The 72089-nt window shown below is 39.4% G+C and overlaps 1 protein-coding gene across 1 annotated transcript; it reads right to left on the bottom strand.

Annotated features, from left to right (window-relative positions):
- Window positions 1–27737: 27737 nt before the first annotated feature.
- ZNF277 (zinc finger protein 277) lies at window positions 27738–58434 on the bottom strand (the record flags this gene model as incomplete). The annotated part of the gene is made up of 11 exons (XM_027906923.1): window positions 27738–28078; window positions 28879–29053; window positions 31158–31200; window positions 31717–31813; window positions 32998–33065; window positions 39703–39835; window positions 41721–41831; window positions 43739–43830; window positions 52673–52755; window positions 54986–55074; window positions 58236–58434. Coding segments are annotated over 11 exons (1283 nt in total), but the record flags the coding sequence as incomplete, so codon positions are not given.
- Window positions 58435–72089: the final 13655 nt, after the last annotated feature.

Genomic DNA, 72089 nt, shown 5'->3' with positions numbered 1-72089 from the left:
TGTATCTTTCAGTGTCTACAGCTGTGAAGACTGCTTATCTTGGATTTTCAAAGCAATTTTTATGTGTTGATTGATATCATATAACTGATCATCACTCAGCGTGAAAGATCATTTATGAATGGAGGGCACAAAGTGGTTTCCACTGCCGCCATCTCCTGGCACAGTAAATGAACTCCACAGGGCAATAACAAAGGCACATTAACATGGAAGAGAAATTAAACAAACTAAAATAGCATATAAATTTTCCTGAAGGCAGCTGGTAGATGCCAGGAAAGCATCTTAAAAGATAATACACACCAGAAGGACCATTGCCAGCTGAAAATTTCAGTGCTCTCTGGAACTGCCTTACTCATTGTTGTAGTACTGATGTAATGCCCATGATGATATTAGAAAACATAAGGAAAAAAAATATATTTCTCCACGTTTTGGAGAGCATTTGATAAAGTGGCTCTGCAGTCAGTTTTATGGCTTTGCTAAATTCATCTTCCTGCTGTTTGAATTGCTCTTTCAGAGTGTGAAAATATAGAACATTTTGGCTCTTAAGCAGGTAAATGTGAAACAATGGAAATTTTACCCATGAAAGTTCAAGGAGAGGTGCAAGGTTGGAAATGAATTAAAATTTTTGTAACTGATCATTTGACAATGTCCTATAGTTACTGATGTTTAGTAACTGTGGTAAATGAAAGAAAAAGTAATAGATATCCTAGAGTTCAATAAAGGCAAAACAAGACATACATGCCAGTGACCTGAGAAATAAATAAATAAATATCTTTAGGTGCTATTTTTGCTGCACATCACAACACATTTCAGAGCAAAAAATACGCTTTGCTTTGCTGTGCTCTGCACAGAGAGCAACTTTGTAAGGGGCACAGCTGAATCCAGTGGGAATCCATCACACCAATACAAAATATATTGAATTTCTGCCCTCATTTTGTGAACAAAAGCACAGTATTCTGTCCGTATTCCATTAATTCATGATGAATTTCAGATCCTTTAGGATTTTGTCATTGTGTTGGCTTGGTTATGAGCTCAAATTAATATTTAATGATTCAAGAATCAAAAAAAATGCTCAATATTTCCTGAAATCACATCTGTATACTTGAACTGCAAGCTTCACTAACGCTCAGAAATTCATATAGTTGCCATTGTGGGGGATGATGGAGCACTTGATAGCTTTTTGATCTCTTCCACAATTGTTACTCCATTCATCAGCCAGCCAGCTGGCTGCATCAGCTCCCTTTGGAATCCCTTTCCCTGACTAAGCAGTGCTGCCATAAAACTGCATTGTATCCCCGCGCTCTGCCCTTCCTCCACAGATGTTACTGTTTCAATGGGCATACACAGTCCCTCAGCAAAGCTGAAATACTGCTCTGCCAAGTTCCTCTTGGCCAAGATACTTCCTGATGCTGATTTCTTTTTTTTTTTTTTTTTTTCTCAGAGCTTGTGTGAACAGTGTACCTTTCCCACCCCAAGGACAGAATCTCTTTGGTTTACCCTGGCTGGCAGCCTGCCCATATGGCATCCAGGTTTCTGGAGTTCAGCATGGTTTCCATATGATCAGATTAAATTACTTTGGGATAATAAATGATTTGGCAGTGCACAGTACTCTCTGGAGCATAATCATTTATTCTCAACAAATATTTTGTATACATAAATGAACGTAAACCACAGAAATGTAAAACCTAACTTTAACAAAGCTGTTTCCTTTGCATTGTAGAGTAAAGTAATAGTCTTCAATCAAATGCTCTGTAGGAACATCTACCCCCCACAATGAACTAATTTTTACCGGCCAATCTCTATGTTTTTAATCCCACTATCAATTGCTGTATTATCATGGAACAACTATCATGGAAAGGCTCAAGAATAACCATGATTAGAATTTGGACTTTGTATATGATATCACTGCTATTCAAAATAAGCTAACCAAAGATGCACTTCTCTTTGCTCTTCTTATGGCTTTCCTAGTTCATGTGTCATGTTAAGATGGTGTGTACAAGAAAAAGAATTAGCACTGATTAGAGACAACTGTGACCTAGTGAGGAATTCAGTGGCAAGATGAACAGGGACTGCTCATGTCATGGTGACAGTCGCAGTGGGGGCAGGTATCTGGTGTGATTCAAGGCTACTCACAGCAATAAACATTAGACTTATTGCTTTCTCAAAGAATGGATGAGGATGAAGGTGCACTGAGAATATAAAATATTTATGGTTTATTTGTCGTTTCATAACCGCTGTATATAGCAGATGTACCTGTGGGAAAGCTCCCCTTGTCTTTGGCAGAGGCAGATGCCCTGAAGCATTTGCAGGCAGATCACAGCCCGAATGAAGCATTTCAGGGAGTTGTGTGTGTGTACGTGGAGCAGGAGGAATGCTGGAAGCACACATATTTGTGTGTAGTGGCTCTGCAAGTGAAGCTCAGATCACTTCGCAAAATTTTTCTGCTGCTTTTTACACTGATCAGCAGTTGTAGCATTGACTCCAAGAGGGAAATGGGAGATAGGCTTGGTAAATGACAGGCTTACCTTGCCTTGAAGGTATTTCTTACTAATGAGGCAGATGCTGATTTGCTGTTGATTCTGTTATGCCTCTCCTCTACTTAAATAAGGGACCAGGGTTGCCATGTTGTCCAGACCATCAGTTTTTCCAGGTGTGCACCTACATTACACACACAAGAGTTAATTCCAAGTGGTTATTCTGTGGACAAAGTCCAGTTCCTTACAGATAATTTCAAATGTCCCTGCACATCCTTCCTCTAACGATCATCCTGGTCACCTCCTCACCATCTCAGCACCTGCTGTCATGTAACACTGGTCAGATTTCTGCTGTCTCCCTTACTCTTTCCCTTATTTCTGTACATTGTGTTTTCACTAATTCCTCACTGCAGTGCTTCATCTTCCTCTCATGCCTCTATATTTTTGGCAACTCAAGAGGCAACATATGCTCTGTCGAGTTCAGAGCTACGTATGTGCTGCCTGGCTTACCAGTGTGCACATGCTGTTAAAGCAGTGGAGTGATGCCTCCTGCAGTGGAGGAGAGCTGAGCTACCCTTTCCTCTCCTCCTTTGGGACATTCTCTTGGCCCTCTCTAATCAACCAGTCACCTGCATTTTGTGATCTTTGTAGGAGTTAAATATCTTTGAGACTTCTACTTCTTTGGTAGATTTGGTAAAAATAGCCTGACAGCTTCAGGAGACTTTGTGGGGTGGGGAGGCAGACAGGAGGACAGGCACTTACTTGAATTACACAACTCCAATTCCTTATAACATGGAGATAAAAATTAATTACATTGGAAAATGGATCCTAAGGAACTGGACTCAGACTCCTTTTGTCTGTCTACCAGGCTTCATCTTGTCTCTCACTCTGAATTTATATCGCAAGGTCCATGAGGTAAGAAATGTATTTTTGCTTTCTGTTTTCTCCATTAGAGTAAAAAAAAAAAAGTAACAGATAGAAATACAAATATTTTGACCAATTTCCTTCTCCATGGCAATTGCTTCTCACAAAAGTGTTTTAAAAGCCCCAGCACGTAGAGCCAATGAACCCGAGCTGCAATATGATTGAAAGTGCTGCAATATGCCCCTTGATCTCTTCCCCAGCTGCTCTTTTTCCTCCCCCAGTACAATTTTTTTTTTTGCTGCTGTGACCTTCTGGCACTCAGCATGCCAGGTCTCCATCCCAAATCTGTTGTCATGGAGATTTGGACCAGCACTCCTGGGGGGTGGTGTGCTTCTCTCAGCCATCCCACTGACAAGTCCTGACCAAACCTGGAGCATGGTCCCCAGCAAGGTCTGCCTGCCACACAAAGCCTGCTGTCAACACTAGGGCAGCACCTGGAGAATGAAATGCAAGAAAACAAACTCTGAATTCTTAAAAACGCCAGGGTTTGTTCAGATTTCCCTGCAAATCTGCAAGATAATCACAGGAGGTCACCTGTTGTCTGGCTGCACTGCTAACAGCATTAAGAGTTATAGCAAAATAATAAAGCAAGAAAGGCTGTATTCATAAAAATAACATCTCTGGGGGGGTCTGAAGAAGATAAAGTAGTTGAAACTTTGCCTTGATATTTGATCTTGAGGGTGCAGGGGTAAAGGACATCATAAAATAATGAGTCAGCATAACAGAGTTAAATTTTCAGCTGGAACAGTAGGATAAATGATTGATATTCATACATGTTACCAGGAGGCCAGAAAGATGGAGATTAGCTCACACAGGAAGAAAAGGCAAAATTAAATATCTGACCAAGATGAATAAATGGAAAACACTGAAAACGAATAGGAATAAGCCTGTTCTCAGTGGTTTGAAATGTGGCAATATTTATGACTATTATCTTGCAGGACATACATCAAATTTGCCTGTCTCAGGTAGCTTGTCAAACAAAAATTAAAAATTTCTCTTTTTCAAAAGTAGTAGGCAAGAGCTGTGATGCTGGATCACCATTTCCAGTCTTCTATCCCTGTGCTGAAGGTCTTGCCTGCTCCTTGCATGTTAAAACCACTCTTCAAATCCACTGAGCTCATTATGCTCTGACTGTAATCCAGCCCCCAGGCAACAGAAAATATTGCTGAAGTTCTGCACCTGCTAAAGCAGAAGTGAACTGGAGCTGGGGAGTTTCCCAGAAGCTTTGTTTCTGGTTTTATGTACTTTGGATACCTGCTGTTACCCTTAGTTTGAACCCCATAAATGTGATGTTTGGTGAGAGGACAGAAACAGATATCACACAAGAAAGGGGCCAAGGGCTCAGTCATCTAACTGCATGGTATTAGCTGGTGTTGGGCCTTGTAAAGTCATCTGTCAAGACACTTTGAATACCAAAGCTGCCCCAAGGGTAGCTTGAAGCCCCTGAGCAAAGTCTCATCTCCTACATGTGAGCCCAGCAGGGTGGCAATGCTCTGCCTCAAGCTAGCTCCTGGTGTGGGAAGATGTAAAGTTGTGTCTGGCTGTTAATTACAAGGGGTGGGGGGAGCTGACGTGCTCTTTGTTCAGTGCAGATCTTGTCCTTGTCAAGGGACTTTCCAGTTGTGCTTAACTTTCACGGCTGAGGCTGCAGGCAGAGTGTCCCTGCAGTGCCCCGGTGGGCAGCAAAGGGCTGTGAAGGCACAGCAGAACACACATGAGAATCGTGCTGGGCTGGGCCTGGCAGCGATGGTTGCTTTTGCTTTCTCCACCCAGCTGCGAGGCCAGCTGGTGCCTGCTGGATACAGGCAGAAGGAGAAGGTTCCTGCCGTGGCCCTTGGGGTATTGCCTGGGAGGAAGACTCTGTTTCTGTCACTTTGAGAGTCTGGTGATCCAAGGAACCATTCCCCTGGGGAAATGGAGAAGTGTAGGTTTGTATCAGGCTGGTGTGGGTGCTCAGAAGCCCCCAGGGCTCCCCAGAGGTCCTGGTGTGGTGTGGCGACCCAGCTGCCCACTCTCCTACTATGCCAGTCTGTGTGTTAGTCCCCAGTTCAGCACATGGTCAGCCCTGCAGTATCCAGTGGCTTTAAGCCAGTGGTGTTTGGACAGGTGGGTCGTTGAGAGGCTTTATTTCTGGGACTGCAGCCTGATCTGTGCCTTCCTGCTTCCATCTGTTGGTGCAGTGCACAAATGAACCTCACCATGAGTTGCTGCTCCTCACACTGATTTTGCCTTCTCCTCTGCAGATCAAGGTGGGTTGATCCTGAAAGCCACTCTGACATCTGTGGCCTTATTGCAACTCTGGCTTTCTTTGTGTACTGTTAGCAATGTTCCCAAGTGAGTTGCTATCTGTGAAGCCAGGACTGGTGTGGGTGTTTGGCTCTCACCTCTTTGCCTCGTCTAGGGTGGTGGCAGCTCTCTTTCACTGTGTGACAAATGGCTGCTGGGATAAAGCTGTCTCCTGCTGGGGGCTACATGAAAGCTCCAGAGAAAATGAGAGCAAGAAAATGCTGAGGTTTCTCATAGAAATTAGTAATTAAACATGCAGCCTTTGAGGCATGGCTCCTCCCCATATGCATGTGTTGAGCTCTGTTGGCTTTTGGAGAATGGCAGATCACAGCAGCTGACACAAGTACTTTCCTGGCTGGTTTAAACTCTGGAAAGCTTCTCACTCCGAGGGCTGCTTTGCATTCAAAGGTGGGGAGAGAAGCAGCTGAGTTGTACCAGTAGGAACCCTACCTGAAATGGAACAGCCAAGGAAAATCTGAACTCCAGCAAAGGTGCCTGGGCACCAGTGACAGATGCAGCCACAAAAGTGTGGAGGCAGGCAGGCAGGCAGGCAGGCAGGCAGGCAGGAAGGAAAGGACAGTGTTATAAATTCAGAAACCAAAAGGTGCTCCTGACTCCATCAATTAACAACCTCCATGACCCCCCAAATGTGTAACCTAAATGATTTACAGTGTTAATTGTGGGAAAAGCTGCCATATGATACCTGAAAACCCTGCTTGGGCATCAATGACAATGAGTTTTGAGTGGTGGATATGCCCTTATACTATCCTACCTCACCCTATCCCATCCCATCCCATCCCATCCCATCCCATCCCATCACATCACATCCCATCACATCCCATCCCTCCTTTTCTATGTAGCAGTTCATCTTTGATTTAATCTCATGCATTAATTAACTCACAGCAGGTGCTCGCAAATCACATACTTAAGTGGGAAGCAGGTACTTGGATGGTCAGGCATGTACAGCTTGTCCTGCACCCCAGTTTAAATTCCAAGGAAGTAATGAGACAGAGTCACTGAAACTTGTATCTTAGGGATAAAAAAAGCCAAATAAGCCTGTCTTCAGATCATTTTTATATTGTTGCAATGCAGCAGATTTAAAATAGTCAACAACTATTAAAAGACTGTGGTTTCCCCAAATGAACATCCTAAACTCCATTCTCTTAAGGTGCTGGTTCAGGAGCAACTGTAACCAGTGGCTTATCTTTGGCCCTTATTTCTACTCTAGCCTCTGGGTAAGTCATTCAGGCCAAGACTGATTGAAGAAAAGACCAGGAGCTCTCTGTAGGTGGGAGGGTGGGCAGTAGCATGGGAGCAAGCAAGGATGTAACAACCATTGTCTAATTTCTATAATGACTGTTAAATCCCCACCAAGCAGGCAGTGGCACATCACAGATAACCAGTAGGACTGGATTGGGAAAGAGCTGTTAAGACCAATGACATGCATGAAGTTACAATCTTATGTGAACACTGAATAAGTGGCTCAACAGGATGAGTTACTTTGCAAACTGCTTCAGCAAAGACTGCCCAATGAGTACACACTGTTTCCTGACTCAGCTATGAAACAGTGCAAATGGCATAGGAGCATATGACCAAATGATCAGAATCACAGAATATACCAAATTGGAAGGGGCCCACAAGGATCATTGAGCCCAACTCCTGGCCCTACACAGGACCATTCCCAAGAGTCACACCATGTGCTTGAGAATGTTGTCCAAATGCTTCTTGAACACAGGCTTGGTTCTGTGACCACTTCCCTGGGTAGCTTGTTCCAGTACCCAACCACCCCCTGGGTGAAGAACCTCTTTTTATTATCCAACCTAAACCCCCCCGACACAGCTTCAGGCCATTCCCGCAGGTCCTGTCACTGGTCACCAAAGAGGAGAGATCAGTGTCTGCCCTTCTTCTTCCCCTCATGAGGAAGCTCTACATTGCAATGAGGTCTCCCTTCCAGGATGAAGAGACCAAGTGACCTCAGCCATTGCTCATACAGCTTGTCCTCAAGGCCCTTCACCATCTTCATTGCCCTCATTTTTGCTATCCAATAGCTTAATATCTTTCTTATATTGCAGTGCCCAAAATTTCACACAGTATTCAAAGTGAGGCCGCACCAGTGCAGAGCAGGTCTCTCTGTTGAGGTCCCTCTGCAGGGCCTTCCTGCCTTTGTGAGAGTTTTGTGACATCTGCAGATTTGCTTAGTATCCCTTCTAGTCCTGTGTCCAAGTCATTTATGAAGATGTTGAAGAGCACAGGGCCCAAGATGGAACCCCACTAGCGTCAGGTCACCAGTCTGATGTTACCCCATTCACTATTACCCTCTGTGCTCCACCTGTGAGCCAATTGCTCACCCACCACATAATGTGTTTATCCAGTTGTGTGCATAAGGATCCTGCGAGAGACAGTATCAAAAGCTGTGCAGAAATCCAAAAAGATTACATCAACTAGATTCCCTTGGTCAGCTAGGTAGGTTACCTTGTCATAAAAGGAAATCATGTTTGATAAGCAGGGTACATGGGCAAGACTTCTCTGCAGGAAGTCTGAGGATCAGCCTCTGAACCTCCCTGCCTGGCTACTTTTGTAAGATATGATGCCCCTAATTCTTCTGTCTACTTCATGGTGGCACTCTAACCCTGTATAGACGTTGCCTCCTACAGCCTGCCAGTCCCTTGACGCTGGTGTCCTTTGCCTTGGCCCCATCCAGGATGCCTGCTCTTTCCCTGTTGCTGGTCGGGCACTTTGATGTCTTTCTGAGTTGAAACAGTTCAGTAGCCACGTACTCAGGAAATAAGACTGAATCAGGCACATTCTTCACCTTTACTGGAATTTGAGTTTTGGCACCAGGTTCCCAAAATGTTATTAAGGTTATCCTGAACTCGCTCCTATGTAGACATCCGAATCATGTGAGTCAGTCTTTTGAGTCACTCTTTTCTAATGATTTAAAATATTCTTCTTGCTTCCATATAAGTAGCATGAAAACCTGCTTCCGTTTTCCTTGCTTGCTCATTATTTTTATGTTACTTCCACCCACTGACTAGTGAGAGAGAACAATTGCAGCTGCTTTTCTAACACAACTTTTTCTTCTCACTTTTGTAGGTAACAAGGGTATATCTTTCGTTCTCTTTCTTTCCCACCTGTCTCCACATTGCATTTGGAACCAGCTCGGCTGAAATAAAGGTTTAATATAAAGGAAAGTGCCTCACGTTGTACGGAGAATGCAACTGGATTTTCATAACACTGCAGACCAACAGGGTGCAGTACCACACTGCTCCTTGCGGACACAGCACACACATATGCTCGATATATGGGCAAAAAAATAATTTTCCAGTTACAAAACATGAAATTCGTTTGGTTTTCCACAGCTTAACACCTATTTTTCAAGCACATGCTAGCGTTCTTAGCTAAATGAATTCGAGTTGAGCATAAATAAGAGAGGGCAGATGCAAAAATGGCTTTTTTTGTAAAGCCACTTAAACACTTTTTACCTGTTCAGTTGAAAATCTCTCAGCAATTATGCACAGTGTGTTCCCTGGTTTTGTAGCCTCAGCAAATAGGTGAAAACCTTCAGATGAGATGTACACATGCTGACTGCAAAGGGGATTTAAAGTGATCTCTTATAAATACTTAATATAGTGTAAATGGAGTATAAAGAAAAAGAACTGCTAAGCAGGAGAAAGAGAACAGCGTCTTACTTATGCATGGCTCTAAAGTCAGCCTGAATGCTTTTTCTCTAACACAGTACACTAATTCACTCACAGCTTGAGATTTCAACCTTCCAGCTCAGCTAATATGGCTGCCTGAAAATTAGGGAAGCTGCAAGTCCATTTCTGTCATTCGCGTCACAAGGTGCTTGGGAGCAGGGACTTTGGCAGCTGTGAAATGGCATGGATCCACTGAACAGCAAAGAAAACCTGTTCTGTAAAGTAAGGTGCTGCTCTCTGCTTATAGTCACGCTATAACCTGCTTGGATGTCTGGATTCTTCAGTTTTCAATCTGAAGGTATTTGTTTCCCGTGACAATGAGAGCAAACAGCCCAAAGAGCCTCTGTGGGAGCTACTAGAATCTAATTCACACGATTTTTTTCCCCTTTTTTTTTGTCTTCCAAACTCCAGGATTTTGGAGGTTAAATTTTTAAGAGGAACACTTATTATTTCTGGGGCAAGCAGAGTGCCCCTGCAGCAGTGAGGGCAGCAAGGCTGGCACACATTGCCTGCTGCCTCTCAGAGCAGAACCCCTGGCTGCAGAACTGGTATGGAGGACATCTTCCTCCACTGTTTTTTCAGCAGCTGGTGCATTTGGGTTTTGTACAGATGCTGAAGTTCAGCCTTCACCTTGCACAACCCACTTCTGTCCCTGCTCACACATTCAGAGAGGCTTGGCTAGCCAGCAGCGGGATGCAGACATGCAGCACCATAGTCAAAGCAAGCTGCAGGAAACCGAGTCCTGAGCAAAATGTCCTAAGTCTGTGGCTTTAGGCCTGGTTTCGACAGAGCCTGAAATGCACCTCTTTTGTGTATAGTCAGTCCTAGTTAAATGACTGCTCTAAGATGAGTATCTGTTGCTACTTTTAAACAACCCCAAGAACCCAACTTTCCTCAAATATTTCCTTCATTTTTAGGTTATGCTAAGGAGATACTGTTGAAAACCTTTGAACAAAGAAGGAAAATGGTGATTGCTACTAGCATTCTCAGATATTTGCAAATAACATTATCTCCCTAAAATTGTTTTGCTCTGCTTCCTTCCTGGCTTCTGTGTGTCAGCATTGGTAACAAGCAGAAGACAAAGGACAAGGAAGTGAGAGTTCAGTTCTTTAGATATGAGATCATCCCGAAGGAGAAATGGTCTTTATTTTTTTAATCTGGCTTCCTTTTCTCCTCTAACTTTTATCTTCATCTGCCCATTTGCCCAGTCACTGTGTGCTGCCTGAAGCAGAAAGAAGTCTTATAGAAGAGTTAGTGTTGCCTCCTCCCATATCTCCTGGAGTCCCTGACCTTTCCTACTATTTTTTGCTCTACTGTTAACATAGACTTCAGTCAGCAAAACTTGATGTGGGACCAAAAGGGGAAACAAAAGCATTTTGGAAAAAAAATCTGTTAGAGACTTCTGTGTTGGCAGTGTTTGGAAGGTTTTTTATCAAATTCGTTGTGGATAGTGCAGTGCAGGTAGCAGTGAACATTGGCCAGACAGATACCAAAAGGAAGAAGGAGTGGGGAGGTCAAAATCTACAGGAAAAATTTACATGTGGGGAGTTCTGATGACTGAAAAAGCTATAAGCCTGTTGCTCATACTTCTCTCCCCTGCTGAGCAAATCCATGGGATTTGGCAGAGAAATCTGCCTAAGATATGGGCAAGACTGTGGTGGTTCTGGGAAGAAGTGCCACAGAATGCTGCTAAAAGCATCAATGACATCTTTGAGGCTGAGGAAGTATTTAATTGAAGAAGATTGTCAGAACACAAAAGTAGGATTAAAAGGCTTTAAAGACCTTCTGAAAGCCTTTGTGCTGTTTCTAAAAAGTGTTGTGCCTTTTATCTTCTGTCAAACCAACCCTTCAAAAGATGTAGTCATGGAGTAGAAATGGATTAAAATGCTACTTTAAATCCATTCTGTTTTTTGTTAATTTGTGTCTCATTTCTGTCTTATTTAGGGTCATCCATGTTAGTGTTTCTTGCTTTTGCTCCCCTGAGCAAAACATTGAGTGTTAAGTTACCCTTGCGAAAAAAAGAAGACTGGTTTGGGCTTTTTTTATTGCAAAAAGCTGTAACATTCAGAAATTAGTGGAATATTATGAAACTTATATTAAAGCCATGGAAGTTCATGTTGCCTTGTCCTTTACCATAATGCATTTGTGCCTACACTGGTGTCAGCTCCCTTTTTGCCAGTGATGGGAGGGAGGGCTGGCAGAGCAGGGAGCTGGCACTAAGGATGCTGTACCCATGTGAGCAAGCACTTCCCCTTCTCCCTTGGCTTTTAACCCAGACCACAGAACTGTACTCCCCAGAAAGACTATGCCTTGCAGCTTACTCATTTCTCCCTAATAGTGCACTGAATTTCAAGGTGAGACAGATGCTGGCAAATGTCAGTTTTAAAATGCAGTTACATTTTCTTCATTACTTGTGTTGCTTTTCATGCCTTGCAACCAGACAGTGGCTTTTTTTAAGTAGGAGACAGCCCTGACAGTGCTGTACTTCCAGGAAGCCCTGGCAGGTGTTTCCTGCCACTGTGGGATGCCCTGCAAGCCACTCTGGTCTCCCTCTTTTTTTTCAGGATTCTGCTCAAAACTATAAAAATATGAACAGGATTTCAGGCCGTTAACAGCAGAGAGTGACTGCAGGAGCAATACAAATGATTAGGGAAGGCAGGCAAAAAAACACTGAGGTACTAAGTTGAAATATGCTACCTCTTTTTTTTTTTAAATATATTTTTCTTTGTGGTTACTTGTAAGAAATTCATCCTTTTGAATTGCTTAACCTTTGCCTCCAGCCCAGTAGTTCTTCAGGGAGATGCTTCCTTGATGTAAACTTTACTCGTGTACAAACAGTGTCTACAGCACTGAATTCTCCAGCCTGAAAGTTTGTAATGCAGGAACCTCTAATTCATGAGACACTGTGCTGTATTCATTAATTCTTGCCTGTGTCAAGGTATGTTACTCACGCTACATACTGAGTAACCTGGATAAAACATGGAAGCACTGTCTTGTCTTGAAAGCTATTTGCACTGGAAATAAAATACCTGAAACTAACATGAGCTTGTCACAGCACAGGGATGAATTCTACAGTATTCTGAATTTCCTTCGATTAATTTTGGGTGTCTGTGTGTTTCCCTTTTGATGATGACTTGGCAGAGCAGAAGGAATGAGTTGCACAAATTTAAAACTGCTTTGAATTTTGCTCTGGATTTTCATCAGCGTCACAGTTTGTGCATGGTCGTTATTCAACTGACAGTGATTTACATGAAGTATTAGATTTTTTCTTTGATCTTCAGCTTTCTCAAATGGCCTGTCCAGCATAAGGTAATATTCGTGTCAGGAGTGAAATGGAGAGATTATGGTCTCTCGGTTTATTCTAATTGTAATTCTGTGGTAAGTGCATGATGCTGCACACATGGAAACTATGTTCTGTTGTCTGTGTGACGCTGTCTATGACCACAGTTAAAATATCTAATTTTACAAAGAAACTGGGCCACCCGGAAGGGCAGAACAGGCAGGAAGGAACCAGATTGTTAAAGATACTATAGGAGATTATTAGATCCATCTTGTAATTGTTCACCCAAAGGAAAAATAATTTGGAACCACCCTTGCAGACATACAGCCATGTTTTAAACCAGCTAGCACTGTCCTGAAGTTTGTACCAAGGAGCAGAAATGAGATTGGCCTCTCTCTTGCTGCAGCCTGAGCAGATTGTTTATTTAATACACCTCAAGCAGAGCTACTGTCTCTGAGTCTCTGTAGTTATGATGTGTTTATTTTGTTTGATTGTCTATGTATTTTTTCTGCCAGATTTCCAAAGCGATCTTTGTTGTACAGGGAAGTTCTCGGCAGCCTCAGTCATGCCACCTTGGGCAGGTTGCCTTGTGCACTGCCTTATGTGTGCAACCTTCCATCCCAAGATTCGTCTCTGAACTGATGATGCTGCTGGGTCAGTGGTCTCTGCTTGATAAAAAGAGCATGTTCTCCTCCTCATCTTCACAAAGCTCTTCCCTAGACATGAGATCCTGTGGTTGCTGCCTCTTGGGACCTTGGTTTTGCACTCACCACCGCTCATGGCAGTTGTAGCATCTTCCACTTTCCATGCAGTTTTCAACTTCTGCAAATGCGCTACAAAATATACTAATTCCAAAGAAGTACACTTCTTGGGGTGTAAAGTATACTAAAGGTGTATAGTCTTATTTTAACATTAGATATCTGAAAACACAAGCAACTTAGCACACAGCCATGGCTCCAGACAACCAGATTCAGATGATGTATCTTCCACTGTGCTATCTGGGAAGTGTCAGACGCCACTTCTCCTGGAGAAAACAAAGGAAAACTCAAAGCTAGGCTTGGCTTTGGGACAGCCCTGGGCAAGGCTTTTTGTACTCTGCATAGAAAAGCCCCTGACAGGAATTGGGATGGTGCCCAGCCTTTGGTGCTGCAAGGAGGATGACCTGGCTCAGGAAGCTGCTGGTGGCAGGTGTCAGCATCAGGCAGATCTGTCTGGGCTAGCCAGCAGCATGGTGTGGTAGTATCCAGAAGGGGATTTGGCTAAGGGAAGGTTTTGATTCCCTTTTCTTTTCCTGGTGTGGATGTGTAGCCTGAGATATGACTTAGCCCTCCAAATGGACCATGTGGGTTGCAGGACAAAGATTAATTATAATTACATTCAAGAAAAAAAACACCATGCCTTCTTCTAACACTAATGCAGGCACTTGACTGCTCTGAGCTGTTACCTGAAGCATGCATGGGCGAGGTTAGACTGTGTAACACCGCTATACATTACCATGTTTTTCCAGCAGCTCACCTGATCAATATTCCAGATTCAAGTTTCTGTAACTGCCTGTAGAGAATCTAATTTAGGCTTATCTACTTCAACGAGCTCAGCAAGTGTTTCAGAGGTTTCTCAGGCATTATCAACCTGAGATCCTATTTTTTTAAGAAAAAAATAAAAAAAATCTCTCCATCATTTTAAGGAAATTAGGTCCCAATTGTTACATAGGTTTCCAAGTAATTTCCTTCTCTTCCAGAAGTAGATGATGCCCTAATAATACCTCTTACACTCAAAGAAACTGGGAACTGGCAAACCCACTTCTGACACCAGGGACTAGGGGTGTGGGGCATTTGAATGTGTGAGGAGTCTGAAACAAATGAAGCAAGAGGCTAGAACTCTGGATGCTGGAGCTACAAAGATTTTTTTTTTTTTTTTTTTGCTGCTGCTCCCATGGCTCTGCTCCCCTGCGAAGGAAGAACACAATGTTTAAAGAAAAAAAAAAATCTTCAGAAGTGGCAGAAGTAGACAGCGGACCCAAACCTGAAAGGAAAACATCTTGGAAAAGTAAAAGCTGGCATGGAGACTGTTTCCAACAGAAGGGTTTCACAAGCAGTCATCCAGGCTGCCCCTCTTGTTTCCTGACTTGCTTCTAGCTTTCTAGAGCCTGATTTGTAAAACAGCAGTCTGCAAAAGGCTGTGTAGAGCCCCTAACTTGCATGTCTGATAGCTGGAAATGCCAGATTTTCAGGGTATTCACAGTCACTGAGGATTTAACTGAACCCTGCTGCTGTACATGAACTTTTAAGTGCAGCTCTGGGCAGATGTCAGGGCTTTTTCTTATGTCTGTGGATTATTTTGTATCTCCAACCATAGCAGGCTGCTCAATGGGATTAATATATGAATAATTCTTTTAAAGGACTTGACGAGTTAAGGTTTAACCTCTGCCACCTTGTCGGTGGGCAGGGATCTGAGGTGGTATTTTTGGACTGGGCCTAGCACACCCTCTTACTGTGAAGGAAGATCTAAAGCAAGGATGCTTAGTTGGCACAAATTTATAGCAGACCTTACCTTATCCTCTCTCTAACATAGAAATCTTTTCAATGGACAACTCAGTTTTAACAATCTTTGTAATATGCAGGCGCCATGGAAAAATTGGCACAGTGTGAGGAGTATCTGCAAGACAATAGTATACCCCATAGCTCTAATGTGGAGGTGACTTAGTGTTTCTTTACAGAATTGCCTCATGCCAGAAATGTGTACCCTCATGAGTTTTGAGTTGGAAAGGTGTCCAAATTAAACTCAAAGATGACCTAGGTCAAGTCAGAAAAAATGGTAGTCTAAAGAGCCCAAAAATACAGCCATGGTTTCACAGCTCTCCTAGAAGAATAGCACAATTATGGGAAAGTAGCAAAGATTTTCCCTGCACAGATAATAGAAGCTTCATATAACACCCCATGCATTTCAGTGAAATAGAAATTCTGGAAAGAAGATAAGAAATAATTCCTCACTCCCACTGGGTAACCATGGGTTTGCATTCAGATTCCTTTGCTCCTATTGAGAATACCTCTATTTGGAAAAGGAAGAGGCTATTCAGCATCCAGTTAGTAATAATGGCAGAGCATTGTCCCATCTGAATGCAAATGACTGTGTATTGGAAATAGAAACTGGTTTTCAGTATAATATCCTACAAACAATCACTGAAAGCAGACACATATTGAGCAAAAATGGCATGCAGGTGCTGCCTGATCCTGAAGGTCCACCTGGGATTCTCGTAATTCTCTTTGTCTAAAGCTGATTACCCTATACCTATGGTATATATTGCTTTGGTGGCACTATATTTGAGTATTTTAGCATATTTAATTCAAAGATCTCAAAAACTGCAGTGTAATAACTAGAAATGCCTTTCATCCTCTCAACTAGCACAGCTGTCTCACCATTCAGGTTCACTCAAGCATGAGTGCTGGAACCTGTGAGGAGAAAAGTGCTTGCCTCCCGCTTTGATTAACAGGCCTAATGACAAGTGTCTTAATGACTTCCAGGTAATTCCTTACACGGGCATAGGTCTGTGTTTGACTTCAGCATTCATGTTACAGTTACACTATCCTTCAAGTCCCTGCTCTAGGCAAATCCAACAACTGTAAACATGAGAGTGTAGAATTGGGCTATCCTAGGAAACATGATGGGTTTCAGCATTTATGAAGTACTTCAGGGAGGGAAGGATTTGGTTTCTGAGAGTATCAAGAAAGTATCATTTATATGCTAGCTGGAAAACTGTATAGAATCCTACAGTGAAGTAGCTGAGCCTAATTATAAATTGATGATAACAGCCCATGGAAGATGAGAGAACACACCTACCCAATGCTCAAAAGGAAGAGCTGGGAGCTAATATTATCACATATTTTTTATATTGCACCAGACTTAAGTCAAAGGAGAAAGGGTATTTCTGATATTTTGGCACTCTGCAAATGCATGTATTCCTGATGCTCAGAGCCCAGGACCTATATGGGATTAAAATGCAACAGAAAAGAAGGAGAACGAAGCAGCAGCAAAAATGTAGTAATGTTGTTTATATTGGTTAATGGAACATCAAGATTTCCAAATATTTTGTAATGAGAGCCTAATAAATAATTAAAACAGTCACCCCATCTAGTCCAAGTCTGGACAATCACAGCTCGTACACTCAGGGCAGTTTTGGGCTATGGTCTCCAGAGATCCTGTCTTTTCTTTAAGGATGTGACACTGATGACAGAGCTCTTCAGCGTATAGGGGCGCTTATGAGTGTGGGATGAAGAACATTGACATGAAGTCACAAGACATCCACAAAAAAAAAAAAAATCGTGAAGTTAATATGCAGAAACAAATAGAAAAAAAATCCTTTTTTTCCCTTTAGTGTAGTATTTTCCCCAATACTTGTTTCTTCATAAACAAATAGTCCTATAAATAAATTCATCTTTTTCACCTTCAAGTGTAGAAAAAAAGGCTATCATTAATCTTCTTTTCCAACACTTGAAATACAATCAGTGAGCTCTCTAGAGAAGAGAACTTATTATTTGTTCTTTATGTTTGTTGGCTAATTTGTCCTTTAATATAAAATACTAGCAAAGCTGTACATATCTAAAACCTGATGAAGACAGGATAAGCTTCTTTGTATTAAAAGAGACAGATGAACACCATTTATACAAAAAGGCTCTTTTTGTAAGATGTCACTAGATAGACTGATGAGAAGATTTTGTACTTATGAAACTCTCAAAATCTGCTATGCAAGAAAATTTGCTTGGCAAATTGTTGCAATGTATGAAGAACAGTCATATTGATACACGCAGACACTAAGTTGGACCAGGTACTTAATTTCAGCATTTTCCTGTAAACTGGCCAGCAAAGACAAGTGTTAATCTATAACATTGTGTCAGGCTGCTTTTGCCCTTCATTTTGCAGTTTTGTCTAATGCAACTGTTTCTGTCTTCCTTTCCCCCCCACCCCCCAAGTCCTTTCACTACAAAATCCCATATGCTGACACAGAAGTTGTGGGTGGCAAGTTTCTGAGGCTGGAATAGACTGCCTTTCTAATGCAAAGGCACAAATATCATCAGAAATTGTCAATTCCCTTCAATTTCCCAGAACAGCAAATGCAGCTGCTCAGCCTTGTATGCTCTTCTTAGATTGCCTGACCTGGGTTAAATTTCATCATGCTCAAGCAAGTTGGAGAGAGACTGTCTGATGTGCATCCTCACAAAAATGAATGGTCCATGAGGCTGTTGAAAGAAAAAGAACTACCAGCTGATAAGGTGCTTGATTTACTAGTCAGAGTAAAAACACAAATACTCGATGAAAGCACTCTTAAACCCTCGAATCAACTGACTGCTTTTAAGAAAGCATTTTGGATAGAGTCAGAGAGACTATAATTTATTCTAAGGAAATTAAATACAAAACATAGAAGTGCTTGATACTAAAAGGAGCTTGGCTGATGGCACAAGCTCCAAACACGTCCCCTGGTAAACCTACACTTGTGGTGAACCCCTACATGCTCTCTCTGCACTCATTGCCTTCAGAAACCATCAGAGTAGGGGGCAGTTCAGATTCCAGTCTTACCTTTAGGATATTGGCAGTTCATTGAAAACCATTGAATGTGCACAGTGATTAAGGTTCTGAAATCAGTCTCCTGGAAGCCAGGACATGCCTCCAGACCAATTGTCAGATGTTATAAACTTTTAGCTCCTGAATGCAGTTGAACTCCCTTCGAGAAAATGAGCAAAAGATACAATCAATAATGCACAGAAAATTATACAGAAAAGATCATCAGATGTACTGGTGATTCAAAAATCACTTGAGCTCTTCTTTAATATTACTGGACTGAACTGCATGCAGAATGATTTAAGTTCAGTGATCCAGACTTGTATCTCTAGGGACATTTACTTCATTTAAAAAAAAAAAGGCAATGTAGCAGGAATGGTGAGATGAAGCACTGCAGAGCTGGGTACAGGGGCTTTCAGCCCCACAGCCCTTTCTGTCCTTTCAGCTCAACTATCTACCTGTTGTAGTCTATACATAACTCTTACATGACAGAACACATCCTTTCATAAAATCTGCTAACTCCTACTAACCAGAAATTGGGACACACTTATCCCCTTCCTTTCTTCTGGAAGTCCTGAATCTGTGGTTTCCAAACAGGTGCTCCAGTGGTTGCCTCCAAAGTGACTTCCAAAGAAAAGCAGATATGTATCTGGCATGTGTGACTCAGTGTGTGCCGTAAGTTTCTGAGGTGTCTGTGCCTCGGGAAGAAACCAGGGTTGAATATTCCTCCTCTGTGCTCTTCCTGTATTCCCAGAAGTTGCCACATTTCAGTCTTTCTACTTCAGTGACAGTGGTTTTGCCCATCTCAGGTAGAACTTGACCTGCCTGCTAAGCAATGTTTGCTGTCAAAACATCACATCTGATTTTTTCATAGGAAGTTTGTAGCATGTTATATGGAACCAGCAGTTGTTTCTACATTTCTTTCAACGTGTTAAGTGACAGTAACGGATGCAGAGCCTAAAGCGGTCAACTTTCTAAAGGTGAGGTAGTTTGCAATCTGTCACCAGTGACAAAACCAATTTCAAGTAGGAACGTAAATGCTGCACAGAAAAGGACAGAAGGGACCTCAGCAGTTTGTTAATCTAATAATGGCAAACTTGTGGCAGTTGTGTGCTTTTTACTTCTGTAGCAATTACCTGCAGGACTTGAGGAACTTAAACAGTATTGACACCAAAAAGCTGTCCCAAGCCCCAGACGGCGGCTCATTATCTCACCATAGCAGTGACGAGCCATAACCGAGCTAGTGCCAAAGACAGCCCTGGGCACCGCTCTGAGCCACAGCTTCTCCGCGCCGACGCACCTTTTGTCCACCCCACGCATGTGTAGAGACCGCTGGGGCCTTCATGAGTAGCTCAGATGCTGTGTAGCAACTCCGAAGTATCTGCCCTTGCCATGAAATGCAAAGAACCTGAGCTGCTACCTACATTCCATGCCTAGTCCAGGGGGACAAGCACGCTAAAACAATGCCCAAAGCATCAGCATAGGAATCGGGGAGCCAGCAGAAAACATATTTGCATATATATTGCATGTAATTGCCTGAATGAAAACTGCAGAAATTCCATCTAGGTGAGATATGGAGCTCACAGTCTCCCCTGGAGGTTGTTTTCATCTGGTTTTAAATAAATGAAAGGTGTTCATTGCTTGCTTTCATGCTGTGGGAGGAATTGCTGGGTAAGAGCCTAGTTAGTACAAAGGCACAGAGAGCAGGGATTTGGTCTGGCACCTTTCTCTGCCCAAAACTCTTTCAAGCATCTATTGTATAGGCAGCCTCATGTTAAACATTTTTAAGTCTCATGGATGTTTTGCCACAGAAGAGAAAGGCCAGTGGAAGAACGAGACACCAAAACAGGCACAGATCTAAAGCCTGGTGCTATGGGCAGTCGGCTCAGAGAGCAATCCCTGCTTCAGAGAATAGCATAAAATTCACAGACAAAGAGTCACTGGAGCAAAACCTGATCATTTGAACTGGGACCATTCTGCTTAACTCAGTTTTAAAGCACCCAAGTCCTTACTTGGATTTAACCATAAAATTCAGAGATTTCACTGAAAATTGATCTGTACACATGTATTAACTACCATATCAGCAGTCACTGGCAAAGAAAATTCAGTAAGTAGTGCTCTGGTTGTGTTTTTAGCGGGCACATTAGCTATTGCCCTCAAGGGAAAGAAGGGATTAAAGAAATTTGCAGCCTGACAGTGAACCATCTGCCTGCAACCTCCTTTGTGACCTGACAAGGCAGGGATAAAAGTGTGTGTTCTGCCTCAAAGCGGAGTAGGCTGAATATAAAGTGTGCTCTTGGAAGAAGAACTCCAGAGGGTTTTTTATTCTGGTGGCTCTCCTTGGATGATGGGGAGGTCATAATCTTCTACCAGCACATGAAAAGGAGAATTTTGGACCAGGCAAGTTGCCAGCTGGCTGAAAAGCAGAAGGACAGAAGTGGCGCCACTCACCTGATGGAGATGGGAGGGGAGGAAATGAAGTGGTGTCTTTCCGTTCCTTGGTGTCTTTGAAAGCACTTATGTTGCTCTTTGTCATAAAACCAGGCACTGCTCAGTAGAAAAATATCTTATAGTGTGACTTATTTGCAGTTTCTGGTTGCAGCAGAGAGCAATAGGAGTGAATACATTGGGTGACTGAATTTCAAAGCTACTCCTGAAAGCTCCCATTGAAGTCAGGGGGAACCAAGGGTCCTCAAAATCTTTCAGGAGGTTTGAGACACCAGGACTCATTGGAGGGCAGGAGGTGAAGGAAAATCTCTAGGAAGGATTCATTAGGGCTGGGTAGTTTTTTGTATTGATCCTTAGTGTTCGAGTGTAAACAAGTTGCACCTACTTTGTGCCTTCTAATAATTTCTGTGTGATAAATATTCTCAATGTCTTCCATTCCTGAAAATTAAATTTTAATTTCAGAAAACAAATAAAAAATTAAATTCAGATTTTTGCAAGATTTCTGATTTTTCTGGAAAAAATTGCATTTATTGGTATGACTTTGATATTTTCAGAAATCCTGCATCTCAAGCTGTACCACCATTTTGTGGCTTCTGCCTTTTCTTAAATCTCAGTTTCCAGGTTTTAAGCCTCCTATTTTCCACACAATGTGAGACAAAAATAAAGCAAATGAAAAATAATTAATTAAAAAAAATTAATATAATGAAAGGAGCTAAGGGCTATTTTAATTCAGTCACTGAAAACGAGACTTACTGGACCCCTTTCTAAACAGATGGCTGCCTTATCAACATGTGTCTCAATTAAGACCAATTGCTATCTAAATTCAGAGGGGCAAGCAGTGACCACTCTTAAACACTTGGGCAAAAAGATCAAATCTCTTGAATGACTATAGTCTTCTCACAGGCAGGCTTAAAAATTCTGTAAATACAAGGACAAAATACTAATTGGTTCTTTGAAATTAGAAAAAATTTCCAGATTTCCTTTACTATTTGTAGCCACCAGAACATTAATTCACAGCCTGCACAACAGATGACACCAGTCATCTGTTTATATTATGCTCAAATATTGCTATATCCAATAGATTAGTACAAATTTTATCATTATTGATTTAATAAAAGCCCTTTGGCAAGACAAGTAGTGTTAACTACTGCTATTTATGGATCATCCCATGGACATGCAGAAACATGTTCTTGCCTTTTACTTCAAGAGTAGAGAACACTATTTAACAGGTTCATTTAACATTTAACTAGCTTCCCCTGACTCTGCAAAGCCCTTAGGCTGCTTAGGAGGTGTTCTGCACATGTAGTAAAGTCTACTAAATCCTTAGCTTGAGTAATACTGGAATAATATTTATTCTAACTTTCAGATGATGTACTGGTGTCTCATTCATGGCTTCATCTGCAACTGCCCCTTTCACTTGGATAGCAGTTTGGTGCTTTGGCTTTCTCAGCTCTAATTTTGGCCAATGTTGCCCTGATATGTAAGCTTAATATTTTTATTGGAATAGAAAATTCGTGGTAGTATTCTTGTCATCTTTCCTAATTTTTCCATTCCAGCCTTTGCTGTCACTCTGGAAGTCACTGCAATTTTTCACTTCATGCTTTGGGAGAGTTCCTTGTCCCTCTTGTGATTTCTCCGCAGCTTACTATCCAATTTTATTTTTCCTGTTAGTCTTATTTTTAAGGTAGTTCTTGGGGCATAATTTTTACAGGTTCCCTTCTCTTAGTCCCAAAGCCTTTTACTTCTTTTCAGGTTGCCTTTCAGCTGCTGACTTTGTCATCCCCTAGGAGGAGAACCAGAGTCTGAGCTTACTCTGCAGATGGCTCTTGTGAGCCTGCAAGATAAATCTGACTGAGGAGTGGCAGGTGGCCAGGGGTAATGGGAAGGATGGTGGCAGAGGAAGAGATGAGGAATAAAACAGTGGGAACAAGAGAGGGCGTAGTCTAGGACTGTACTATTTTTAATCAGTACAAAGCCCAAAAGAAATTTAGTGGATAAACACTGTCATACATGTTAAGCAATTCTTTTTTTCAGGCAGAAACAAAACTAAATAGGAGAAAATCTTTGCCTGACAGGATGGGGACACTCATTTTTAGATATTGATTGGAATCCTATCTATCTGATTTCAAACCAGTCATTAGGGGCATTTAGACAACTTCCCAGTGTCATCAGAGTCTACTTGGGGGCAGCAGGAACTTTCCTACACTGAAGGAAAGGCAAGGTATGTGTAATAACACAAGCTTAGGGAATACTGAGAAATCTTATCTACCTCCCAAGTGTATACTGTATGAGGAAAATATTAAACCTTCACTTGAAAAGTCCTTAGAGAGCTCGGATTTTAACTAGAGACCATTTATAAATCAATGGAACAACTAAGTGAATTAAGGGATGTACAGTATTTTGCCTTTTTTTTTTTTTTCATCTCAGCAAACTCATGGGTTTATACGTTTCAAGGCTAGAACAGACTAGCATGAACTTCTCTAATCTGTGTGAACTACGGCTTCTCTCTGCTATGCAGAGATTTTTTACAGAAAATCAATCTTCCTTAGTACGCAACTGAACATTTTGAAGATCTGTAATGTGACTGAAAGCAGAGGATTTTTACAATTCACTTCCTACTTGAAAACCTCAGGTCAGGGCAAATCAGACGTATTCTGAAAATCTGATTCAGAAGTTAACCCTTCTTCGTAAAAAATGTAATTTTCAAAATATCTTACTTTGGTGTCCTTATGGGAATGTAATTCCAAAATTAAGTTTCTTCTTCTTCCATGAGTAACTCTTTTGGCTGTGGTTGATCTAGTCACCTTTTGAACTAAATATTTTAAATATGAAAGCCTGACTAATGCAGATAAGCTGTATGCATAGCTGTATGTATTGCAATCCTGTCTTCAAGGCAACTTTTTTTCTGGCAGTTGTTATTTATATAATCACAGTCTTGCTGTTTAGGAAACCGAGGCAGAGGGAAGTAGCAATATTTGCCAAAGGATGCACGGCAAGTGACTGTCTGTAAAACTACAGGAGGCCAGCATCATCACACATTCATGATCCTTCTTCACAAATGCCAAGCTTTATCCTTGCTTATTTGCTCTTATTTCACCTAGATTCAAACAAAAGTATCAGTTTATTAAAACAGGTCAAATATGAAGATTTATAGCAATATTTCCATAAGTGAAGAGAGATGTGCAAAAGAAAATAACAAAACGACCTCAATACAATTGGAAGTTTAAAGCTAAAACCATCTAAAGGTTAAAGCAGTACTCAGCTCTGCCAAGCTGTGCAGGCAGTTTACAAAGACAGACTCTCTAATGAGCAATTAGAGCAATTCCTGCATTATTTATTCCTATATTGTTCTGATGTTTCCAGAGACTATAGAAATAAAAAGTGTTGTACCACTCAGTGAAGCTGTGGCTAAAGGCTGTGGCAGAAGTCTGCCTATAATTACTCTGAGGGAGTTCACTACAGTCTCATGTGATGTGATGTGATACACAAATGCACTGTATGACCCTCTCAGAATTTGATATTTTGAGCTTGCGTTCATACTAAAGAATCACTTTTGCAGCTTACCACTGTTCAGGTGCTCAGCAGTAATACTACAGGTCTGGCACTGACACTTCTTTAAGGCGAGCTAAACGACTCTAGGACCCATAGACTACATTTATTGATCATAATGGAAGGTTAGACATTAGACTCATATGTAATCTACACATATTCAGCTTTTTGGTCTCAGGATGGGAAGGCAGATGGAGAGAACTGCGTTCCAAGGAACATTTGTGGAAGAAAAATACTTTTATTTCTATCTAAATTTGTTAAAACACAACTGATGTATTTTTAGTTGCAAATATCCTAAATTCCCCTGCTCTTCTTATGGACAGAGTGAATTTATCAGGGATGTAAAATATAAAATGTGACTTCAACTAAGGGGTTACATAGTAATCTTTGTCTGTATCTTCATGAGCAAGAATTATGGCAAAAGATGCAAAATCAAATTCAAGAAGCAACTAAAAATTTCACTGGAGAAAGAAATCAGATTGAACATGGCTTAGCAGCAGAAAATTTCCAAAAGAAAGGGAAAAAAACCCACTAGGAAGAACAGCACATTCAGTGCTCATGGAGAAAAGGAATTAATTTTACATGCAACCACTGCTGCATGTAGTATTTCTATAGCAGCTGGTTTTAATGAATATCACATGGAAGCAGTAATTCATTCTAGGGTTACAAATTACCTGTTCCATGTGACAGTTGTTATCTAACCAAATTTGACACATCTGGCAGAGAGAGATGAGGGCATAATTTGACCAACTGACACTGCAGTTGTTGTATTGTAGCTAAGACTCAGAAAGCATTGTGACTTAACAAAATCTCTTTGTGAAGAGACACAGACATTATTAAGATGTTTGTAAAAGTCACTGGGACACAAGTGGTTTTCCTCCTTTAATCGAGGTCCTTCTAAACATGGGCACGGCTTTAGATACAGCAAAGTGAGTGTGTATAAGGAGTCAGGGTCTAGGCCAGGAGGAAATATTATTTTAAGAAATGTGCATTGGACTTAGCGTGGATTTTTTCATACCAATCAGCAGCACTCATTCTTCTGATCTGATTCTCCTCAGAGCCTTTGCCAACCCCAACTCTGTCCACTCCATGACTTATGGCATTATTATATTATTTTTGTTGTATGCTTCCAAAAATGTTTTTTTGTTAGCAGACCGTATTTGCTCACATAACAGCTGAGCCTGTACACTGTATAAAGTCATTACCAGGTCCCCAACTTGTGACAAGAAGATAATTTCAGTTTTAAAACAGATAAGAGGACAAGAATGCCTAGGGAAAATTATATAAACATATATATAATACCCTATATATAAACAAATAAGTATGCTCCAGCAAAATGTCCATTAGAAGCATCACTGTGCTAAATGAAAATGCTCGATTTTACTCTAGAAACCATACCCAATTCTCTCTGTGAACATACAAAGACTTAAACCTATTTTCTTGCCTGCTCTTTGTATCTGAAGTAACAAGCTCTACCCTAATCTGATTCCTCATGTTCCTTATTCAGTGAACAGTTATATACTGCTGATAAATTTTTCCCAAGTCCCTTTTTCTCTTAACTCAAAACAGACAACCACTCCCTGTTATTCATACAATTTCTCTTTAGATATTCTCTTAATTCTATATGGAAAAATGCTATTTCAAATTTCTCTCAGAACCAGGAACAGCAGTTGTTTCATATTGCTAACAATGTTTTAATTTTGTAGGGATCTGACGCAGCATCACAGTCTTTATCATTAGAAAATGTTTCGTAATCTCACTTTATGATATATCAGTAAAACTTTATCTTTCCCTTATTGTGCCCTTCTGAGATGGACTTGCCATAAAACTCACTCATGTGCTGCTGCCATAGTTTTGCGCTGATTTTTCCATTGCCCAATACACTTACCAGTAATGTAAACCCCATTAACTCCTACTCCCATCTCAGCTAAGGATCTGACTGAAAAGCAAAGACTGAAATCAATTTCTAAGTTAGGAAGAAAATAAATGCTTGGGAAAAAAATTACTTTTGTGGGGGATAAAAAGCAGCAACAGCTGTTGCAATTACTGTATGAAATTAAGAATATTACAAATGCAAGAAGTACAGACTACAGCTTCTTTAAGATGGTCAGACATTCTAGTTCTAAAATATTGGGGTTGTACCTCCTAAATTTTTGTACCAACGCACACGTATGACTACACGTGTCCCCTTTTTTTTGTCTGTATTCTCAGCAGCTGTTGAACTACTTCTATCCCATTTCCTCTTGACAGAGTCAGATATCGCTTCTGCTTCACTGTACAGTTATGTGGATGATCTGACTTACTCTGTACATTTACAGCATCTTGTTTTTCTTATCTCCAGAGCACCTGGGCACAAGAGAAAATAAGGAAGGGGAAGCAAAATGAGGTGCTACAGGGTGATATGTAATGGTAGGAGAAAACAAGTTCAGTGCGACTGAGAAGAAACTGATGCATATAGATTGCAGGGTGAATTAGACTGGACATGGAAGCTTAGCAGAACACGGGTAAAGATTTTTCACTTTAGCCCCTGCTCCCAGGGACTGCTTTATAATTCTCAATCACCACAAAAAGACAAACAACAACAACTCTTATTAACAGTAATGCATTTCAGGTAAAGAGGGCTGTGCAAAGGCAAAGCTATGGCTTTGAATCTTCTCTGTCAGGGAAAGGCACTGAGCTGAGACTCCCATATTTTCAGCAAGTGCTCCAAAACTGACCTACAGAAAAAAAAAAGAATGTACTCCAGTTTTGAAAGCGGTTATACGTATTATGGAAAACCAGACCTGAATTCTGCAGCTACTTAAGATTTCAGAGGCAAGTGGCAGGAATACTTAGTTTAGATTATCCCAGCAGGACCTATGCTCTGAGCAGCTTTGCCCTGTCAAGTTTGAGGTGCTTTCTGGACATGCTGAAGACTTTCTGTTACTCTGGGAACTTTAAAGTTCAGAATTAAAGGAAATACAGTAACTTTTTTGGACTTGAGATTTTTAGGATTTAATTTGGATTTATGTGTCTGCAATCCCCTAAGTCATTCTTTTACATCTCAGTTCACAACCATACACAAGAGGTCAACTTTAAATTCTTTGGATTTTTGATGCAAACATCAAAATATTGCAACTGGTCCTATGCTTTTTTAGGCTTCAGATTGGCAGCTTTCTATGCAATCAGATATCCATGGGCCAGGCAGAGGGATGTTTCTGAGCTAGTTTTCAGAACAGGCACCATATATCTTATATATTGATGATAAATAATTGAGATATACAGATCTGCTTTCCCTTTGCAGGAGGTCTAAGGTTAAAAATAGCAAAATTTGCTTTACATAACAGACCAAGAATTAAATTTTCCATTTGCTCTTCAACAGCAATAACACATAGAAGAGTCACTCATGTATCATGTATCACACATTGTCTCAATTGTTCATGCATTTCATGCCTTAGAATAGAACTCTGATTTTGATCTATTTAGAAAAAAAAATTCAAAAAGATGAAAAATTTCTAAATAATACTAACAATATTTGACAAACCAACCAAGTTAACACTTAAATTTTATTTAGCATTCATTTTCTATTATTTGTCCAGTAATACTAATAGTTGAGTTAAACTGTATTCCAATATTAGTGAAATAATGGATTTTTTTTTGTCTGGCAGAAAAGCACTGAAGGTCAGCAAACTGTACTTCAAAATTTCTCCCGACTCTTGTTCTCTTTACACAGGAGCTGATTTAAGACACTGCTCTGTTTGAGAGCTTTTAGACTGGATATATCTTCGCTTATAACAGGGACTTCTTCACTTTGATCCTCAGTTATCACATCTTCACTGTCTGACAGTGTGCACAGCAGTGTATCGTTTTCATAGGTAGGAAAATAATACCTGAAAGTAACAAGACATAATTACTAGATATTCACATATTTTGTTTGAGAGACTGAGATTCTATTTTTAAATGAGATTAGATTTTTAAAAAAGGAAAAATGAGCAAGTCTGGTTGTCTGGAATGACAGTAAGCAGAACACCCAAAAAATCAACCGGTATGTAGCAGTCATAGAGAAGAGCTGACAACACACAAGCCCTTCCCCTCTTTCTTCACCTTTATATTGCCACAACTGAAACTGCAGATACAGATTTGTCCCACAACAAATGCTCAACTGAGGTGTTTGAGTTAGAACACTCCCTGTGCTCTACTACCCAGTAGAGCATCATCCCCTGGACCTATACAGCCTACTTAGAGTCTGAACCAGCATTTTGTTATGTGCTATCTCTATTTTCTGTGGAAAAACTATGGGGAAACAACCAACTTGATGCCCAAAGTTAGGTAGATATCATGAATACATCTACATTAGACATGCAAAAGAAGTGGTTTGATGTGGTTCTACAACAGTTTTGCAACAACAAACTTCTCTAGTATATTGACTTTAAAATGCAGATCCCATGTATGGCAACAGTGCATCCTGAATGCAACTAGATGAGCAGTATCTCACATTCATTTTAGCTTCAGACTGTAGAGATTTCTAATTCTGAGTAGTTTTGAGAACACTTATTATTTTATCTGGACCAGTAAAGCTGGGGACCTCAGGGCACTGTTATATTGGCAAAATTCAGAACTTTCAACTTACTGTTTCACAGATACTATCACATAAAAGTATAAATGCTGAAAGAAATATGTTTGCTCTTACTGTGGTTGATCCCATGTAGATCTGGCTGGCAGGAATGCAATGTGTTTGGTCTCTTCCATATGACTTATCAATACCCCTTTGGACTGAAATTTCTCCTGGCAGTTGTAACAACGACAGTGATGGATTTCTCTTCTGATGAAATTCACTAGCTTTACTTGCTGATAAAAGTTCAGACCTGGGAGAGAGATGGTAGCAAACAAGCACTTGGGAAACGTAAAACTTAATTTAAAAATGCTTTCTTGGATTAAGCATTAAGATTGATAAGAGTTTACTGAAGACTAGCGCTGCCTGAATGCTGTAACTTAGCAAATTAGCTGAACAAATGCTTTTTCCTACTGCAGGGAAACTAACCCTTCTTTCAGTGTAAAAACTGCAAACACTTTGCTTCTTCTCAGTCTAAGTCTCTAAGTTTAGTGACAGAGCTCCAGGGGGAGTCAAGTAGGTTGAGGAATATCAGCAAATGAGAAAGAGACAGACTACTGGAATCCCATCCTGCCTTCCTTGGGACAGGCCCAGTGGGAAGACAGGATACATGATATGGAGGATTCCCTGCACTCCCTCCACCTGCCTGAGCACAGTGGCTTAAGGGACAGAGCATAATGGCAACAAGTCGCTGCCCTGTGAGGCAGGCATATCTCCTCTGTGAGAGCCCCACCTGTCCAGGTTCCCCAGAGTAACAGGTGTGAGCCTCTGCAAGTGGAACCCAACAATGATGAGGACAATGGTTCATCCAGCAGGAAAGTGTCTCTGGGGTTAAGTCAGCCTATGTCCTGGATAAAAAATCACTTCCATAAAGAAAAAAAGACACATCATTGTCATACAAGATTCCCTTTTGGAGGGAACAGAAGGTCCAATATGCCAACCAGACTGACTTCTTGGGGAAGTCTGCTGCCTCCTTGAGGCACAGGTTAAAGGTGTGACGAGAAAGCTTACTACCCTCACGGGTAATTATTAGTTTTTGATTTTTCAGGTAGGCAGCGATGAAGGCAATCAAGAGACTTCAGGACCTTAGGACGACTGGTTAAGGGATCAGAAGCACAAGTACTGTTCTCTGTCCTTCCAGTTGCAGCAAATAATGAGGGAAGAAACAGGAAGAGCAAGCAGATCAGTATCTGGCTCTGAGCCCACTGTCACTGGAAGAATTTGGGAGTTTTGATCATGGATTGGTCAACATGACCCCAGGCCTGCTGGTGACAGACAGGGTACACCTGTCTCAAAGGGGGAAAAGGATCTTTGCACAGGAGTTAGCAGGAGTCATTGAGACAGCTTTAAACTAGATTTGAAGGGGGAAAGGGATAAACCCGGGCTCACTAGATATAGGCCTGGGGCAGGATGCCAAAGTCTGATGTTCAACAATGCAAAGTGCTGGGTCCTACACTTGGGACACACAACCCCATGCAGTGTCACAGGCTTGGGGAAGCTTCCTGATGGAAAAGGACCTGGAGGCGTTGGTTGACAGCCAGCTGAACATGAGGCAGCAGTGTACCAAGGTGGCAAAGAAGGCCAATGGCATCCTGCCTTGTATCATAAATAGCGTGTCCAGCAAGACCGGGGCAATGACTGAACCCTGCTTCACTTGGAGAAAAGGAGACTTAGGGGCGACCTTATCACTCTCTACATCTACCTGAAAGGAGGTTGTAGCCAGATGGGCATTGGTCTCTTCTGCCAGGTAACAAACAATAATGGGGAGGTTTAAGTTCAATATTAGGAAAAATTTCTTCACTGAAAGGCTTGCCAAACATTGGAACAGGTTGCTCAGAGAAGCGGTTGAGTCACTATCCCTGGATATATTGGAAAGGTGTGGATGTGGCACTTAAAGAGACATAGTTTAGTGGTGAACTTGGCAGTGGTGCTTTAATGGTTGGACTCAATGATCTTAAAGGTCTTTCCCAACCTAAATGATTCTGTTCTACAGCAGAAAGCAACACTGGTCAAACAAAGCTTAAAGTACAGCCTTGTACGTTGCAAGAAAGTATTAAGAGGCATAATAACAATATCCAGGGCTCCAGCAGCCAGGCCTGGGACTCTGTAGAAGCCACTCTGCAAAAGAATCAAGTGGTTCTAAAGAAAACAGCACGCATCCTTGGCACTAACAACAGTTTCAGAAAAATAAAATGTCCTTGGCTTGCTTTAGTAAGCTCACAGAGACAGTTTCCATAATGGAAAAGTTAAATGTTCATGCAAAAATAAAACTGATAAAGATGTTTTCCTCTATTCTTATGATGTGGTTTTCTCCACACTAGTGGCAAATGCTGACAATTACAACACCTCTTACTCACCATGCTCTGACTTTATTTTAGGAAAGTCAAATCCATGTGATTTCTGGAGAAAAAAAAAGAAAAGAAAAAATATCTATTTCAACTACTTCTACTGTTTCAAGTTAAAACCAGCTTAGCTTCTCATAGACTGACACAGACATAAGCATATAGAGATACAAACATTAATACATGAAACAAATCCCCAAAGTTTTGTTTCATCGGAAACTTTCATATTCTGTCAAACTGTAATGCTCCTGTTAACTAGTTTAATAAAACTAAAACATAGATGCTAACCATTAAATACATTTAATCATCAAGCCACTATGATATTAAAGATGCTGCTTCTTTACTGTCTGTAACAGTCTGTGCACTCACAAATAACAGCTAATCATACTCTAATGTAAAACTGGACTCCTCTGCATATTTTAGAGAACATATGCTGAAGACACATGCAGTACTTTAGTTCTGTACTGAAGAGGGCATTCTAACGCAGCAGCTGATTTGATCTTAACAAAGACATTACAAACACAATTTTTAATTCCAAACTGATGAAAAAACTGTTATTTAAAACAAGTCTTACCTGCATGTGAAGATACAGTTTTTCTGTGGTGTCTGCTTGTTGTTCACAAAACAGACAAACTGCACACACAGGATGCTCTTCCCAGTCAGACCAGTCTCTTATGAATAAAAGTCAAAAAGATTTGTTTAATTGTGGAAAAGGGAAGAGACATTTTGTGAAAGGGTACTTCTGCAGTTACAGGACTAGAACTAAATACAGGCAAACTGAATCCTTTAAAGGGGGTAAGATACAGTGTGGATTTATAGCTGGATATATGATTACAATCTGGTTTACAGTCTAAAAAATATTACAAATTCAAGAATAACTGAGTAGATACTGCTGGGTAATTTCTGTGTAGACAGGAATTAAGTCCTACTTGAAACTGTTTGCACTAACAAACAGGATATTAACTTCAATTTCTATTCAGTTTGACAAGTCATCAAATATTGCTTTCATTGTATATTTTTATAAAATCTTTTAAAATTATTTTATACCTTTCTAATAATTCAATAGATCAGCCAAAGTCATAGTCATCAGGCAGAGCTTACTCTGTTATTTACTTCTTAAATATTAATTATTTCTAAAATACTCATTAATGCTACATTTAGACATGCACACAGAGAATACTTTACCAACAGATCCATTTAAAACCCTATTACTGCTGAGAAATTGAAATATTCCTGCAACCAGGTATAATCAAGTAAAATAAAGCTCAAGTCACAGAGAGAACTAGGAAGATCAAGGATCCCGATACCCATTTACTTCCTGCTTATTCCATTTCCTACAGCCAAGGAAACCACCTCTGCACTGATCTGAGGGCCTGGACTACAGAAGAATGCAGATGAGATGGATGTTACTCTCAATCAGCACCGCCGAAAAGCTTCATTTGAAATCCTGCTTTAATCTCTAGTTATTACCTTTTTATCAGATTTTTTCCTACAATTTCTTTCTCATGCTGACATTTTTGATGCTTACTCCTGATATTTAAATTTGAGCAAAACCTGTTCAGCTGGTTTTTTGTTACAAAAGTAAAAAAAAAGAAAAAATTTTGTCTACATCATTACAAATCCAGAAGGCTCTTGTTTGAGCCCTAGCCAAAAGAAAAATAGGCTAATGGTTGAAATATGAAGCTTACAGCCCTCATTGCTGAGATATGCTTTTAATGAGAACAATTTGGAATTGATTTGATTGGCTTAGATGAATTTTAAGTGTGCACTAACTATACGCAGCATCTTCCCTGTAACTACTTTCAAACATAATGGTCTTGCAAGCCTTTGTAATGGGCACATAAGTAACTCTTACTCTTCTAGGTTATCTAGTAATTCCCGGTCGTCCTCTGACTGCACTTCCTCCCAGGACTTTCCAAATTCCTGGAGACAAAAAAAGGAAAGAAAACAATAAAACATTTCCTGATTCACATCACATTTTGTCAATCAACTGAATGAACACCTCAGAAGTCACAATAACTTACTCTAGATCACTTCAGTACTGCTGTGAGTTAATGGCAGTCATACAGCACTGCTTTAGCAATGATTTTTAAAATACTAATTATTTGTGTCTTTTAATGGGGCATTCCCCACCCTCTGTCTTTGAAGAAGATGATTTGGCACACAGTTCTCAAGAACAGTAGAGTATTGCAAGACTACAAGGTGTTCCTGAGGTGGGTATGTTATCACTGTCTCAAGTTTGCCCTCACACTTGCTCAATCCAATCTGTCTACCTTGCTCTTCATGCAGCATATGCTGCTTAATGCAGCTGGCACACCTGAGACTTTTGTTGGCACAGCTACACCAGCCAGTGCTTGTTTCTTGTTCAAGGCTATGTCAGTAAAAACACATGGTAAACTAAGCTTCAGAGTACTCCAACACGGCAGCGTGAGCCAGGGCATAGACCTCTGAGTTAGACTCCTGTCTGTCTTCCATCCTCTCCTCGTGAATGTGAGCACATCTATTCATTGTGTTCTGTTCTTCCTTTTACTTTTGGTGTTGTTTATTTATATCTTCAAGACCTTCAGTACAAAGTATATCACAATACATTTGTGCTGCATTCAGCACAATAGCAAGCACTCTCAGCATGACTGAGATATAAATAACAGACAATAAGAAGCTGAAGAGCTCTACTGAAATACCAGCAATGATCTTCAGGTAGAGTTTTCCTTTTCTTGGATTTTTCCTGTCTTTAAAAATAAACCCATGCAAACTAACCAGTAATCAGAATAGTATTTTTTAACTCATATTTTTGATGGCTGTGAAGGACTCACAAAGTTGACGATCTTGTCCTCATTAAAAAAAAGGTAGCTAATAAAAGGATAATACTTTAATTAATTGTATTCAAATATTCTTTGTAATAAATATATTTAATAACATCCTAGGTAACAAGTATTATTACTGCCTTTATGGTTGTTTGGAAAAAGAAGAAAAATATTTTACTTATCTAATAATTTTATGAGAATCTTTAAAGTTGTTAGTGTCTATCAGGAAAATGATAAACAATTGTCTCTAGACAGCTCTAAAGCTAATGCCATCAGATGTTACAAAATGAAAATTCAATAATTAATTCAGTGATGCTACATGGCAGTGTGTAAACTCTCTGAGTTAGAGGGGAGACTCATTAATGTCACCATTACTGTGAGATAACATGAAGCCATAAACATCTCTCACCACATGTTCTCCCAGCTGCACACTAGTTTCCTATGTCTGCTAATGTTAACACCTTAATGAGTGGATAGTGGCTCACAACCACTGCAAAAAGAAGACAAATGCTCACAATTTTTCCCCTTACCAGCTTGAAGTATATGAGCACAAAAGACTATGTTCAACACAATGGCCAGTATTAAGTTTCACGTTTCATTAAAAGGTGGAAGGGAAAACCCATGCACAAACTTTATTATTAATGCTGTTTCTTTCTGGTGTTTCTGTGAAGAAAGTAGAGTAGGATCTTGTAAGAGGTCTCTGTTTCACCCCTCTATTTGTATTCAGAGGAGAAAAAAAAAAAGGGGAAAAAGGAAAAAGCTAACCCGGTCTTGTATCACTGGAAAATTGCACGGTAAATGGATAACTGGGGACACTGTGATGAAAGTGCAAAGAGACTGAAGCTAAGCAATTGGGTGGAAAAGAGCTCTTTGAAACATTCTTAAAACTCTTATAGGGTTTTTTTTATTTTATTTTTCATAGTTTTTTTTTAAAAACTCTTTTTCAGTTCTACAGCTTGATGGGCATCTGGGACCAAAAGTGCCTTTGTTAAGCATTCAACTTTCTTTGCTCTTTCATCCAAGATCCAAGAGCTCCCAGCAATCTTCTCTTGAGATTCCCAAGAAATTCTTAACAAAACCAGAGAAAAAAGAAGATTTGACATTGCTAATAGTTCAAACAGTAGAAAATGCATAATTAAAAAAACTGAAGGCCTTGCAATATATCCAAGAAAAAAACATTTTTTACTGTGTATCTCACAGAGAGGATGATCCTATAGAAAAGCAAGAAGAGCACGCAAATGTGTGTGATTTGATTATTTTCTCTTCCAAAATGAAGTCTAAATGCACATAGATGAAATGTCTCACTGACAATTTACCTTGAGTGCAATTTTAAAGGTTCTATGGGGAGAAAGTCTGTGTGCCTCACTGAGGCAACACACCTCAGCTTGAAAAGAAGTGCTGAGATAGGAGAAACCAGAAACAGCAGCTGGTATCTCAAGCAGTTTTCCCTAAAGACCAGTTGCTGAAATACATGCAAATAGAGTTCCAGGCCTGTGGAGCTCAGAAACTCCAAACAGATGCTGCTTTCCCCTGCAAATTTCCTCTCATCCTTCTTCTCACCTGTCTTGCTGTGATCATCTGAGTTGTTTTATACTGCTGCAGAACTCGAGATGGCCTTCTCCCAACATTAGTTAATATGCATTGGATGAGTTTCAGTATGAAGCTTTCTCCCACTTGGGGGGATTTTATTAAGTCTTGAACTAACAGCACCTGATGACTGATTTCCGTCTACTATTTTACAACATACACATTGTGTAAGTCAAAACAGGCTAAATATAACTATATATAACCCCCATGATAGCACCTTCTTCCCCTGGCTTCCAACAGATAATAATGACGACCTAGGGCTTGGCAATAAGGAGAAAATACCTTTTTATCTTTCAGGAAAAGAAAAGGCTTTGTGAAACAAGTTTTCTAGTAAGCAGGAGGTACCATTTTTCAGCTTCTTAGCTTAGTTATAAGTGCATTCACTATAGTGATGCTGCACACTACAGATAAACACCATTAGTCAATTTGAAAATGGACATCCATGCTTCCTACAAAGGATAATCTATACTTAAAGGGCTGCTGGTAACAATCAGGTGAACACAGAAAGGAAGGCCTTGCCAATCTAGGTCTGCCTCAGTTTCTCAGGCTGGGAATAAGACTGTTGGAGGATGCAGCAAGGCCGTGGAGCCTAGCAGCAAGGAAAGAATGTAAAAAAGAAGTGAACATCCAATCACATGTGAAGGCTGGTAATAATATATAGATAACAGAGCTAAGAATAGTTTGGTATGTAAGATTCTACAGTCAGTGTGTGAGTGCAGCTGTGTGAGAACAAGATGTAATATATTGGATGAAGCAATAAAAAGCTGAATTTAGGCCATCCTCATGAGGTGCCCAGTTTTTATTCCATGGTCGTCCTCTGTATACTACAACATAAGACAGTTTTTGCCTTTTGTTCTTTTATGGCCTCCAGCAGGCACAACTGACTACAGAGTTCTTCCCTTTCCATTTTTACTTGGCTCTTTGTGCAAGGTGAGTCATGGGGCCACAGGATAACACAGGCAGAGGACCAAGAAAATTAGGTTGGAATTTTTTTTGGAAAAAGGAAAAATAAGATAACCTACCTATATATCATGGATGCACTGTTGCTCAGTTCTTTACACTATACTATCAGTTTGTCTCTTTGAATTTGTACTTCAAATCTTTCTGCACAGGATTAGTATAATCTTCCACACTTAGACAACACAGACAAAAGACCTCCAAATTCACTGGGGAAGTGACCCCACTGCCCTTCAAGTAATTTGCATAATTGCAAAACTCTCTCTGTAATTCAATATAACTATCTGATAATAAGATTTTGATACTTGCTTATGAAAGAAATCTATCATGCACATGACAAAAAAAAGCTTCCACTCCTACTTAGTTAAATTACTTAGGATAAATTACTACGTGTAATTTATCCTAATGCTAACCTGCGAGCAACAGAACATGTCAATGATATGGAGGTAGACAAATAAATTATATGGAAGTAGATCACAACAGAAGTCATAGAAAGTCACAGAATATAAAAATATTTACAAAGGAATACACACTTATGTTACTCACTGCTATGCAAAATTAAAAATTTAGGGGAGAAAATTGCCAACAAACAGACAGAAAAGGTGACTAATGTTATGAAAACAGATTCTCTTATCTGCACTACAAACAGGAGTGAAGTCAAAAGCAGAATGGACGGAAAGGTAGAATGCAGGCAAGACTACTGCCCTAAATGAAATCAACGGGAGCTCTGCCACCAGCTTAAAAGACAAGTAAGAACTGGCCAAAAGATCATGAGGCAATTCAGCAGACATTCTCAGGCCATCTGAACAAAAAGTCCTTAAAACTTCTTGGTAGAAAAGCCACAAAATAAAGGAAACTGCCAGTTCCAGTTTAATAGGACTATTTTATGCAGTGCTTGGTGAAGATAATATGTCATGGAATATTATAAAAAAAGGACAATAACATCTGTAAGATGGTTGCAATAAAGAACTATCAATTTAAATAGCTTAAGTTCTAATTGCTGACAGAAAAGCTTTATGGTTCACATCCTAAAGGTAAAGTGTGTAAGACTGTGACAATATTGATTTTTATTACTGGAGAGCTACTTAGTTTTATAATCTCTTTCTGATGAAAAAAAACCCTTGATCAAAATGGAATATAGAAAGATCAAAATTAAAACTTCTGTGAAAAGCATACAAAAAATAGCTAAATTGTATGCCTACATCTTTAGGTTAAGGTGAATTCAGTAGCAAATTCTGAAACTCTGTATCTATCATCGCAGGTAAGTTATGTAGACCATGTCTGTGTCTGTGAAATCATATAATTCCCCTGGACTTCAGGAGCAATGGAAAACACAGATCTTTAAAACTCATTGGTAGGCCAGTAAAGCTTCACAGTACACATTAAAAAAATATCCTCTAGTAAGCTGTGAGGGGAGAGGAAGCAAAATCACTCTGTCAAGTAATTACCAGAAAGCAGAATTCAATGAATACAGATCCAGCTTGAAAAAAACATCTATCACATTTAATATAATCTACTCTAGACCATATTTGTGCAGTATGGAATGCATATATATGTAAAGGCCACTCTACTGAACTCCTAGTGAATAAACTGAGGTTTTTCCTATTAATATTCAATTTGTGTAAAAAAAAAAAAAAAAGGGGGGGGTTATCAAAAGCTGTTTGGAAAGCAAACACTTTCCACTGTGTAAAAACATTCCTAAAAATTTCCTGTGTGCAAATACACATTTTATAGTGAACTACCTTATACATGTTTAAGACAGAGTCTTTAGTCTGTTTTCAATCCTTTATTTTTAAATAAAATCCTTTCTTTAAAAGATGAAATGTCAGACTTCTGATGTGGGTACAGTTCGAAGGATCACAAAGACTGAGTAGAAACAGTCCACTGAGTAGACTGTAGTGAACAACAACTGAAAATGTCTGGAAAAAACCCATGGCTGTAGCAAAGTAGCCAGACATAGGACTGTGATCATAAAAAGCATCTCCCAGAAGATGCACTGGTACAAATCTTGCACATGAAGACCTCCTTGCCCAATTTTAACCACTGTGGTGGTTGGACATATCCTATTTGAATTATATTTACTATCATCTGTAATTGCAAGGACCTGAAAAAATATGTCTCTGAGTGACTAAGACACTCTGCAAAGTCCTGGCCAGAATACCAGGTAAAGAGGATCAAGGCCCTGACTATTAAACAGTTTGCATGTTCTGTGGCCACATCAGCAGCATGACCCAGACCATGCTTGGATGTGGTTCAGGAAGCATACAGGCCCTTGAGATCATTCTCAGCAGAAAGCATGGACAAGGCCACCAGTTTTGCAGCAACTGGAGAGAGTGGGAAAAGAGTTTAGGTATATGAACATTAGCCTTGCTGTTTTATTTACTTTGGCATATTCTGCTTATTAACATGACATAGCCACTGTGTACTGATGTTATGACCTTCCTGTATGTCTCTCAAATTTCTCAAGTAGTACTCCATGGTTCTCTGCACTTCTGGGCAGTCATCTAGATCAATTTCCTAATCTAAAATAGGACAGATTAAAATCTGAGTAATGCCTATTTATATCCTGGATGTTCGCACACGTAGAAGGCACAAAGACTACTTCAGGTGAACTACAGTTATTTCTGGTACAGAACATAGCAGCTTTTGAAGCAGCTCCTGTATTCACAAGTTGAAGGCAGCAAGTGAAAATCTGCTACACACACATGTACACACTCTCAGAGGTCTGAGATACAAAAATGTTTAGCAACATACACCTACACAGAGGCTAAAAACTAATATTTTTTCTTTCATCTATGTACCTTTAATTTTCCTCCTCTTTGCATTTAATTTATACTCTGAAGAGCACTTCCAGCTTAAGGTTTGTAGAAAAGGAGCTCAAAGCAAATAGCATTCAAGTTAGACCTCACTGCTCGATCTCATTTTCCCTTCTAGTTATTAAAGCAGAGACTGAGCATTAATGACATGATGATTAGCATCTCTTCAAGCTCCATTCTTGCATCTCTCAAAATCAGTTCTCAACAACAAATGTTTACTAGTGCTTAGTTTGACAATTATCCAGAATATCATACCATAAATGAGCATATTTCTTAAGAGTCCTTCACTTGATTTTTGACCTTTATACTAATTGCTGGTTTGGAATTACTCACTTTTAACTAGATATTGTCTGTATCTTTTTAGTCAATTTACTAATTATTCATAGAACTACTTACCAAGTAATTAATGATATAAAATTTGTCATACTCTTTGTTTTTGGCATTGATTCTGCGATGCTGCTTCTTTCTCATGTGATCTTTAAGTGTGTTTTTGTCTCTGAAGACTTTTTCACAATATAAACACTGCAAACTAAAATAAAAAGGTTAACAGGTCAATATGTTAAAAGGAAAATAGTACAAGATAATAACCTTTAATAAGCTGGAGTTATGTATAGTAAGAATAATCTTAAGCATGTGAAAGCAAGCTAAATAAAAGAGAAAGGTTATTGGAAAAAAAAAACAAAACAAGACAATCTTAGATCACAGTAGAATCAAACATAGGAATAACGACATAAAAGGAAAATATAGAAAATAAAATGTTTACTGTTTGCTCTCTATGCAAAGTGGGAGAAAAATCTGATTACCCAAAATTAGCCTGGGAAGGCTGCTGATTGGTCAGCATGTGAACTCTTTAATTCAGCATACACTTACACTGGCATCCAATCCATCTGAAACTGTTTCTTTGCAATTTAGAGTGAAAAAACCCCAATCTCTGAAAATACTGCTTCTCTTTTAAACAGTTAAAATTAGTACTCAGAAAGTTTTTATAATTCGGTCTTAACAGGGAGGCTAAATGAAATTTTGCGAGGGTGATCAATGGGCTTTGAAATCCTGAGAAATAAAATTTAATAAGTAAATTCATATACACACACATCCACATATATATATATATAAACTTCACATATATGGGTATACACACATATACATAAGTATATGCACATACGTATATACATATGTACATAGACATGAAGTATTACATATATGTGTGCACATATACATGACTTGACAAGGTGAAAACATTCATTAACAAACAAGAATGTTACCACAGTATGTCTTCCAGACCAATTAAAACAAAACAGAAGTATATGCACTGCCTTACATTATCTCTTACTATCAGCACTAATAGAACTGTTTTGGTTCCAGATTCCCTTCAGGTTTTTTGTATGGAGAAGCAGTTCAGGATTCTCAGTATCTTTTTGCCTTCCAAGACATTTAAGAAGTCTTGATTTCTACTTGTGCTTTCAGGCTTCAGATCAGTACTGCCTTGTTGGTGAATCATAGGTCCAACGGCAGAATACACCTGTGAATTTTAATATCTGCTTTGCTCCATCTGCTAACAGCAAAGTATTTGCTCTGCTTGAGAAGGGCATTCCCAGGAATAGTATGTAATGCTTTTCCTCAGCACACATAATGTAGTCATATTTGCCTGAAACAAGATTTTTTTCCTCTTGATTTACATTCAGGTACTATTCTACCAGCACAGCAATTAAGTCTATTCTTAGAGACAGGAGGAGTGGCCTTTTGCTACTCCTGGACACAATTTCAGCGTGTGTATTAACTGCAGAGAGGACTGGCTTTGAGAAAACTCCATCTAACTGAAAGCCTCAGGTCTTACCGATAAATCGGAAAGCTGCAAATTACCAGTGAGCACGATAATTCAGTGCATTAGGCAAGACCAATGATAAAAGAAAAGGTATTGTTAATACATCTACATTTCTGGAAAAAGTTATCATATATCTATCCCTCTGGCATGCACTCTGTAAGCAGTACAGAAGGGAGAAACCAAACATCCTACATTCACGATACACAGAGGTGAATGAACATTGACACAAGAACTCTGTTTTCAGTGGTTAAAGAGACATTTAGCAAAAAGATTATTATGATGAGAAAGGACACTAACCTAACAGTTACGAGAAAAAGGCATGTGCTGTTATTGATGGAAATTGTGCAATATGTAACAAGTGAAGAACTGCACATGACTTTTTCCAGCAAACACATACTATGAATTGTTATGAATTAATTTTCAGTAAGTCAAAAAAAAAAAGACTAAGAGGACTCACAATAAACTTACAAGATGTCTTTGTTTCCTCTTAACTAACTATGAAAGTTGAATTAATTTTAACCTAACCTATTTCCAAGGTTAAAATAAATATGACCCACATTTATTGAAAAAAGCCAAACCAAACACTACTTACTTGTCAAGCTTCCCCTGTAATACAGCCAAAAACTCATAGCAATTCACAATATTATCTGGCAGCCCAATGTTAAAAGCATGCTCTCTTGCCATATGATTGAGAAGGACAGACCTAGAAATGACATTCAAATAGACCATTACATATTTTTAGATAAATATGAGAATTATTCAATTAGTGATTTCAAATACACCAACTGCTGTAAAAATGCATAAAAGCCGACAATAAATAAAGAATAATAGTCTTGCTGCCACTGCTAGGAAAAAAATGCAACTTTATTGAAACAGGAAGTTATCATTTTCAGCTCTGCTGAATATTCAGCGACATTTCAACAGCTCACTCTGCATACACAAAGTATAATACTTTAAATGAAAATTATAGTATAGTTCATTTTGACTCTCACTGTTAAAAAAGCTCATTTATTAACTTGTACAAGCAAATCACATTTCAAACAACCCTCTTGAGAAACATTTTAAAAAGCCATTTGTCAGTTTTCTCTGTGTTGGTTGGAAGAGCAGAAATTCTTGGACGTGATATGCTTTTACATCAATAAAAGTGCTTCATATAGCACTCAAAACTACACACAACAGCACTCAAAATTACACACAAACAAACATAATGGATGTTCAAATAAGCTATTTTTCTAATAGAGATATACTGGTTAACTTGTTAGGTGCTCAACTTCTTTAATATGCCTCAGCTTCTGCTTTTGGAGACTACAGAAACATGTGAGTGTTGATACCTGCTTTTGCCACAGTCCAGCACTTTTTTCAATCCATGCATTCTATGTGTCAGACCAAAGAGTAATCAGAGGATGAAGTTCTTGGGGGATGAATGATGTGAACTTCACCAAACAGTGAAGAGAAGAGGACATTCACACAACACTGGGACAACCTGCAGGGATATGACCTCAGGTTCTCCTACCCTTTCAGAGTACCAGACCTAACCAGGCAAACACTCAGCTTCTCCAGCTGAAACTGATTTACTGTTTATGAACAAAGTGTATTGGGTCTGGCTGAGATGGAGATCATCCCTGAGCAGTGATGGCACAGCATCAGCACTGTCCCTCAACTTCACCCCCGCACTCCATCAAGTGGTTGGAGGTGGGCAAGATCCTGGGAGGGGACACAACTAGGATAGCTGACCGAAATTACCAAAGATATTCCATACGCTGTGACATCAGCTCAGATATAAAAGCTAAGGAAAGGAGGGGGAAGGAGTGGGCCATTCATTATTTACAGTGTTTGCCTTCTGGAGCAGGTGCTACATGTGTTGAAGCACTGCTTCCCGGGAAGTGGCTGAACATTGCTTGCTGATGGGAAGTAGAGAGTAAACCTAATTTTTTTCCTCTTTGCTTGTGTGTGAGCAAACTTTTGCTTCTGCTTTAATAAGCTGCTTTATCTCAATCTATGAGTTTTTCTCCACCTTTTTTTCTCTCCCCTGTCCACTTGGGAAGGAGAGTGATAGAGTGGCTGGGTGGGTACCTGGCGTCCAGCCAAGGTCAACCCACTACACAATGTTTCCTTAGAGTAAGTGTCTCAATGCAATTCTTGCTTGCACTTGACTGATGCTACAAAGTGCTCCATTCTCACTCTAATTTTTCTCTCCTCTTTTTCATTTGATATTCAAATTCAAACTGTTTGGTGAGGTTTAAATAGGAAAATGTACAACAGGATAAAAACATTTTTTAACAGTTATACTGGCTTAAACTAAAACACTTGCCACTAAAATAACTGCCAAAAAAAATGTCTCTCTTTAAAACATCTGGTTCCCAACTCCAGCTTACTGTGTAGTATGAAAAGTTGTTTTGGAATAAATAGAAAGGATTGAGAAGTACGACAGAGTCTATTTAAAATGGCACTGCAGATGAAAAAAATACTCAAAGTATACCTTAAAATTATTTCTATCTTCTAAGTCCTACCATTAGGCAGTAACTGGTTTGATGACACTAAAACCATAAAAAAAGGTGATGAGTAGACATGAAAAAAATACACCAAAAGTAAACAGGACAATAAACAAACCTGTTTCCTGTGAATTCTTGATCGCAGAACATACACATACTATGAAAATTTGTATCACATCTCTCTTGTTGTTGCTGCTCTAAAATTTCTCTCTATGAAAAGAAACAGATACAGTTATTCAGATAAAACCATAATCATAAAATCATTCCATCACATAAGCTTATTATATGTCTTTACCCTCACTGGTAAAAATGAACACATAAAATTCAAATGTGCTGCTGACATAAACCAGATGTTAGTATTTTCTAAGTGTAGATTCTCACAAAAACTTCTTTCAAAGACAATTTGTGCTCCAGTCAAGTTCTAGTAAAATTCTCATAACATTATATGCATGGTGCCTGGAAAGCAATACAATCCACAGTAATGCAGCAGTTTAAATAATTCTGTATAAAACATAACAGTTAATGATTCATATTTACCTCTGGTATCAGTGAGCAAGTTTATGGGTAACCACCTAACACCCACTGGAATGACAGACTGAGTTCTGTGTGCCTAATTGCAGGCACCCTAGAAAGCTTTTTCATAATATGGGATCAGCGACAACAGCCCTGGCAGCTTCTGTAAGAAGTCATGGAACATATCAACCAGGGGAGGAGGAGAAGGTGATTGCCTTCACCCTGGTTCTGTTTAAAGCACTGCAACAGGCCAGGCCAGACACCTTAAAACACTGGATGCACTTTTCCTAACAACAATAAAATCAAGCAGCAGACGATTTTTCTCTGGTGCTGTAACAGGAACAATGTTACACATGGAATTATTATGCACTTCAGATAGAAAGGTCATAATCCACCCATGTGTTTTACGTACTGATAACTGGGAAAGGGTTTAATTTCTCTGCAACTTTAGAGGTGATTCTGTCTGCTTTCTGACATTCAGGATCCTGACTGAATTTCTGAAGGGATTTTCTCAAACTCTTTATCTCCTTAGAGCCTGCAGTGGAACTTTGTGTTTCTCACCTGCCTCTTTAGTAACTCTTTTATGTGGATTAATGCCCAAATTTGTCCATAGTCTACCTCTAAATTACATTCAGCTGCACCTGTTGGATAAGCTCCATAGATGTCAAAAAAGAAGGAAAAGAAAGAAAGGAAAGACAAGCCCCCTCAGCCCTAAAAGATATAAGAGGAAGGCTTGAACTATTGTCAGTAAGGGCCTGCAGAGTGGATGGGTTGGTTGAGGGATGTACCACACCACATCCCATTGCCCAGTTACAAGTGGCAGGAGGCTGACACTGAGCAAATGAATGTGCTGTTTCTCTCCCACAAGAACAGCATGCTGCACCCAGCGAGGGGCAGTGGAGCGATAAGGATGCCTGTCAAGAGCACGGCAGTGTGTGGCACCTGACGTACACCTGGCCTGGGGCTGCCAGGGGAAATGGGGCACCATGCCACAGATGCTTCCAGGGCCCATATTCAGCCACACTACCTGGGAGCTGTAGCTGTTGCACATCAGCTAGGAGTCTGTTACCCTGAAAATAGAGATGCTGGGACTTTTCTGTTTGTTTTTGTACTACAGGGTGTACATTTTATGTTGGAGTCATGCCCACCAGCACCTACTCACATTTTAGGTCATATCCACTCATGTCCTGCTGTGTTATGCTAAACATCAAATAAACAAATATATATTCCTGTTTTTCAGGGCTGACTCTGGAAAGTGATAAATGGAGCATAACACACCTTGTTAGAGCTCTTCAGCAGAGATGCAATTAAGTAAGATTATCTGTCTGCTCCACACAGGCAGCAAACATCCCACACCACGCCAGTGCTCTCTCTGGTACATGTAGCTGCCACTCTTACCACTCAACAGCATGTTTGACGCTGTTGGGCTAACCTTGGATTTGAAAGCACCTACTTTGTAGAACACATTGGAAACAATCTAAACAGATGTGTACAATTTAAATACAAGGATAGCAAGGGTTCAAACACCCCCAACCTCTCATTAATGATATTACAATGTAGCTTCCTGATTTTAATTTACAAGGAGGGAAAAAAAGTTTTCTGCAATATTTGGCTGCCTAACTCCAGATTACTGAAATCCTTGTGAGCTGCTGCTCTCAGTTATGTCTGAGCAGGAAGGAGAAGCGTACTGTATTCTCCACATGAACGAAGCTACTGCTCCATCCTTCACCCTTCCCATTTCCCTCTACACCAGCATGCTTGGCAGCTGGGAAGCTTTGACTAACCCCACAGTATTTTTCAGAGTAGACACTACTTTTATCTAATATTGGCATCTTTTGTTGCTAGAGGGAACTTTCCAAGCCAGAGAGGAATTATGATACCTGCACAGGTGAGGAATTAAAAGCACTGGTTTGAGTCAAATACAGCAAAAGCAACAGGGCTGCTCTTCTTCCCTATAGACATTTCCAACCCTCTACTTCACTGCTGGGACTCTGAAGGAAAAACAGCAATTACAGTAACTTACATAAAACTTCTGAGATTTTTTTCTGAGCAGAGACATTCAGCCCAATGAAAATCAAGCAAAAACTGAAGTTATCAGGCAGGAAATGAGTAATTTACTTAAATTCTTGCACCAGCTTCCGACCCCTCCAAATTTTTGGGGAGGTCAGCAATAATGCATTGTTGATGCTAAGACAAAATACCCAAAACATTTTAGCCATGAAAATTTCCCAAAACTTTTTTAAGATCCTGAGTCATATCAAAGTATCAGAGAATGAGAAGATGAAGTCACTTGAGGAAAAAGCACATATATTATTTTCCATAATGAATAAAAGAATTAAGCAGGATAATCATCTTTAAATATACCAGCACACTAAACTGCTAATTTAAAATCAATTTGATAATTTGCTTCACAATTTGTAACTTGGATTGCAGAAAAATGTCCCACACATTCATAATGCTTAGTTTGAGGTCGTGAGGAGGAGCTGAAGAGGGGGTAATTTTAGAAGTGCCTGGAAAAAAAAAAAAGGGTCAGATCCTCTCCTGGGAAGAAATATTTTGGAAGAAATAACCTGCTTTATATCCAGAAACACTTATACACTATGCATCAGCAAGAATTCAGACTGATAATCAGTAGAAGATGAAAAAGGCACACTTGCAGATAGTAAGAACTTTTCCCTAAACAGTTACTTCATCTCTGGTCTATAGCTCAAGAGATATTCAAGACATACAAAATGCATTCGAAAGGTAAGACTAACTCCATTCAATGTCAAAAGCTATGGACTCAGGACAGCTGGTTTTATGGCACATAAGACTTTTCTGATATTGTAATTCCTATTACCCTTCTTTCCAACAGATGCTATATCCCACTTGCTAAATTATCTTTATTGCTGTCCAATCACTGGGGTTTTTGTGTGTCATAAGTTTCTTTACTAACAAAGCCCTTTTAAACAACTTATGTAGCTATTTAAATGCATGGTTTGGATCATGGACATAGAACAATTGTTCACAACTAGTAATCAGCACGTTTTGCTACTTTTGATTCCAAAATGAAGAATTTGTTGTCAAAATTTTGCCTGTTTTTTTCCAGCTACATGAGCTGTCTGACAAAAAATGGGATTTCTTTCCCCAAAATATGTCCTTTTTATAATCACAGTACTTATGAAAGATAAGAAATTAAGGCAGAAAGTAGTTCTCTAGTTCTGAGAAAGAAGCACATTGCACTATGCAGTTTGAGACAAGATCGTGAAGTGAATTTGTGACTACAGTAAGACCTAAGCTTATTCCTCAGTACAGGAACCTGCTTGTGCAGTGGAGGATGGATTCTGAAGGTTAGTCTGTAAAACAGAGGTAACAGCAGCATGTGTCTTCTTCTTTTTTTAAGATTTCTGCCATAAGCACTAAATTTGTGCCATAAGCCCTAACAAGGCAAAGTGCAAAATTTCTATTCCAAAGGCATAAGCATAAAAGTAGTCTCAATTTTAAGTATTGTGTTGCAGTATTGCTGGATTGAGGTAGGAGCATTTTGTATTTTGGGGTTCTTGTTGGCATCTGTTTTGCTAGCTCTGGTCCTTTGCTCTCTCCCCTCTCTAGTCAAACAGCTAGAAAGACAGCATGTTATACAAATGATCACTTGGGAGAAGGTCCAGTGAAAACTTTTTATAAATGGTATTAGAACCTCTGAGGAGGTATTTTGCCTAAAGATGTTCTTCTGACAGGGAATCTTCATAACTGTTACAGTGTGAAGGACTCAAAAATCTGAGCACTCAGTTGCACTGTTGTGAAGAGTGCACAGTCACAGGTCACATTCTTTCTGTTATGACAGCAGACTCATTAATACTACTAAAATCAGAGTATATGTCTGGAAAAGAGAGAAAGAGTTTCATTGTATGATTGAAAACTGTGTGAAGATGTATGAAAAGAAAAGAGGGCTGAAATTATAGTAGACATGTACCACAGGCTGCCAAGCTGAAGCAGCAGAAAGGTGAAGTTTGTTTGAACTAAGACAATAAAAAGAAGATGGAGAGGTTAACACAGTAAAATAGAGTAGCGGAAAAATTACCTCTCCCCACCCCCAAATACATTAGAAATAAACAACAAAGAAAAGCAAATGTCCAAAGTAGGAAGAGACTAAACACAAACAAAGAATGTTTGCAATATTCAGGGCTTCAGTCTTTGTAGGAAGGTAATTACAACACAACTGTTTATGAAATGCATTTAAAACAAAAGAAACAAAGAAACAAGATAAGTAAAGGCTAAAAAAGGCTTAAAAGCTAGATGTTATACATATTCAGATCTGACAGAATTTACGCAACAGTCATTATGAAGTTAGATAAAACTATTTCTGGCCTTTAGTGTGACAAGTCTTCATAAACCCATAAAGGGTTGGCCAGATTCCACAGTGCTTGAGAAAAGCAATTAAATACCAAACATAGGTAAAGAATGACCTATAGAATGGCAGAAGGAGGTATTAACATCCTAACATTACTAGCTACTCTGTAAGCACTTCTGATGTTGCATTAAACTAAATTAGGCTAACAGCTCCACCCTGTCCAGTGTGTAGCCTCAACCTCCTCAACCTTGTCTCAGCTTAAGATGGTGACAAACTTGGGACCATATGAACAGCTCTTCCTGGGAAGCTGGTATAGCTTGCAGTCTTGGTGAAGACTCCTCTTCAGGGTCTTTATTTACTGGGAGGAAGAGTAGCCTCTTCACCTAAAACTACCAGTCAAATAACAGGTAAACATGACAGCAAGATAAGGTTAGTGCTGTTGTAGGAAGTATGTTATTTTCAAAAAAATAGGTTTGGGGGTTTTACCTTTTTAAAACAAATCTTAAGGAAAAGTCCAAGTGGCTTATATTGACACTGCCCCTCCAAGTATCTCAAGTTTTGCTGCCAGGACTTCCTCGCCTGGTACTGCTTCACAACTAGGAATTCTTTGTCAAGACTGAGTTTTTTAACGAAAGACTGTGTCTGTTTTGTACTACATAGCCTTGTCAGCTATTTCAGCAAGCTGCGCTCTCTAACCTAGTTCAGGCTCATTCCTTGGACTCTCTCAATACATCACAGTCACCATAATGTCTCTGCATGACATCCACCTTGGCTAGCTCCCCTGCTGCAATACAGCCTGAAATATTCCTGAAGTGGAGTTTCAAAACTGCAAAATGAAATGCTTCAGCCAGCACATTTTAAAGACAATATTTGTCCTTGTTTGGGCTTGCTGTTGGAGACAGCAGTAAGGATTCAAAGGCTGCAGAAAAATCACCAAAAGTAGTTCTGGTCTTTATTGTACGAAATTCACACAAGCCCATTTGCCAGCTCACTCTTAATTGCTGGACTTGTCTGGAGGTAAAAGGCTTTGCAAAGCAAAATAACTATTTAACTTGCAAGTCAACGCTCAGATTGCAGCAAAAGGAAATGAAAAAATGGACTTTATTGCTGTAACTAAAGCAGTGACTCCATTAGCCCCAACTACAGCTGCAGCTTGATTTCACAAAATCCTTCTGTAAAAACAGGACACAATTCTGATATTGAAAACAGTGATAACTGCAAACTATTTAACACCATAATAAGAATGCATATTTCTTTATTTTCTAACTTAATTACTTTGTAAACAAAACCAGCACTTGCTTTGGGCTAAATCCTCCACTCTTTCCTGAGTTTGAGGAAATGTCTATTTGCAGAGGAGATGAGATTGCTCACCAGCCAACAGACTCCACATTCCCTTGACAATGGCAGTGGAGAGAAAGCCTAGTTGGAATAGGCCTTCATAAATTGAAGTGGTGCACTAGGACTGCATAGCACAAAACACCACAAAATCAGAAACAAATGCCCTTTAAAAAAAGAAAAAGTACAGCCCAATTTGTAGCAGCCAGGAGGTATAATTATAATTAGACAGTTTTATGAAAACATCAGCTGCATGCTCAATCACAACCCTCTTTCCTTCCTACAAAGAACATGATATATGCTTGGGAAACGAACATCATTATGACACTGCATACCCACATACAATATTCAAAACATCTCTCATAAACCCAAAGGGACTGTAGGAAACTGGAAAAGATACAGAGAAGTGCAACAATGAGGCACAGTGAAGAACCACCAAACAGACAGCATCCTCAACCTCAAATCACCAAACTGCTGAAATTGCAAAGTACCTCATGAGAGCAATAAGTGCAAGCCCCATGTCCAAACAAGGGCAACTTTAGCTTGTTACCCAGGAATGTGTTTTGACTGTCTCCACAGATGAAGAGTCTACAAACCTTCAGGGCATCTTGTTCTAGTGTTTGACCACCCTCACAGTAAAAAAGTGGGGTTTTTTTGTTTTCAGAGGTAATTTCCTGATTTTTAATTCATGCCCCTTGTCTCTTGTCCTGTTGGTGGGCATTACTGAGAAGAATCTGACTCCCTCTTCTTCGTTCCCATCAAGTATTTATATACATCACTAAGTTTCCTCCTGAGCTTTGTCTTGCAGACTTAACAGTCCAAGTTCTCTCAGCCTCTCCTTTTATGAAGGATGTGGCAGTCCCTTAAGAGTCTCTGTGACCCCGCACTGGAGTTGCTTTCCTGTGCTGGTGAGCCCTGCACTGGATCCAGCACTTCAGATGGTGTCTCAGTAGTGCTGAGCAGAGAGAAAGAATCATGTCCCTTGACTGGATGGCAACACTCTTCCTAATATAGCCCAGGACGCTGTTGTCCTTCTTTGCCGTGAGTGTGTGCTCCAGCACAGGACTAACTAAAGACACAATGTAAGGCAGGTAGACCAGGAGATAAATCAGGAACAGTTGGATGAGACTAAGGACAAACTGTTCACTACCTCTTCTCATACAAAAACCAGCCAGCATGGCAAGACAGGTTCAAAAGGACCAAACAGACAGATCTCTCCCAGAGTGTAGTTAAGCTGTGCAACTCACTACTGTAGGGAGCTGGGGATCCTGGAAGTTCAGAGTTGGTTCATGTTGCTGAATTAGGAAATTCTTGAGCTGTCAATTGCAGGAGTCTAGGTGAATATTTCGAGAAAGAATCACCACTAGATCAGAAGAGGGCAAATACCACAGATACTTAGCTGCTGTCATGGATAAGATACTGATAAACCTTTTTTACAGATCCTGGATGGTGCCTCTCAGGATGAACTGGCATGACTGCCTCTCCTGTTTGCCATGCCAGTGCAAGAGACCTACACAGGAATGCAAATTTCAGCTAAGGCAATGACAACTCAATGGGAAATCCCTGGTGGCTGAACTACCGCATTTCTTCTTTGCAAGGGCTTGGATCCTATGGAAACCTGTGTAAGACTTATACGTATTCCTCCAGTTCTGGGGATTCACTAGTCATGTGCAGTGAGCTGAAAAATATTACTTTAGCCAGCAAACTGAAGTAACACTCTCAGAGTAGTTGAACTGACTGGATTTTTGCCTGCCAATCCCAACTTTCTTGGGGACTACAATGTGGGTTTTGCTTCTCCTTGATTCTTAATGCTTATCGTTTAAGGTGTCTTTAGTTACATACTGTGTATGTAAAAAATTGTAATATACCAGAAGAAACAGCATAATGAAGGGTTAAAAGGCCTGCGTTGCCAATTCCCAGGGCATAGCTGCCAGTAGTAAAGTGAGGAATTTATTTATGTAAAGACCATAAGGCCTGCACTCTAACACCTCACAGTACAGATCAATTGCCATTAGAAGACCTGGCATCCTAACATGGGGAGACTGTCAACAGGGCTGCTATGTATCACATAACGTTCATTTTTAAAATAGCCCAACAGTGAAATCAGAGTCCAGATGTGTATTTCAAACAAGCAAACAAAAAACCCCCCATTGTTCAACAACCTGGACTAAAACTCCTAGATGCTGGTCAGCAAGAGCTCAACTTGAAGGACCACCTATTCAGAACTGACAATGCCTAGAAGTTAAGCAAGGTCTGTCCAAAGTATTGGGTTTTCATCACTGGGCAAGAAGAACCAGAGCAGTTCATGTGGGCTCTACAGCTTGCATTTCTTGTCCTTTGCATCTCACAGAAACAATACTGCCAGACTTCCTCCACTCACACACTATGGTGCTTGTGAGTATGAAAGTGTGAATTAATGAACTCTGAGAAAGAGAGTGTGAATGCATATTGTCAACTTGCTTGAAGATTTTGTAAATATATATCACTTTCCCTTTTCACAGTACTGTACACTGAGTTTTATTTTGCTAATTTCCCCAGATGTATATTATTATACAACAAACAGTGTGTCAATGCATTGCAGATCCTTGCAAGAAGAAAAATGTTCAGCACACTCAGACTTTTGCAGTGCTATGAGCTTATTTTCCAGTTGTGTGCAATACTGACACACAACCTGCAATTTTGTTCCAAGGAAATATCCATAAACAGGGGGTTTCTGTATATCTGTGCAACAGCTAGGGAAATTAGCTTAAAAAAAAAAAAAGGCAGAATTTTGTAATCTAGCAAAAAATGATTTCACTTTAAAATGCCTAAGTTACCACATATTACTCTATTGGACCATTTACCTTAAAAACTGAAACAACAGTAATTTCTTACCAGTCTTTTTTGCTGAAGCTGTTCTCTGAGTAATCTGTCTTCTGGTAAAACATCACATAAAAGAAAATAATTGTCCTGTTCTTCTGTTAAGAGATTAGAAAGTGTGAGTAAGGAATGAAAAGTTGCAGCTGCTTCGAATATTTCTGACACATAATTTGCTAAACCTTTGGAATGTGTTAAGAATGTAAGACTACGACTTTTAATCTAGAAAAGTCAGTTATTTTAATTTCATAATTTAATGAAACATGCTTAAATATTTCTATATACATATTTATATTGCAGTATAAAGACAAAAGTCTTATATAGCTTTTCTTCACTACCAGCTTTATTAATTTTTATGATGGTTCTGATTGTTACAATCTTCTGGAGGCATAAAACAATTATAATTTATATTGGTTACAGATTAAAGTCAGCATGAAAGAAACATGAAATCACCTTTAATTTTATCTTGTATGTGAGATTTTTAGTTATTTCCAAAAGTAACTGCCAGTTTTCAGTAGCTGTAATTATTTGGTTTATCCTCCCCTTGCTCTGACCTATCATATTACTTTTTACCATCAGATCTTTCTGCATCTGCAGATATGCACTACAACTCTTTGCTATAGCAGCATGCATTGAGACTTGCCTAATTTACATTTCTACTTACATGTTTTATACATATTTTATGTTTACTAATCTTTTTACGATTTATGGTCATATCCAATTTAATAAGACAACAAGTCTGATTCAAAGAAATTACATTAAAGTGACTCAGCATGTAAGAAAATACAAAAAAGGCACAAATTGCAAAGATCAAGGGTTGAGATAAGAACAATTTACTGGAAACAGCAACGAGATAAGAAAATGAACAGTAACAACAACAATATTAATAGCAAAAGGTATAAGAAAGACAAAGAAAGAATTTTAGATGGAAAGGCTTTGACAAAGTACCAAATGGCTCTTCCCACAACACCACACTTTCCCCTGACTGAAAAGGAATGTCCTCCTTCTTAGAAGCAAGAGAGAGTCCCTTTTTCCCAGTCCCTGGCAATGACATAAGGTGGTATTGAATAACACATTGTCTTGGCCATGCCCCTTCCCACTGATCTGGGCCAGAACCGGGACAAAGGGTTATGTGGTTGGTGAACTGAAGCCTCCATTTTTAAGTCTTTTACAATTTTAAGCTTGACTGAATTTTATCCTTTCCCATCTTTTTTTACATGAAGCCTGTGTGAAGTAAGACAAACACCCTGATTTCTGTGCTATCAAATTTGAAGGAGGTGTCCACTAAAATAAACACATTTTTTAACAAACAAATAACAAAGTATTCTCACTGTTCTCTGGAAGGGTCACAGAATCTTACAGTTCTGGTGTTCAGGTGCTTGATTTGCAATTTTCAAACTGAGTGCTAAGTGTTAAAATTTCAGAAGCAAAACCATACATATGTAGGAGAAACAGAATTACGATTTTTTGCATGATTTTCATGTTCTGTAGGACTACTTTTCTTAAAATTATTTTGACTAATAAAAAAAAAAATTACTTTCAGCCATTTTGTACTCAGTTTTCACCTTCCACGCATCTTGGACACCAGTTGCATGCCTTGCTTCCTCTCTTTTAAGGTCTCCATGGAGAATGAAAGAAGCAGAAAAGCCCTAATATTCTTATTTGCTTTTAGGTAAACTCCATTGATCTGTTAGAAAAGGGAAGACAAAATAATGCCTCAGCTACTTCTCAGAGAAACACTTCTTTCATACAGTCAACACTGTCTTCATGATGGAATATTCCACCATGCCAACATAGCAGAATGCTGAAGTATGGTCTTTGGTCTCGTGTTGGAACTCAGAAAATTGCAGTTTTTGTACCCCTTCCATGAAGATATTGTCTCCTAATACCCTTGGGGCAGTAAGTAACATGGTAGGGGAAGGGAAGGGTAACTGTGGCCCTGATGTCCAGGAAAAATTAACAGCATCAGAAGGGATGGTGGACAGGGTGAAGTCAGAAAAGACATTGGGAATGCTTCTCATCATTTCTGGAAGGACTGTCACCAGTTATTTATGCAGCAGGTACTGACACTTCCCCAGCCATGATGTAAGTGGCACTGCCTTGACAAGCAACAGGCCCCAATGCACAGTGCTCTTAGGCATGTATTGAGCTCATCCTCACTTAGCACAGTGCTGAAGAACGTGCTATAATCCTGGAAAAGGCAAGTTTAAATATGTGGTTAAACATTTTTCTGACCTAGTGTCAGACACACTTGGCTCATCAAAGCAGCAGTATATGTTAGAAATTATCACATGATCTGGCCATCAGAGAGCAAGCAAGCAGCACACTTACCTAATGGTGCTTTTGAATTTGTTCTTATCACACTACAAAAGTCTGTGATAGGCTGTTCTGCAAACCTTTTCTTCCAGTACAAGATGTAGCTTTAAAAATAAGGGGGAGATGATCAGTGAAAAAAGAAACACCAAGAAAGTTCAATAAACAGTTAATCAGCTCTTTTTTTTTCCATCCTCTAAATTCCTAAGTGTTTTGTGATTTTTTTTTTTAATTCTTTTCTCTGGTTTTGCTTCCTTTATTTTAGTTCTCAATTTTATGAAATTAATTCAGTTTCCCTTAAACAAGTTTAACCATGCTATCAGAGTGAGGAACTCAATAAGCAGATTTGTACCACGCTTTGCATAAACACTGTGACCTATTCACATCTTCAGACAGAAGTGCCAGATGCATCTTTACTGAAAAGATAGACTACAGAGCACTCTCCAATTCCCAAAATATTGTGCTCTGTGTTCTGCAAGATACAGTCAGGAATCTGAAACTCAGTAAAAACATCAACTTGACAAAAGTGAGGTTTTGGCAGGTCTCCTGTGGAGTTACATTGAAAGCTGTAGCTTGGCAGACAACTAGAAAGACAGAAAAATTAAGTCCCTGAACACCTAGGGGTGGGATAGTAGACAGAATAAGAAAAGCCCTAAACACATCTTGAAGGTTTAACCCATCAACTACAGTTGTTTAAAAACATTCTGTACTATCACTGTTTGTATTACAGCTGCACCAATAGACCCCAACTGAGATTAGATTTCAATGAACTAGGAACCTACTGTATAACCAAGAAGAAATCATCACTTCACTTACATGACATGAAGGGAACCAAGCAATCCTTGTGCTAATTATTTGGAATTTTACTATTAAAAATAATCTGAAAATGCTTAAATACTTGCTTATATTTAAACTTATGACTCATGTATGATAAAAATCATGGGAGAGCTGATAAGGTAAAGGCTAACTATTCATTGATAGCTTCTTATTATGTGCAATTAAATTAGGAAAAGAATCATTAAAAAATCAGATATTATTATGAGGGTATCTCTAAACAGTTGCAGCTTTTAATACTTGTACAATCTGTAAGTTTACTTGCCACAGCTATCACATCCCATGGCGGCTCACATTACCTCTATTTATCATCTAATTTAATATATAAGGACTTCAACCACAGCAGCCAAGGAATCAGCACATATTTGTTTCTGCTAATTGTGCCACTAACCTCTGGTACAGCAGACAGCTAAGCACACTGAAGCCAGAATGCACAGCTGAAGCTCATTCAGCAGCATCATTAGATGTCAGTAACTGAGAGGTGTGTTTTGTTGTTCCCTTGCCCACTCCACTGTTTATAATGCACACTGAAACAGTCTTGCTGCTACCCAGAACAGCAAGTCTTCCAGAATAAGTCATCCTTGAGCTTTTAGGACTTAAATGTGCAAATGAAGAGATTTCAAGAGCTCATTTATTAAATGTTTGTCCCCCGCACTGAGAGAAATGAACACTGGTACAAACTCACCTAACCATAACTGTCTGTGCCAAGAACACTACTGTTAAGGGATTTCACATCATAAGACTTAACCCAAATAATCAATGACCAAATAAAACCAATGCCTTGTCATACTTCCAGGGAGACAGAATGAGTGATCATGTTGAGTCATACAGCATAAGCTTATTCCCCTTATCTCTTCCCCTTGTGCTAACTTCTCTTTATTCTTCAAAGTAAAAAAAAAAAAGAAAAAAAAAGGAAAAAAAAGAAAAAAAAAAGAAAAAAAGAAGCTTTCCATTAGTACCGGTCTTTTCTGGATTATCCATTTCTTGCAGTTCTGTCAAGAAATCTGTTCCCAAGACTGGCTGTAGCTCATTGCTAGGTATAAAAATAATATTATGTTTTACGAGTTGATTCCCTGTATTTTCCACACCTCAGTTCAACACTTCAGAATATACTCACTTTTTTGTGCATACTATTAGACCATTTTACTGATATTGCAAATTAGAGAAAGCACACTTCAGAGTAACAACTCTATCATTTCACATCCTGGGGCCCCTTATTATAAGATTTGGCTACCTTCCAAGTGAGCTAGCAGCAAAGAGACTTTAAATGGGCATTTTCTTGAAAAGGTGATTTTAAAATACATTTCTATTAATACAAAATAATTCCCTCAAGGACACTTAAACTGGCAGTCCATGACTGAGCTGCTCTGATTCCTTTATTTACCTGAAGATATTAGTACTATCTCCAAAGAACAGTACATTCTTCTTCTGTCTGCCTTCAGCACAAAAGCGAACAAAAACAACTATCAGTTTTCAATTTTAAGCAATGTTAAGCTCAAACATGTGATTACAGATTTATATGGTTTACATTTTTCTTCCTAAATTACATTGTATTGTTTCTTTTTTTTGGATCTTCAAAGACACAATTTACTTGCTTTGGCTGAGTAACTAATAACAGACAACCTACTAGAAAACTCATTTTAGTTGAGAAATTATCCAGCTAACATTTGAACACTGCAACAGAACTATCTACGGACTGGCAGGTACTGTCTAGCCTTCCTCCTGGCTCATACATTACTGTGGGTGAAAGCAAAATGTCAAGCAAGTGCCTGGTCTCTGAAGTCAGAAGCCAGCTGGGGCTATGCCAGCTACTGGAGGAAGTTAAGAGAGAGAAAGCCAAATGTGACCCTGCTGAGATGATCAATGACACAGCTGTAGAAGGAGTTACAGTGGTATGTAGATTACAGTACTTAAAGTTAAGGATTAAATGTGATTTCAATGGCAACCTTATCAAAACACAAATTAATTTCATCTTAGAATGTGGAAGATCCTGTACTGAGCAGCTTCTGTGTATAATACACAGCTTTAGGACATTGAACAGCAGTAGATGTAGTCTTGTCCTATACAAATAAACCGCCAAATTAGGAGAGCTAATTGTCTGGATTGTGCTTTACTAAAAAGACAGATTTCTAGTTTGCACACAACTTGTTGATTAGTGACAGGACCTGAGAAGTCCATAGGATACGTCAAAGAATGTCTAACAAAGGAATTGCCATGCATTCTAAAATTGAGCCCTTTAGTTCCAGAAACATCTAGGGGCTGGGGAGTGGGAAGGTAATGGGTAAACAACCTTAACGCCCAGCAGCAAAGAGCTTATAAAAAAAGGTAACATATCTTCTCACAATGTCTTTTTAAAAAGATGATCTCTACTTTTCCAAAGCTTTCTGTAACATCTGCACACATACACACTCATTTTAAATGATATAACCCTTACCTTCTAAAATCTGCAACCAGTTTCACATCTGCTATGACGAGCTTGTGTTCAATAATCATGTGCTTCAGGAGCTGGCTTTGTTCTGCTAAGAGATAGCACTCTTTGCAGAAAATGCAAGGCACGCAGGGAGAACTTTCTACAGCATCAACGCCACCTGGACTTTCTGGCAGAGACAAAGGTTCCAAAATACACTCAGTATCTAAAATAAATGAAAGGAATAATTAGTTTTGACTAAGTGAATAAAACTACATCACTTGGAGTACTTTTAGGCAGTATTTGTTTCGAGTCTCAGTTCTATTGCATGGATCACTCCACGAGTCAGATGCCTGGAAGCCGCTTGGCAGGTTGACTGCACTGTTTCCAAGAAGAACAGTGGGAGGCAAGCACAGGACAGTTCTTGAGTATCTGCCCCAACTGAAACTCCCAGCTGACACCAAGTCACAAGTATTCTGCTTACTACTAAGGGAAGTTCCTTCCTCTCCCTACCTAGTTTACCTGTTGATATGAATTAAGCTACTCCCTTTGTGACCTTGCTCAGAGTATCAGGAAGGCTTTAGACTATATAGCACAAACTGTTTTGCATGTTAATTTTCTTAATTATACTTTTATTTACTGTACAGTGCTTTACAATTTTCTGACTGACTCTTGAAAGTCTGTATGCCTTTGTCTTGCTTTTTTTCCCCCCCAACTGCATCTCACTTACTGTTCTATGCCAAAAGAAAAGACTATTGTTGATAAAGATTACTACCACATGGAAGCTTAGGCCCACTGAAACACTTTCTAACTGTACAGATGTTGAGAAGGGGTCAGCCATGCCCCCTGTAGAATGTTCAATGGGCTATGGCTGTACCAGTCAGACACAGGTTGCCCAAGTGACAGCACACAGAGATGAGTCACCGCTGCATGTTCTTCAAGTTCAAGCATTGCACATGACTGCGAGAATGATCAACTCCCAGCTGACCCTTAAATTGTGCGGGATCTGCTGCTCCAGCTAGATCCCTACAAATCCATGGGGCCTAATGGGATTCATCCCATAATCATCAAAGGGCTGGTTGATGTCATCACAAAACCTCTCTCAATGACTTTTGAGCAGTCTCGGGAATCCCAAGAGGTCCCAGCTGACTGGAAGCTGGTGAATGTTGTCCTGATTTTCAAGGAGGGCAAGACAAAGGACCGCGGAAAATATAGGCCCGTCAGTCTGTGAGCACTGAAGTGTTCAGTGTGTGTATTATTCTGGGAAGTAGTGAAAAACACCTGAAAGACAATGCAGTCATTGGTCACAGCCAGCACGGTTTCATGAGAGGAAAGTCCTGCTTATCAAACCTGATTTCATTTTAGGACAAGGTAACCCACCTAGCTGATCAAGGGAAGACAGTTGATGTAATCTTTTGGGATTTCTGCATAGCTTTCAATACTGTCTCTCACAGGATCCTTCTGGACAGAATGTCCAGCACACAGTTGGATAAACACATCATGTGGTGGGTGAGCAAGTGGTTCACGGTTGGAGCACAGAGGGTAATACTGATTGGGGTGACCTGATATTAGTGGGGTTCCACAGAGCTCCATCTTGGTCCCTGTACTCTTCAATATCTTCAATATCTTCAATATCTTCACAAATGACTTGGACACAGGACTGGAAGGGATACTGAGCAAGTCTGTAGACAATACAAAACTGGGAGGAGCTGCTGACTCCCTTGAAGGCAGGGAGGCCCTGCAGAGAGACTTTGACAAATTAGAGGACTGGGCAATCACCAGACACATAAAATTCAACAAAGGAAAGTGCCAGATTCTACACCTGAGATGGGGCAACCCTGGATGTACATACAGAATGTGGAATGAGATGCTGGAAAACTGTGCCACAGAAAGGGACCTGGGGGTCCTGGTCAATGGCAAGTTGAATATAAGACAGCAGTGCCCTGGTAGCCAGGAAGGCCAACCGTGTCCTGGGGGGCATCAGGCAAAGCATCACCAGCTGGTTGAGGGAGGGGATTGTCCCACTCTGCTCTGCACTGGTGTGGCCTCACCTTGAATATTGTGTGCAGTTTTGGGCACCACAACATTAAAAGATATTAAGGAAAGATATCAAGCTGTTAGAGAGCACCCAAAGGAGGGCAACAAAGATGGTGAAGGGCCTTGAGAAGAAGCCGTATGAGAAGCAGCTAAGGCCACTTGGTCTGTTCAGCCTGAAGAAGAGGAGACTGAGGGGAGACCTCATTGAAGTCTATCTACAACTTCCTCATGAGAGGAAGAGCAGGCACTGATCTCTTCTCTATAGTGACCACTAGCAGGACCCAAGACCCAATGGCCTGAAGTTGTGTCAGGGGAGGTTTAGGTTGGATATTAGAAAAAGGTTCTTGTTCTTAACCCAGAGGGTGGCTGGGCATTGGAACAGGCTCCCCAGGGAAGTGGTCACAGCACCAATCCTGACAGAGTTCAAGAAGCAGTACTGGAAACAAGCAGATTGACCCAGGGTTTATGTGTGCGTTCCCCATTTAAATAACAGTGGTGTAAATTCATAAGCTCTTCCACTGGCATAAACTAGTGGAATTCATTAAGAAACACTGTGTGACCAACAGATTTCAACAACTGGTCCCGTCAACGTAACCAAATTCTAGCTGTCCAGAAATAAACTGTGGTATTTATTTTCCAAACTAATCATACCTCAGTCTTTGGTAAGGGTTTATCTTGGAAGCAAATGCCAATTTCAATATGTATCTTCAATTTTAGCTACATCAATTTTGCATAGCAAAAGGAGAGTAAAAGAAAACAAAAAAGCTCCCCAATGTTCCTGCACTCTTGAGGTTGAAAACTGAAAACATCATAGGTGTTGTTGACTTTCTGTGATGTGAAGTTAGCTTGTGCAGTAGGAGAATAAACTCTCTGCCTCTGAATTCCTGCAGCGACATGAACACCTCTGCAGAAAAATGAAATTTCACAGAACCATAGAATGGATGAGATCTGAATGAGGATGAGGACCTCTGGAGATCATCTGGCCAAGCAGGGCCCTCACACAGGCCCACCTAGAGCTGGTTGCCTGGGACCATGTCCAGATGGCTTTTCAGTATCTCCAAGGATGGAGACTCTATAACCTCCTTAGGCAACCTATGCCAGTGTTCAGACATTCTCACAGAAAAAATAATTTCCTGATATTTAGAAGGAACCTCCTGGCCTTCAGTTTCTGAAGATATCTAAAGAATTATGCAAAAGGCCTTCTCTCAAGTTTATTATTTTGTCACACAGGAATATTTAAATCTGTATGGTTAATGAAGCTTAATTAACAATATTTACCAGATAGAAGAAGGAATGTCAACTTTCACTCTACAAAAATCATATATATTTTATACATTGGCAAATACAATAAATCTGATAATCTGGTAACTTGCCCACATGGAAAATCTGAAAAATAATTAAGAAAATCATAGCAATTTATCTTTTTTCCTAGGAAGAAATGCTAATGGAGCAGTGCTCTACCCCACCTTCTGCCAAGACTCTGAAATAACCAAAGAAGGGCTGGAGTTTCAGAGATGGGCCCAGGAAGTTCCTAAAAGTTCTGGAACAAATCTCTGTTCAAGTAAAAGAGACATGGAGAGGGGAATGAGGCTCTGATCCATTGCAGACACTGTCCATTGGTGTCTGGCCTGCCAGTGTGGACACACAGTGCTCCAAAGCAGCCACAGCATGTGCTGATGGCTCCTGATGAGGGTTCTCATCTGGGAACTGGGGTAAGATGAGGCTACTGGAGCAACATGTGGGAAAGGGTACAAAACCATACGAAACATAGCTTCATCAGTTCTATGCTGCTCCTGAAACAACATATTTTCCCTCCACAACTGTAGAGGCTTCTCCTTAGGACTTTTGAAAAATAGAACTTCCCAGAAAGGCAGTGACTTGATTGAAGACTGATTGCTGGGTTGCAATTAATTCAGTTTATCCCACAGAACTAAGCAGTCACTAAACTGATGTCACCTGCAAGAGTCTGAGTTTGTCCATTCTTACAGTCAGCATTAGTTTGTAGCCCGAAGAATCATTAAAACATGTTTACTGAGAAAAGTAGAACAACTTAATTTCCTCTGCAATTGCTGATGCCAAGTGAACTAAGAAGATAGTCTGTCAGCCAGTTCAGCTGTGACCAGTAAGCAGCTACACTGCTTTTTGTTCATTTATAGTTTAGGTCTCTTGCATTGACCTATTTAAACATTTAGAAATCCAAATAAACAAGTGCATATCTGCCTCAACAAACCAAATTTCAACAGATAGGTGTGTAGGGCAGGAACTGCTACTCAACACAGACAAGGAGCTAATACAGTTATTCAAAATGAGTACTTGTGAATAGCAATTACTTGGGCTGGAAAAACAGAGCTGTTAGCCTTCAACTGTAGTGGTGAGTTGCTGAAAGGAATAAACTGCAGTGAAGATTGTTTTGCTGCCCAAAGAAAGTAGCTAACACTAAAAGAGAATAACTTTAGACTACTGTGCCAGTGTGGCAACTGCAGAAGCTTATGCAATTTCTTTCAAAGGCACTTAAAGGAGGAGTGGAGGGAAAAAAGAATCCATGGAAATATCTTTGTACTCATCTGCTGCAAAAAACACTGAACAAGAGAATAAATGAACAGAGATGAACAAAGATGCACAGCCTTTAGCATAGCACTTACTGGACTAATGTAGCACAAATATCAAAAGAGTACAAATAAAGCTAAACATATATTGAAATGTCTGCAAAACAGCTAACTTTGTTTCTATATTTGGAGCAGAGTGGCCACAGGTACTGAAGCTGTTAACTAAAGCACAGCTCAGGGCTAACAGAGAAATAAAACCACTCAGATCCAGTTCTCAAACTCCAAGACTCCCACATGCAGAGACTCTTGAAAATGAGGGAAAAGTAGCAAGCTTTTCTCTTAGAATCTACTGCAACAAGAATGATTTCACAGGGACAGACTAAACATCCCTCTAGTGCACGTGCCCTCGCTGACAAGGGCAAGAAGCAATTCCCTAGGAAGTATACAAAAATAGGGAAAACAAACAGTAATCACAGAAAAAGCAGAGTCTTCCAGAAATCTGAGGGTGGAGAGTTTAAGTCAAAGGCTATATGGGCCTCTGTTAAACCAGTTAAATGACTTTTCTTTTTTTTCTCCATGGATTTGTTTCTGCACTGTTTAAAATTGTTGGTCTTTCAACACCTACTACAAAAACCTCCAGCAACGTTTCATGTTCTCCTAATGGTCATTCCTTGTTGTCCTGGTTCAACTCTTGGCTAGTTCTACTCTTATCCTTCTTCATGTGCTGTGGTAAGGAGTGGCTTGAAAATGTCAACAGTGGGGAAAAAAAAAAAATTTCTAAATCAGGACAGTTTTTTCTCAATCTCTTCTCTCTTTACTTTTTATTTATGGTATTTTGCTTGCTTTTAGGATCATTGAATTAACCACCGAATTGTCTTCACTGATTCAAAGATTATAAGTTGTGAATCAGGTGTTAATGTACAAGACAGTGGACATATTCTTTGTGTTCACTCCTGTATGTTACTCTGCATTTGCTAATAACAAATAGCACTTTTTTGGTTCAGTTCACTCAAAGAACGTGCGATTACCTGCAAAGCTTCAGTTGGCTCTCCTGCTTACCACTCGGGAGAACAGATGTGTATTAACAGCTAATAGTGATAAAATTTATCACCTAACCCCCTTCCTATTTGTGTCTGTGATGGATAGCACAGGACTCAGCTGCCTTTAAGAAGAGAGTCCTATAAAACCCATCCATTAAGTTTCTGACAAATCATCCTGTCGCCACTGAGTTCTCCTCTGCCTGACAGAAAAACAGAATGATGGTTATGCAAACAGGTATCCCAAAGCCTTCACAGAAAGCCTACAAAACTCAGGAACTAAGAAAATCCCTCTCTTATTCACAGAACCGAGAGTTGACACCACATTGTTCAACCTTTACCAGAACAGACAAAACCACGGTCTTTTACAGCCAATTCGGAGCTAAAAAATGTAGATTAGTAGAAAGAAGAGAACAGAGGAATATATTCTTTGAAATCAAAGACTAAGTTATATATCCGATTCTTTAGGGGAAAAATAAAATTAATTCTTTGAAATAACAATAAGTTGATAGAGACAGTTGATAGAGAAAGCAATCTGGATTACACAAATTACTTTCAAAACTAAAATAAGCATTATTTTTTGTTATAAATACCCATAGGAATTCTGATCCCTGCGCATGAGCTGTACACACCATTAAAACAGCGATTAAAGAAAATTAACAAAAAACAAGTCTGCGTGCTATAGAAATTATAGGGCCTTATTTTATTTAAAGAGTAGTTACAATATAGTTAATCTTCACAGCTAGTGAAGCAGCAATCTCAAAATGGATTCACTTTCCTTACTGGAAAATTTTTACTTTTGCATACAGTTATTCTGAACTCAAAACTAATGATAGTTTGCACAATTAAGTAAACATTACACCCACACTCTTATAACACAGACCACAGCACAACAGGCAATGTACTCTACCTGCGCAATCACACATTTAATTAACACAAAACAACATTCCATATAAATTTACAGCCAATACAATAGACATATAAAAAAGAAAAGGAAGGAAAGATTCAGCATTTGAGAGGGAGTTGTGAAAGGCAAAGTCGTCATGGTTTTAATAGTGTAACAGGTTACTGCCACCACGAAGCACAACAATATCATCTTATCCTGTCTTTCCCCACCTTATCCTACCACTCCTAACCATTTACTGTTGCCCTTCTGCTTCTGCTGGCTCCTTGGCCTGATAAATGCTTTGACAGTCAATTCAAGTCTTTACCAGACAGAACCATTTACTCCTTTCTTTTTGCTCAATAATGTTGAAAATGGTCACACAGGAGTCCACCAAGTGCAAGACCAAAATAAGGAGCACATGGTGAGAAGCAGCAAGGTGAAACAAAATCTTCCCTTTCTCACCTCAGCTTGCTCCCCTCTTCTCAGCTTTACAGCCTCAGCTGTTTCATACAATTTAACCATAAGCATGCCTTATAAAGTGTGAAAGGTTTTTTCAAAGGTACTACACACAAAGGAAAAGAAATCACTAAGATTTTACCACTGCACTTCCTAACAAGGACACTCAGCAGTAGCTTCACTTTGCAAAACCCACTGTTGTCGGTGTAGGCAAATGTAACTCACTAAATGCAATAGTGAGCGCTCAATTCTTCTTGGTTGCATATCTGAACTATGTGTTCTGACTAGATCTGGAGACAAATTGAACACTGTTGCACAAATTATATTATCTTAACTAGAAAGTGGAGGTTCTGGGGTTCAGGTAAAGGAAGTAACTTCACTGTTAGACTCTTACCTCACATGGCTTGGCTGTGGGGAGTAACCTCAAATGGCAGAGCTCAGGGAGTGTCAGACCCTTCCAACTAGCAACCAGTAAGCTGAGCGAGGAAGTCCCTAAATTAGTCTGCAGGGAATGCTGAGGAGAGGGGCACTCATAGCCTTCTTTTTTGAAGCTTTGCTACTAGATAAAAAAGAATGAGAGTCACAAGACCAAAAGGAAAGGAGATAAGTCCAAAGACAAGGGTTTTTAACTAGGGAAGATGAAATCTATCTAATTTAAAATTAACTAATCAATTTATTATTATTAGATAATGAATACTCTGAAAATTGAAGGCTTCACATAGTCTGAGAACTGAAATGATGAAAAAGGAATAATACAAATTTGCTTAAGACATTTACAGGTTTCATGTCATTTTTTGTAGTCTATGGCACAACAGCACGGCCTTAGGTTGAAGAGTTTATGATGTAAATATGGACATGAAAAGTATATATTTATAAGCCCGCTGTTGGTAACACAAGGATAATGAAACAAAATAAGAACATCTGCTGGAATGTTAAGTGTCTTTCTAATTAAATCCAGTAGTTGAATGAATCAATTCATTACCAGCAAGTCTGGTTTATTATCTCATTAATACAGCTGGCTAATATTATGAGAAGATTAGCATAAGAACTTGAAATGATCCTAAAACAAAAATGAACAAAACAAAGCCAAACAGGTGAATAAAGGAGTCCAAATAATGAGCAAAGAAGGGGGTTTTAGACATGAAAAGAACAAGGGGGAAAGAATGACAGGAATACAAGAGACACCTAGCAAACCTGGCACTCCACACTAAAAGCACAATAGATGCCAGCTGGAAGATAGAAAGGCTGAGCACCCTCCCCCAAGTTCACAATGATTACATGGCAAAACTGTTTAGTTATCAAAATGACCAAACCCCCAGATACGGTACACTGAGGAACCAACCGGGATTCCTATAGGCAATTCTGCACAAAACAGTGCTGCTTTTCAAACTCTTTAGGGAATGAGTGGTTTTAAAGCTTTATCTTGTAATCCATTTTTTTTTTTGAGCTACAATGAAAGACTATCGGGAAGGATCAGCTTGACACTCCAAATACACACATGACAGCTTCCTTGTTTTGCAGTCTTGGCACTGCAGCATCTATTTGTTGGCACAGCAGCATTCCCTAATTTGTGGTCATATTCTTGGAAGCAATTTTATACTGATTAGAGGATTTTTCCTTTGTTTTCTAGGGTATAAAAGATGGATGACTAATGACTCGCTAGATAAACAGTATTCAAAATCAAAACTCAGAATAATGGAAATAAAACACCCTGTTATTGTCCTCACAAATACTACATGGAAATACATTTCTTAGTGAAAGAAGAATCAATGTACATAACCATCTCCCTACCTTCATAAAACGCTCAAATACTTCTATAAAGTTTAATTGAGTCTGAGTTCATGAGGAATTATTTAGCTATTACTTCTGCTTGTTAACACACTATGAATGATATTTAGTTAAAATGTCCATGTGCTCTAGGAGACAAAAAATCCTGTAGATTCTTCAAAGATCAGTCTCAATCCTGCCTGTTTTTTCATTGAATGCAAATGAGCACTTCAAAAGGATACTTAATACCACAGTATTAACACCACTTGTCAGTTTTACAGAAACTGTACCATCCGCTGTCTGGGAATATGCGAATTTTATTCCAATCAAATGACAGCTTTAAGAAGAGCTGTGAGTTACCGAATCCTAATAACTCAAAACACTTTCTATAGAGCAGGTGTCTGCTGGGAGCTGGAACTAACAGAAATACAACTGTGCTTAATAGCCATATTTAACAGGGCTGCTCTGTTGGGAAGCTTAGGATGTTGCAGTTTCATTAGCATTAACAAGTGTTGCTATGGGTACCAGAGCACAGGCATCAGAACACAAGTGAATAGAAGGAGTGGGAAAGTGATTAATAAGAATGTGAAGTGTTGGAATTTTAATAAAACAAAACCAATGTGCTTGCCAATAAGATCATGTTTAAATAATAGACTACATTATTGCCCAGTTCACCAGCAGATCCATGCCAGTGCTTGTTGTCTTTCTGCTCGAGCCCAGACAAACCCCTTCACCAATAAAGACCAGAACAAACTCCCTGTTCTCACATAGAGATGGCCACACATGCCCACACACACACTAATGAAAGTGACCCTAATAAGCATTCATAACAATATTTAAGTGCTGATGTTAATAATGAATTTATAAATATTTAACACACTACAGCAGGTTTTATTGCAAGCTCAGAGCCACATAATACTTATTCTTGGGTAAATGGCACAGACTTACATTAGCGTAACTAAATACAGGGTTTATTATATTGGTTACAAATATGAAACAATATTTATCTACTTCAGAATTATATTCTGAATAATTTTATTACACTTTTTAGAGCTTCTCTGATTTCTTACAACTGCTGTTAAGCAAAATTTCTGTTTAGATTTCCCTGTTTAGTTTGATCACATGACATGGTAGACATGGAGAGCTGAGATCCACATAATGTACTAAAATCACGGATAGAAGCAATGATTGAACCTTACCCTATTGTCTGGAAAGATGTAGCCTGAAACTCAAAATGTTTAGTTACAAAGAAGAGGAAGAAAGCATTCAACACAAGAACTTGAAACTGAAGGACAAAAGTGACCATCTCCGGTCTTCTTTTGCACTTACCACCCAAATCTAATTAATAAAAATCAGTTCAATGTGCTCTTTAGTACAGAGACATATCAAAGACAAAATAATAAAGCATAAGCAATGCTGTTTTAAATTTGAGGAATAAATATTAAATTACTGCTATTTTCACATGAAAACTAACTACGTTAAAAAAAAAAAAAAAAAGGAGTATAATTTTGTGCCAAGATGATCCAGACTGTAATTTTAAAACTTTAAAAAATACATACTGGAAGGTATCACAACTAAAGATGTGTATGCAAATGTAGTACTTGGGTGTGTTACCATTGCCACTGAATCCTCTGCAAACACCAGCAAGCTGGAAATAGGCATGTCTTAGTTTCTACTTACTGTGACTGTGACCTCAGCTCTCCCAGAAAGAAGGGGTCTTAACAACATCTTTAATAAGGATAGTAATACTTCATTGCTACAATTTATCTTTGTGATGTCTTTATCATCTACAATACTAACCCTAGTAGGTTTTATGCCAACATTGCTCTGCAAAACAGGTTAATTAGTTTACTCTCTACTTCTTGTCATGATTTAGTAGCGATCAATAACTCTTTATTACAAGGCTTTTCCTTTTCTTGTCACCTGTCCTTTTCCTCTAACAGGATTTAATTCCCAAGCACATTTATCCTCTTGATGTTAAAAGAACTGCCTCATAGTGTCTTTTTAAACAATTGCTTTACACTCTGTAGCTAAAGAAAAGACTGTGTCATTTCCTTAAAAAACCTAAAGCCCTCTTTAGCAGTTCCTGTAAGACACCCATGTCATTATGATGGGAATTTTTACCATGCTCCTAACTGAAATGTTTACATCATAGTGTTTATAACTTTTCCACTGGTAGACTTTCCTTGAAAAAGGCAACTATTTGAGAATAACAACTAAAAATAGCACGAAATTTTTATTTTAAATGTCACTTGAATTTTTTTTCAGACTCATATAAACTAGAATTAACCTCACAGTGCATGCTGAGAGGTCTCATTTCTGGGATCCTGGTATACGTGGGTTTCAAACTGACAGAACAGGCTGAAATTTCTCTCAGGTATTCTGACTAGTTTCCCGACACTCAGAATGCCTTCAGTGTTTAAGAGAATTTTGTACTTGAAGAATAAGTACAAGGAAAAGTGATGTTAGAAGCTCTGTGGTCTGTTGCTGCTTTCTCATTTAACTAGAGGTTTTCCAGATGGAGAGTAGCAAAATAAGTTGTTTCTACTTTTAGAATCAAACCTCCATAAATTGGTAGTCAATTTAAAAAAAAATGAGTGGCTCAAAAGGAAAGTTCATTATAGTGTGCAGTGATGTACATCAACATAGTTCAGCCTAATTGATATCTTGGTTCAGGAAACAAAGCTTTGACTGTATTTCAAATAATCCACTATTTATACCCTTTATACATAAATCTTTGAAAATTATTTTCAGAGGAAAGTATTTTTAAGTCAGCGCTCAAATACTAATGTCTTACAGATCCCTGGGACATCTCACAGCAGGCTATATAAAATTTCTCTGAGCATATTCTGAATGTGCACCGGAGTTTGAAATAAATATTTTTATGATACTGGATTTATTTCTCATCCTCCATGCATTTATTAAACATATGACACAGATCTTGACTCTACAGTATGATATATTCTTAGTAACTGATATTGCTAATGTAGCTCATTGACATGGATGATAAAATAATTGAAGTTAATTTCCTCAAGAAACAGAATTAGAATGTTAGAATTAGTGATACAAGTTGCTTATGTTTTTCAGGCATTATTTTGCTAACACTGTAAACGCATGCAGGCTCCTGAAAATTAAATTAGTACAGTAATAACACAGGCTGCATGTTTTCATCCCATATAGGACAAAATCAATTAAAACCTCCAGCAGGATGTTTTCTGTTACATACTACCCTTCAGAGAAAAAGCTCTATCTCATTTATTCATGCATTACTGAGTCATAATAAAATTCAGCACTGGCACACTGGTCAAGACTAGCAAAATGCTCTGCTGACAGCAGTATCACTTACAACTGCATGGACTTGTTCCCTATCCATTCCTGTTTTCATATTGTGAGCCTTATGCACTCCCACCGTGGGCCTGCTGGGCCTGACCTGGGGCACACGCTGCGGACTTTGGCAGTGGTCCTGGATGGCAGGGTGCTGCACCATGCTCCCCTATGCTGCCCACCAGCTCTGTCCCTCTTCTATCTCAGCACAGCTTTGACCCACACAGGAATCTTGCAGCCCCTGGTCATCCTCCAGCTGCTTTGTGCACCGGCTTAGAGATCAGTTTGAGGGCACGTGAACTAGATTCATCTGGAGACCAGATACCTGCAAAATGCATCCCAACCCTCAGCAGGGACACTTGGGTCTAAACCAAGGGCTGCTTGGTGTGGGAAGACTGACTACATGTAATTCTAAGCAAAAACACCAAATCGTGCAACATAGCTGTAGGGAATGTGGCACTAATTGCCTTTATCTACTGTGCCTTATTATTTGTTCAGGTGGACAGAACCACATCATACCACACCAACTTGTGAGGGTGAAGCAGATGGCATATCCAGTAATAAAGCTTCTATACCAGGTGGATAAAGAGAAGGCTTTTAACCTGCTTCAACTACACAGGGCAAGTAGCTACTCCTCTGGGACAGAGACATCCTTGACAAATGGGAGGACGACATATCAATGGGCAAGAATCAAACAGAAGCAGCTGGGCCATTTCACACCGGTCTGTGAGTCATAAAAATCAGAGAAAAAGACACAAAAGTAAAAAAAAAAGAAAAAAAAAACCAAAAAAAAACCTCAACCCCCCCCAAAAAAAAAACTATTTGGAAGACATGGTCCAGTGAAAACATGAGGAAAAAAAAATTAAAAGGAAAGTTTCAAGAAACCCAGTTGAAACACACTACAAAGAACAGACAGGTGCCTGTGGAATACTGAAACCACTGACAAAATCCCTACTACAATTTCTCATTTACAGGCCTACTATAGCAAAATATTAGGACAGAATGGCAAACAACTAGTGATCATGGAAATACCTGGTGGGAAACCAGGCCTTGAGATCGATGATCAGACATGAGACTTGCAACTAAACCATTTCCTATAGTGCTGAAACATTAAAAGTTAACAAGTACTGCTGTATACTGATGATCTAAAATCCTTTATGATCATAGAAAAAACTCAAGTCAAACACAATACCCTTTTAATTTACTTCATATTTTTGTTGGCAGTCATTTGACTGTCATAACATGTAAGATGTTTTGAAAAATCAACAAAGACTCCAGCTGAGTACTTCTGACTCCATAGCATAATGAAGGTATCGAATATGGGTACTCTTTCTGAATGAAGTAGTTTGAGCATTCCCCATTTGTATGGCAGAAAAAGTTATTGCTTATACTGCATGGCACCAAGTGGGGCAGAAAAACTTCTTAACACAAAACTGTATTGCATAAATAGCTACACACATTACAAATGTAGTATCTGGCATGTTCTTACTGAAGAAAACTGCTTGCACACTCCCAGATTACCTAACCCTACTGTGTAGTAACTTGGCATCTTTCAAATATTTGCACATTATATTGCAATCTCAGCAGAATCATAGAATGGTTTGAATTGAAAGGGACCTAAAGGATCACCTAGTTCCAACCCCCCTGCCCTGGACAGGGATGCCACAGCACAGTTTCAATCTGGTTATACGGTTTTAGTGATACTGACCAAAACATAATTTAATACAACAATTATCAGGTGATTGAACACTAGACTTTTTCCACTCAAGTGACCATAATTAACTACTGATTGAGTCGAGGTAACAACTCTGCAAAGAACCTGCACTTT

The sequence above is a fragment of the Empidonax traillii genome, unplaced genomic scaffold (assembly GCF_003031625.1).
Source record: "Empidonax traillii isolate 1590-97213 ecotype Southwest subspecies unplaced genomic scaffold, ASM303162v1 scaffold1375:size120127, whole genome shotgun sequence".
Lineage (NCBI taxonomy): Eukaryota > Metazoa > Chordata > Aves > Passeriformes > Tyrannidae > Empidonax > Empidonax traillii.
The sequence above is the reverse complement of the archived record's forward strand: the minus strand, read 5'-3'. Positions and strand labels throughout refer to the sequence as shown.